General features: G+C 38.7%; 2 protein-coding genes and 4 pseudogenes across 2 annotated transcripts; 2 read left to right on the top strand and 4 right to left on the bottom strand.

Moving 5' to 3' along the window:
• Positions 14,579–15,544, top strand: Olfr664 (olfactory receptor 664; annotated as a pseudogene).
• Olfr663 (olfactory receptor 663) lies at positions 44,326–45,360 on the bottom strand. Its single transcript, NM_001011757.1, has one exon. The coding sequence runs from the start codon at positions 45,358–45,360 to the stop codon at positions 44,326–44,328; it is 1,035 nt and encodes a 344-aa protein (NP_001011757.1).
• Olfr662-ps1 (olfactory receptor 662, pseudogene 1) lies at positions 48,364–48,717 on the bottom strand (annotated as a pseudogene).
• Positions 55,530–56,628, top strand: Gm6593 (predicted gene 6593; annotated as a pseudogene).
• Olfr661 (olfactory receptor 661) lies at positions 59,953–60,912 on the bottom strand. The gene has a single exon (NM_146748.1). It carries the CDS (start codon positions 60,910–60,912, stop codon positions 59,953–59,955), a length of 960 nt encoding a protein of 319 aa, NP_666959.1.
• On the bottom strand, positions 69,838–70,211 carry Olfr660-ps1 (olfactory receptor 660, pseudogene 1; annotated as a pseudogene).

Genomic DNA, 72,089 nt, shown 5'->3' with positions numbered 1-72,089 from the left:
GAAATAATCAAACTCAGGGCTAAAATCAACTAAGTGGAAACAAAAAGAACTATACAAAGAATCAACCAAACCAGGAGCTGGTTCTTTGAGAAAAATCAACAAGATACACAAACCCTTATCCAGACTAACTAGAGGGCACAGGGACAGTATCCTAATTAACAAAATTAGAAATGAAAAGGGAGACATAACAACAGAATCTGAAGAGATCCAAAAAATCATATCCTACTACAAATGCCTATACTAATCAAAACTGGAAAACCTGGATGAACTGAATAATTTTCCAGACAGATACCAGGTACCAAAGTTAAATCAGGATCAGATTAATGATCTAAACAGTCACATAGCCCCTAAAGAAATAGAAACAGTCATTAATAATCTCCCCCCCCAACAAAAAAAACCCATGGCCAGATGGGTTTAGTGCAGAGTTCTATCAGACCTTCAAAGAAGACCTAATTCCAATTATCCTCAAACCATTCCACAAGATAGAATCAGAAAGAATGTTCTCTAACCAATTTGTTCTATGAAGCCACAATTACTCTGATACCTAAACCAGACAAAAATCCAACAAAGAAAGAGAACTTCAGACCAATATCCCTTTTGAATATCAGTGCATGGAGGAGGAAATTATGGAAGGGGAAGTTACAATGATTTTGGAAATTATAACCAGCAACCTTCTAACTATGGTCCAATGAAGAGTGGAAACTTTGGTGGTAGCAGGAACATATGGGAGAGAGAACTATGGTCCTGGAGGAAGTAGAGGAAGTGGTGGTTATGGTGGAAGGAGCAGATATTAAGCATCTTCCTACTTACCTTGGCCTTCACTATATAAACAGGAGAGGATGAGAGCCCAGAGGTAACAAAACAGCTTCAGGTTGTCGAAATAACAACGTTAAGGAAACTCTTATCTCAGTCATGCATAAATATGCGGTCATACGGCAGAAGACACCAGAGCAGATGCAGAGAGTCATTTTGTGAATGGATTGGATTTTTTAATGACATTACCTTACTGTGGAGGAAGGATTGTAAAAAAATGTCTTTGAGACAGTTTCTTAGCTTTTTAATTGTTATTTCTTTCTAGTGGTCTTCGTAAGAGTTTAGGAGCATTCCTTCTTTGATAACGTTAAGTTTCTAAGTTTCAGGTGACATGTGAAACCATGTTTAAGATTTTTCTCAAAAGTTTTGAAAAGCTATTAGCCAGGATCATGGTGTAATAAGACATAATGTTTTTCCTTTAAAAACTTAAGTGTGTGTATAGTGTTAAGAAGCTATTGTAATTTATGATTTAATAAAATAATTCTAAAGGAAAAAAAAGAATATCGGTGTAAAAATACTCAACAAAATTCTTGCAAACATATTTCAAGAAAACATCAAAACGATCAACCATCATGATCAAGTAGGCTACATCACAGGGAAGCAGGAAAGGTTTAATATATGGAAATCCATCAACTCAATCCACTACATAAACAAACTCAAAGACAGAAACCACATGATCATCTCATTAGATGCTGAGAAACATTTGAAAAAATCCAACACGCATTCATGATAAAAGTCTTGGAAAAGTCAGGAATTCAATGCCCATAGCTAAACATAATAAAAGCAATATACAGCAAACCAGTAGCCAACATCAAATTAAACAGAGAGAAACTTGAAGCAATTTCACTAAAATCAGGGACTAGACAAGGCTGCCCACTTTATACCTATTAAATATAGTACTTGAAGTCCTAGCCAGAGCAATTAGACAACAAAAGGAGGTCAAGGGGATACAAATTGGAAAGGAAGAAGTCAAAATATCACTTTTTGCAGATGATATGATAGTATATATAAGCGATCCTAAAAATCCCACCAGAGAACTCCTAAACCTGATAAACAGCTTCAGTACAGTATCTGGATATAAAATTAACTCAAATAAATCAATGGCCTTTCTCTACACAAAGGATAAACAGGATGAGAAAGAAATTATGGAAACAAAACCCTTCACAATAGTCACAAATAATATAAAATACCTTGGAGTGACTCTAACTAAGGAAATGAAAGATCTGTATGACAAGAACTTCAAGTCTCTGAAGAAAGAAATTGAAGGTCTCAGAAGATGGAAAGATCTCCCATGCTTATGGATTGGCAGGATTAATATAGTCAAAATGGCTATCTTGCCGAAAGCAATCTACAGATTCAATGCAATCACCATCAACATCCCAACTCAATTCTTCCCAGAGTTAGAAGGGCAATTTGCAAATTCATCTGGAATAAAAAATTAACCTAGGACTGCACAAACTATTCTCAGCAATAAAAGAAACTCTGGTGTAATCACCATGCCTGATCTCAAGCTGTACTACAGAGCAATTGTGATAAAAACTGCATGGTACTGGTACAGCAACAGACAGGTAGATCAATGGAATAGAATTGAAGACCCAGAAATGAACCCACACACTTATGGTTACTTGATCTTTGACAAGGGAGCTAAAACCATCCAGTGGAAAAATGACAGCATTTTCAACAAATGTTGCTGGCACAACTGCCAGTTATCATGTAGAAGAATTCGAATTGATCCATTCTTATCTCCTTGTATAAATCTCAAGTCTAAGTGGATCAAAGAACTCCACTTAAATCCAGAGACATTGAAATTTATAGAGGAGAAAGTGGGGGAAAGCCTTGAATATATGGGGCATAGGGGAACAATTTCTGAACAGGACAGGAATTGCTTGTGCCATTCGACAAATGGGACCTCATAAATTTGCAAAGCTACTGTAAGGCAAAAGACACTGTCTTTAAGGCAAAAAGGCCACCAACAGATTGGGAGAGGATCTTTACCAATCCTAAATCTGATGGACTAATATTCAATATACACAAAGAACTCAAGAAGATAGACTCCAGAAAACCAAATAAACCCATTAAAATGGGGTACAGAGCTAAACAAAGAATTCTCAACTGAGGAATACCGAATGGCTGAGAACCACCTGAAAAAATTTTTCAACATCCTTAATCATCAGGGAAATGCAAATCAAAACAACATTGAGATTCCAACTCACACCAGTCCCAGTCAGAATGGCTAAGATCAAAATTCAGGTGGCAACAGATGCTGACAAGGATGTGGGGAAATAGTAACACTCCTCCATTGCTGTTGGGATTGCAAGCTGGTACAACCACTCTGGAAGTCAGTCTGGTGGTTCCTCAGAAAATTGGACATAGTTCTAGCCAAAGATCTAGCAATACCTCTCCTTGGCATATACCTAGAAAATGTCCCAACTTGTAATAAGGACACATGCTCCACTATGTTCATAGCAGCCTTTTTTTAAAAAAAATATTTTTTATTATTACGTATTTTCCTCAATTACATTTAGAATGCTATCCCAAAAGTCCCCCATACCCCCCCCACTGCCCTACCCACCCATTCCCATTTTTTGGCCCTGGCATTCCCCTGTACTGGGGCATATAAAGTTTGCGTGTCCAATGGGCCTCTCTTTCCAGTGATGGCCGACTAGGCCATCTTTTGATACATATGCAGCTAGAGTCAAGAGCTCCGGGGTACTGGTTAGTTCATAGTGTTGTTGCACCTACAGGGTTACAGATCTCTTTAGCTCCTTGGATACTTTCTCTAGGGCCCTGTACTCCATCCAATAGCTGACTGTGAGCATCTACTTATGTGTTTGCTAGGCCCCTGCCTAGTCTCACAACAGACAGCTATATCAGGGTCCTTTCAGCAAAATCTTGCTAGTGTATGCAATGGTGTCATCGTTTGGGGGCTAATTATGGGATGGATCTCTGGATATGGCAGTCTCTAGATGGTCCATCCTTTTGTGTCAGCTCCAAACTTTGTCTCTGTAACTCCTTCCATGGGTGATTGTTTCCAATTCTAAGAAGGGGCAAAGTGTCCACACTTTGGTCTTCGTTCTTCTTCAGTTTCATGCGTTTAGCAAATTGTATCTTATATCTCACGTATACTAAGTTTCTGGGCTAATATCCACTTATCAGTGAGTACATATCATTTGAGTTCTTTTGTGATTGTGTTACCTCACTGTACTGACTAGTTTTGTGCCAACTTGACACAGCTGGGGTTATCACAGAGAAAGGAGCTTCAGTTGAGGAAATGCCTCCATGAGATCCAACTCTAAGGCATTTTCTCAATTAGTGATCAAGGGGGAAAGGCCCCTTGTGGGTGGGACCATCTCTGGGCTGGTAGTCTTGGGTTCTATAAGAGAGCAGGCTGAGCAAGCCAGGGTAGGCAAGCCAGTAAAGAACATCCCTCCATGGCCTCTGCATCAACTCCTGCTTCCTGACCTGCTTGAGTTCCAGTCCTGACTTCCTTGGTGATGAACAGCAGTATGGAAGTGTGAGCCGAATAAACCCTTTCCTCCCCAACTTGCTTCTTGGTCATGATGTTTGTGCAGGAATAGAAACCCTGACTAAGACACTCACTCAGGATGATGCCCTCCAGGTCCATCCATTTGCCTAGGAATTTCATAAATTCATCTTTTTAATAGCTGAGTAGTACTTCATTGGGTAAATGTACCACATTTTTTGTATCCATTCCTCTGTTGAGGGGCATCTGGGTTCTCTCCAGCTTCTGGCTATTATAAATAAGGCTGCTATGAACATAGGGGAGCATGTGTCCTTCTTACCGGTTGGGACATCTTCTGGATATATGCCCAGGAGGGCTATTCCGGGATCCTCCGGTAGTACTATGTCCAATTTTCTGAGGAACTGCCAGACTGATTTCCAGAGTGGTTGTACAAGCTTGCAATCTCACCAACAGTGGAGGAGTGTTCCTCTTTCTCCACAGCCAGCATCTGCTGTCATCTGAATTTTTGATCTTAGCTATTCTGATTGGTGTGAGATGGAATCTCAGGGTTGTTTTGATTTGCATTTCTCTGATGATTAAGGATGCTGAGCATTTTTTCAGGTGCTTCTCAGCCATTCGGTATTCTTCAGGTGAGAATTCTTTCTTTAGCTCTGAGCCCCATTTTTTAATGGGGTTATTTGAAAGAGCAATCTGCAAATTCATCTGGAATAACAAAAAAACCTAGGATAGCAAAAACTCTTCTCAAGGATAAAAGAACCTCTGGTGGAATCACCATGCCTGACCTAAAGCTTTACTACAGAGCAATTGTGATAAAAACTGCATGGTACTGGTATAATGACAGACAAGTAGACCAATGGAATAGAATTGAAGACTCAGAAATGAACCTACACACCTATGGTCACTTGATCTTCGACAAGGGAGCTAAAACCATCCAGTGGAAGAAAGACAGCATTTTCAACAAATGGTGCTGGCACAACTGGTTGTTAACATGTAGAAGAATGCGAATTGATCCATTCCTATCTCCTTGTACTAAGGTCAAATATAAGTGGATCAAGGAACTTCACACAAAACCAGAGACACTGAAACTTATAGAGGAGAAAGTGGGGAAAAGCCTCGAAAATATGGGCACAGGGGGAAAATTCCTGAATAGAACAGCAATGGCTTGTGCTGTAAGATCGAGAATTGACAAATGGGACCTCATGAAACTGCAAAGCTTCTGTAAGGCAAAAGACACCATCAATAAGACAAAAAGACCACCAACAGATTGGGAAAGGATCTTTACCTATCCTAAATCAGATAGGGGACTAATATCCAATATATATATAAAGAACTCAAGAAGGTGGACTCCAGAAAATCAAATAACCCCATTAAAAAATGGGGCTCAGAGATAAACATAGCAGCTTTTTTTATAATAGCCAGAAGCTGGAAAAAACCCAGATGTCCCTCAACAGAAGAATGGATACAGAAAATGTGGTACATTTACACAATGGGGTACTACTCAGCTAGTAAAACGAATGAATTTATGAAATTCTTAGGCAAATGGATGGATCTGGAGGATATCATCCTGAGTGAAGTAATCCAATTACAAAAGAACACACGTGTTGTGCACTCACTGATAAGTGGATATTAGCCCAGAGTCTTAGAATACCCAAGATACAATTTCCAAAACATGTGAAACTCAAGAAGAAGGAAGACCAAAGTGTGGATATTTTGTTCCTCCTTAGAATGGGGACAAAACACCCATGGAATGAATTACAGAGACAAAGTTGAGAAATGAGACAGAAGAAAAGACCATCCAGAGACTGCCCCTTCTGGAGGATCTATCCAATAAACAGCCACCAAACCCAGACACTATTGCATATGCCAGCAAGATTTTGCTGACAGTAGCCTGGTTTAGCTGTATCTTGTGAGGCTATGCCAGTGCCTGGCAAATACAGAAATTGATGCTCACAGTCATCTATTGTTTGGAACACAGGGCCCCCAATGGAGGAGCTAGAGAAATTACCCAAGGAGCTGAAGGGGTCTAAAATACTCTAGTAGGTAACAACAATATGAACGAACCAGTACCCCCAGAGCTCATGTCTCTAGCTGTATATGTAGCAGAAGATGGCCTAGTCGGCCGTCATTGGGAGGAGAGGCCCTTGGTCTTGAGAAGATTATATGCCCCAGTACAGGGGAATGGCAGGGCCAGGACGCAGGAGTGGGTGGGTTGGGGAGCAGGGTGGGAGGAGGGTATAGGGGACTTTCTGGATAGCATTTGAAATGTAAATGAAGAAAATATATAATAAAAAGATTGTTTTTGAAAAAAAATTTTTTGCCATCATCATAATAGGAATCATACTTACTAGAAGAATCAGGATCTGTGTCCACATTATGAACCAATCTTCCAGGTAGCCATCGGGCTCCATCTTCCTTTTTATGAAAAAACACAGACAGAACCTTGCCCTCATATTAAAACAGGATCCGGACCATTCCATGTATTAGTTTGGGGGTCCCACCATTTAACCATGGCATATGAATTGGAAGTGACCAGATGTCAATGGCGATCCAGTGCAGACTTATATTTACCATCAGTTTGCAAAATTTTAAAACAAATAAGTCAAAAGAAAGATGTGATTTTGGGGTATCATTCCCCCTTTCTTGTTTTTTGTTTTGTTTTGTTTTTGGTTTTTGGTTTGGTTTGGTTCAATTTTTTGAGACAGGGTTTCTCTGTAAAGCCCTGGCTGTCCTAGAACTCACTTTGTAAACTAGGCTGGCCTCGAACTCAGAAATCCACCTGCCTCTGCCTCCCAAGTGCTGGGATTTAAGGCATGCACCACCACCCCTTTTTTGTTTTTAACGAAGATATTGTTTTAAAGTTCTTCACTACTTTGTCTTTGAGAATTATAAAGAATCCCAATTATATGGGTAACACTAAATTTTTGATAAAACATATCAAATGTTTGAATGTAATAGCCAGTTCCCTTATCTGTTGTAATCTGATTTGGAACACCAAGCATAAAAAAATAATGCAGGCAATGATTAATTACATTTTTAGTTGCTTCTTATGTTAAAGCAGTTGTAACTAGAAAGCCTGAAAATGTATCAATAGTCACATGTGCATATTTTATTTTTCTAAAATCAGAAATATGATTATCCATTTGCAATAATTAAGTATAAGTTCTCAAGAATTAACACTATTATGTGAAACAGATAGAAATTGAGGACATTAAGAACAAGTCTTCACAATTTTACATGCACATTCTATAAAAATAGCAAATTATTGTCTCAAGCCATTATGATTTTGATGATGTAAAGAATAAGATTATATGGCCCATTGTTCTTGTATAAGGCCTATAATCTGCCTGGGATACAAATCTGCTGTGGCACTGCCTTGTCTTGTTCAGGCAGTCCAAGATGAGCTCTTAAATGTCCAAGGACATTCCTTTAAAAAAACAGTACTTTCTCTTAACTTGAGTTTTATGCAATAAACTCAAGTTGCAAAGTTTGAGAGTTAGCAGCATCTAAAAAAGGAGCAATTTCAAGCTCTGAGCTATATGTTGGCTATATAAACTAAAGCTTGATTTTCAACATTTCAAAATGGCTACAGCACAAAATTCAATTACCTGTGCTGAAGCAGGAGGAAACTCAAAAGAATAAACATGTGATCTAATCACATAAGCTTCTCTCCCATAGAAGGGCTGTTTAGTAATACAATAGATGCATTCTTTATAGGATGCATGCGTACATTTACAGGAAATACAAAAGCATGCATAGAAGCAAATTTTAACAGCTTATCTTTTGGATAATGATTATGAATTTTGCCTAAAAAGTTTGTTATGCAATAGGCCAAATATCAATATTCTGCAAAAAACAATTTCATTGCTGTTTGAAACAAGAAATAGATGTCTCCTCAGGTTTTTAGGACATTCTTTCCAAAATACTTTCGTGATTCTGTCCTACAAAACAGCAGATAAAGTTTAACCATTTTTTTTCTTTTTCATCATGAAACATAGAACAGTCATTCAGACAACAAAACAAAAACAGGCACAAATTGACACATGGACAGATTGGTGCACCAAGGACACACAATACAGAGAGGGTAGAGAATTTGATGTAACCAGAACTAAGGATGTCTCTTGTAGAGGTCAAAGAGGAAGCAGGACATCTCCCAATTTCCTTCTGTCCCTAGGAGAGCTCTGAAATCCATTTTCATTCTCTGTCTGTCTGTCTGTCTGTCTGTCTGTCTGTCTGTCTGTCTCTCTATCATGTCACTTGTATAACTAGGCTCTCTATTTTGTTGTTGTTTTTTATTTTTACTCATTTTATTTTATTTTATTTTATTTTATTTTATTTTATTTTATTTTATTTTATTTTATTTTATACCCTACTCCTCTCACCTAATGCAGTTCTTGACTGCAGACAATTGCCTATATAGAATTTTCCAGTCCCATTTTCTACTGTCAACCCCTAAGGAGAGCTAGCAGATTGTGGCAAAAACAAGGTCTGCCCACTGAAAGCTGGGGGAAGGGCACAAATAACCATTTTTTCTTATCTTATTTCATTTACTATTTATTTATTTACATCCCAGATGTTGTCCCCTCCAAGACCTCCCTCCAAGAGTTCTTCACTGCCTTTCTCCTCCTCTTCGTCTCAGAGAAGGTACACCCCACATTTCCCTTCTCTTTTTAGATTTGGCACTTTCTTTGACTGTTGTGTCAATTGCTTCTATTGTATCTTCTATGCCTGAGATTCTTTCCTCTATTTCTTGTATTCTGTTGGTGATGCTTGTACCTGTAATTCTTGTTCTTTGTCCTATATTTTTCTATTGCCAGGGTTGCCTCTGTTTGTGCTTTCTTTATGGGTTTATGTCTTTTTTTTTTTTTTTTAGCTTGTGAATAGTTTTATTCTTTTCCTTCACCTGTTTGAAAGCATTTTCCTGTATTTTTAAGGGATTTATTTGTTTCTTCTTTAAAGGACTCTATCTGTTTAATTGTATTCTTCTCCATTATTTAAGGGACTTATTTATTTCCTCTTTAAAGGCCTCTATATCTTCATAAAATGAGATTTAAGGTCATAGCCTTGCTCTTCAGGTGTTGTTAAGCTGTCCTGGGCTTGCTGTAGTAGAAGAGATGGGATCTGATGACTCTAAAATGCCCTGGCTTTTGTTTATTGTGTTCTTGTGCTTGCCTTTAGCAATCTGATTGTCTCTGGTTTTGGCTGGCCTGATAGACCCTGGTAGCAGCAGGCCTCTGGGACTGGTTGTCCCTGGTGGTGGCAGGCCTCCTGGAAGACAGGCAGAGCTGTGGGCTGGTGAGTAGAGTGCAGATCCTCAATTGCAGGTAGAGGTGTGGACTGGAAAATGGAACTCAGAAAGGATGAAGCAGACCTTGAGGCTGCTGGGCTTGCTGGGAGCCTAGTACGTAGGGGATTGGGATGTGGGTGTCTCCACTAGTTGTCCCAGATGAGAGCAGGTCTCCTAGGAGGCAGGCAGAGCTGTGGGCTGGGGAGTAGAGTAGAGATCTGAAAATGCAGGTAGAACAACTCCTGGGATTTTAAAGGAGTTTCCTTTAGGAAGTTTAGAAGCAGGCTGAGGCTGTCTGCTACATCCACTCCCGTAGTGACTTGCATGACAGGTTTAGGAACCTGGAAGCAGTCCCAAGGCAAAGAGTTTCACAGAAACTTAGTCTCCTGGAATTGTGGCATCCCATAGCATATATGCTCCAATTTTGTCCTTGCGAATGGATCTGTGTGCTTCCTTTCAGTATTGTCTTATTATAGGTGCCTCCGAGCAGTGAGTTGCCAAATACCTAAGCAAAATCGAACTTTGTTTCCTGGCCTTCACCAATGCCCTAGGTAGTCCTTGAGCCAACCCTGGGCTTAGAATTCAGTAAGAATGTTGCCTATTCAGTGACATTCAGAATTGCCTCTAGTATTTTAAGAGAGATAGTGAAAGAAATCAGTCTTTACCATCTACTACATAGGGTTAGAAATCTCAGGGCAAGCTTAGGGTAAGTTTAGAATTCTTATTATAGTTATGTATGGCAGACTATATTACTTATTAGTAGAAAGTCCCCCCACACTATCACTTAGAAGAAAAGCCAAGTCACTCCCATATACAGGAATTTGCTATGGTTTAGGAAGTAGATCGGGCTGTGGTTTTGGAGTATTACATTATTCATGAGAAGGTTAGCTAGAGCTGAACTCCCTAACTAGAACCGTGGCTTAGGCATGAAAGCCCTTGCCCCAGGAGTGTAAAGACCTCACACCTGGCTTCTAAGAATATGACTAACCTTAGATAGAGCTGACTTTGTCTCAGTTGTTTTATTGCCCAGTTCCTGCCAGTCTTTGTGTTTACATTCCTCTGTTTTGTGTAAGAGTCATTAAGCATCCGGTAACCTCATTTGTACCTTGCCGATGTGTCACCTAACTTACCTATTTTCTTCTGTATAAAAAGTATGATCCTCAATTGGACAAATTACATTCAGATCCACACTCCTTTGTATCGTGTCTGTTTGTCACCCCATTATCGCCGACTCTATCCCCATCTGTCCAAGATCCTGATTCCCACGGTTTGAGGTGGGGAGCTGACTGGGCCCGGACCGTGGCAGCTGCCCATCAGGGTTTTCTCTACCTATCTTCCAAGAGCCAACATAGGACTCCCATGAATGGAAAGATCAGATATGCAGGCCCTATCTCATGGGTCCAGGAAACAAAAACAAAAACAAACAAACAAAACAAAAAAACATAGTAAGTAAACTCAGGAAAAGTATTTTCATATACAAGTGAAAAAAAGAAGGGAGCATGTAGCAGAAGAAAGTTGGTAAGAACAAATAAACAGCTGCTCAAGAGGAAATGAACTCAGGGTAAGATTGCATGGAGGGCACATAGTGTGCAGCATCGGAGAGGAAACTGAGGTTGTGACACCAGAAAGGAGGGTCAAGCAAGCACACACCAACACAAAAAAGTTTAGACATTGCTCTGACAGAGCTCACCCAGGGGAGTAGCATGGTAACAAGGAAGTCACTAGAGTGAGCTTTCCAGGCAGGATAGCCAAATGGTTGAGTTCTCAGTCCAGTGTGAGTCACTGTCTCAGGCATGTAAATCACAGAAAAAATACAGAAACAGAACTAGTATCTTCAAAGGGCTTCCACGTGCTGCTGCAAACCTCCAGGTGCTCTTATTCTCACAGGATTTCAGTACAGATAGAGACACATAGGGGCAAACAGAGAGATGGACAAATTGGGAGCAGAAATCGGGCAAGAGAGAAAAGATGATAAACACAAAAAGTTAATGGCTTAACTAGAGTTATGCATGTCCAGGACACCAAAACCAGGAATTTTAGTTGTGTACAGAGGTATTCTTGAAAATATGTAAGTTTTATAAACATAAACACATTATAAACTGGTATGTGTGCCTGTATTATTTAACCAAGAATGATTCCTTCTTCATGCAAGATATGTTTTAGATGATTATAATTTTAATATCTGGTTGTGCAACTCATCATATGACCATTGGAACCTATTTTGTGTATTTCCAGAAGGCTTCATAATACTTAAATATATAGCTATTTTCCTATCACTGTATTAAAATAGCATCACTAGAAGCAATTTACAGAAGGAAGCATTTATTTTGGCAAATGGTACAAGACGGATGGAAGGGAGGCATAGAAACAAGCAGCAGATTTGAAATCAAGAAGAAGAAGCTGAGAGTTCCCATCCTTTATTCCAAGCACAAAGAAGAGAGAGCCAATTGGAAGCAGCCTTTATTCTCAAGGCATTCCCTCAATGATATACTTTCATCCAGAAAGGCTGTACTGCTAAAGCCTCCTTAAACAGTGCTACCTTGGGCACAAGGTGTTCAAATACCTGAGACTATGGGTACTTTTCTGATCCAAACCATCACATCCAGTTGCCAATAACAAAGATATCTATTTTTGTTACTTCTGGTAAATGTTCCACAACAGGGAGATGCTATGATTCCACAAAAGTAAGAAAAGGGCATTAAAATAAAGAAAAAAATCTACATTGTTACAGATACCATTATGCTGCACATCCAGATAATCCCAAATAATCCACAGAAACTTATAATTGATAAGCAAATTTATCAAGAACACTAAGTACACCATATATCTCACCCATTCAGTTGTACTCTGGAGTTATTTAATCTTAGACATATTTTAATATCAATACTGTGTGTACTACACTAAAGTCTAAAAACTGCATAGAAAGTTCTAGTTTATGCTGTACTTAGTAAATATTACTCCCTCAGGATTTCTAGACTACGATAGAAGATAAAAATAGTTTATCATCAGACAATTCCCAGTCGCTCAATTCCCAGCAGATGACAGTATCCTTAGCATCCAGATATAGCTGATTCTTAGGCCACATACACCCATACATCGAAATCGCTTTTCCTTTGAGGTTATAGTAGAAAAGAAAAAGAACCAAGTGAGTTTTCCTTCCTACTCAGAGCCAATCTCTGTCTCTCTGTTTCTCTCTGTCTCTGTCTCTGTCTCTGTCTCTCTGTCTCTCTGTCTCTCTCTCACACATATACACACTTACAGACACACTTGTAGATTACAAACACACATGCATGTAGAGGAAAAGAGGTGAGAGATCGGGAGAAAGAATAAGAGAACAGCATGCTCCGTCTTCTGCTTGCCTCCCACGGTCGCAGCATAGGTCTTATTTCCCTGAATGGTAAAGATGTGAATGAAAGTTAACCTTTGGACATTTGGTTTCCTGAGGAACACCACTAATTTTTAGGATAAGTATATCAGATTTCTACATTGGGGTTGTGTTCTTATTGAGAAAAATAAATAAATACAGGTTATAACAAGGGAGGAGGATGAGTAATGAGTTTCAAATAGACTTATCTCTTAATATGTGGAAACGCTCACTGTTCTCTTTTCATGTTGAATTAATACTTCAGCTTTGACTTCTAAAATATGACTCCAAGAGAGAGTTTTAAAAAGAAGCTTTTGGCAAAACTGCACACAGGAACCAACAAGCCATGAGAGAAAAATATTTATCTTATGGCAAGTATAGGGAGAAAAGAGTGATATTGCTTTATGATATAATTTTTCATTTCTTATACTTTTTTTCAGGGAACTGCTTCTATTCTATAATTATGGCATATAAATTACTTCTCAACTCAAAATGTCCCTAGACTTGATCTATATAGTCTTTATTTTTGAAAAATAAAGTATATAAAATTAAATAAAGGATATGAGGAAAGGCAAATAAATTTTATAAATCTCAAATTTACAATATAGATATCTATTGGGTTTTATGTGGGACTCTTCAACTATCCAAAAGATACTCTAAATTTAAAATTAGTATTTCATCCAAGGGCCTTCCCCATGGAACCATAACCATTCCCATGATTATATTTATTCCTTTCTCAATATCTATTTTACATGCAAATGCTTAGCTTGATTATGTGACCTGAAAGAAATGTCAATATATGGTTCTATGAATTTGAGATTTAGACAGGAAATATAACCGCATGTTGTTATGGGAATTTCCGTTGGTTTATTTATGATATGAATCATTTTCATTCTCATTTAGTCGACTCTAGCATCCTCTATACTAGATGCTATTGTGAGAAAAACGTTGAATTTTTAAGTTGTATTTCTAGTGACTCATTATTCTCTGTCTACTCTTCTGTGCCCCAAGTAGATGATTTTCTGGTAGGGATTAGCCAGGTATTTATTATTTCTAGTATTTCAGTTTTACTTTTGAAAGAGTGCATTGATTTAAAGAATACCTTGGTAAAAATAGGTGATTTATATATTCTGGGTTATTTAATTTTTCTATGAGTCATAATGGAGTAGTTTAAGGAATTAGTAGTTGAAATCATTGCCAGAAGAGCTACAAAGTAAAGCCTTTGAGAGTAAGACACATAGAAACCACTTATGTTTGCTAGTATTTCAGTACAAAACAGGCACCATGAGGTGGATACGTAATATCTGGAACACAACAAATGTTTTGTCAATCTAGCTGCCCCATTAAAGCCCATCTGTATGTGGAAAGGATGACATGGCAGCACCTAAAACACAGAGACCAGATTTTACCTTCTGAACATCTAACACTAAAGCCATGGATGCAAACTGCATGTACCATCCACAAAACCTTGGGATATCACATATAGTCAGATAGAGATGGACCCTCATGAAAGACAAATAGCCATTATGGGGAACAAAATTATATTTGTTGTCTAGTGTGCGATCTTTATGAGTATTTTTATTTTTACAGAGACAATTCTGGGCTGCTCGACCATGAGTTTCCAACACTCATTATATCACTTCTAAATGCCAGCAGTCTGACTCCAGCTTCATTCATCCTCAATGGCATCCCTGGTCTGGAAGAGGTTCATTTGTGGATCTCCTTCCCACTATTTACCATGTACAGCATTGCTCTTACAGGAAAATTTGGGCTTATATATCTTATCTATTCTGAAGAGGTCTTACACAGACCTATGTACATCTTCCTAGCCCTTCTTTCCTTCACAGATGTGCTCATGTGCACCAGCACCCTTCCCAACACTCTCTGCATATTGTGGTTCAATGTCAAGAAGATTGACTTTAAGGCCTGCCTGGCTCAGATGTTCTTTGTGCACACTTTCACAGGAATGGAGTCTGGAGTGCTGATGCTCATGGCCTTGGACCGCTATGTGGCTATCTGTTATCCTCTGCGCTATGCCACTATTCTCACTAATGTGGTCATTGCCAAGGCAGGGATGCTTACTTTTCTTAGGGGAGTGATTCTTGTCATCCCTTTCATATTCCTTACCAAGCGCCTGCCATACTGCAAGGGTAATGTCATCCCCCACACTTACTGTGACCACATGTCTGTTGCTAAAATATCCTGCGGCAATGTTCAAATCAATGCCATCTATGGTCTAATGGTTGCCCTCCTGATTGGGGGCTTTGACATCCTGTGTATCACAGTCTCCTACACCATGATCCTACGGGCAGTTGTGAGTCTGTCATCTGCAGATGCTCGACAGAAGGCTTTCAGCACCTGCACTGCTCATATCTGTGCCATCGTCATCACATATGTCCCAGCCTTCTTCACCTTCTTTACACACCGCTTTGGGCGGCATACCATCCCTCCCCACATACATATCATCATGGCTAATCTCTATCTGCTCATGCCGCCCACCATGAACCCAATAGTGTATGGGGTGAAAACCAAGCAGATATGAGAGAGTGTCATTAGGTTCTTGTTTAAAGGGAGAGAAAATTCTTCCCATAAAATTTAATGAATACTTCTAAGAAGCCATAGTTCCCTTGGCCTGCTTTAGGTCAAGGAAGCCTTTAAATCCTGTGTCTAACTGTAAGATGTGAATACATCTGAGATTTTTATACTTGTTTTGAACAAGTGTAATCATGTTCATGTGAGTAGAGAGCCTGTTACGAACTCAAAATTTCTTTCCCTAAACTCTCTATGTTCACTGCTTTCAACCTTTATGGACATGTTGTTTGCTCCTGAGTTATAATTTTCCAAACATTACAGCACAGTAGTTGGATTACTAAGAGTGACTGCTCCAAAAATATTGATAACTGTTAATAGATGGCCCATCTTCCAGAATATTTGTGCTTAATTTTTTATGTGCCTGAGATACTTTTAGTATGATGACAGGTGATTAATCATGAATCTTTTATTTATGATGTGAACGTTTTCTTCTAGTCATCTAATTTTTGTTTTGATAGCATGAATTGAGCAATACCCCAACTGTCTAATCGGTGAAACATTTCATTTTACTCCTTATGCTAGCTATACTTGGTTTATAAATTGTATATGTTTTCTTTTCTTTCAGAAAAGTGTTAAAATTGGTATAAATCATATTTGCATATTTGTACAAATTATAATAAAAATGTAGACAAGACTACAGTGAAAAATATCCCCCTGTTCAAAATCTCCTTCATCTAATTTCTACAAAGTGTGCTCTTTTAAAGAGGTGTGTTCTCATGTATGTGCTCACTTTGTTTTTTCTGATGATTCTTTTCCAAATGTCTTGAACTTTAAATAGATTATTAATCTCTCTCTTACATACAATGTAAACTGAACTCAATCATTACATCTTTACCTACTCTCCTTTCTATACAGTCAACTTATATGTATACATTTAGACTGTCTATATGTGTACTATTTGGAACACATATTTACTGTATCATAACATGTGGTATACACAGTATGCGTGAGAAGATCACCGTTAGCCCAACATCAATGTCAAAAGTCCATATCTTTGGCTTTTCTGATCTTGAGAAAGTTTTATTTGGCTGTGATTTTGTTAGTTAAACAGTAGAGACATTTCTGTGGAATAGGAACGAGGAGACAATTTAAAATATTAAATAAATTACATCATTTATAAGAAAAAGTGATAGTTAAAATACCTCAGGAGAAGATAACAAAATTGCAAACATATTGTAGAATGGAAGAAAAAAACCACAGCAATAAGAACTCAAAGTAAGCCTGGCCCAATTGTGCATATCCATAATAGCAACTACTCAGTATACTGAAGTAAGAGAATCATGAGCTGTAGGCCATCCTAAACACACAGTGAGAGCTGGCTTAAAAACCAGACAAAAGGAATATTTCAGAGCATGTATCATTATTGTGTCTAGGAAGAAGTTTCTGCTTTTTAGAGTTGTCCTTAAAAGAAAAACTGTCTAAACCACCATAAAATATTTTCTTCTCAATACAAATTTAGGTTTGAATGACAAGTAACAGAGGGCATATTTGTAGGATAAAATATGATGTCACAACTCATGTATAGTTACATGATCAAATTGGATTGGTGAGCATGTCTGTCACCTTATATGTCATTTCTTTCTCAAAATGGCACTCAAAATCCTACAATCTCCCAACTCTACAGTAGAACTACAGATACTACTATTCTTTATACATATGGAGCTGTATATGTTTGCTCACCTTCTGCTAAAAATGCCCCAGTTTCTGTTAACCATTTTTCTGGTCTCAACATATATGAGCTCAGCTTTTTAGATTCCACATATAGTTGACATAAAACAATACTTGACTTTTTTGACTGGTATACTTCACTCAGGAGAAGTCTTCCAAGAATATTTATGTTGCCACAGCAAGCCATCCCTTGGTAGTGGATAAATCACATTCATTGCACGTATATATTATATATTTTTAATTCATTTGTCAGTTGATGAACAATGAGATTGGTTCAATTTTTCACCAGTATGTGTCATATGTTGGGATGGTATGATTTGTTCTCATTATTATACTTTTAACAGACTCCTAAATTTCCCTTTTTCAGTTTATTCCAATAAAAACAACAATATTGGGGGCAGAGGGAGCTCTAGACAAGTATGAATAGTGCTTTTAATTAAGTTCCCTTCACTCTGGATGAAAAATAAAAAAATTCCTCCTCAAAATTCTCTACCTGGATGAGCTTGGAGTTCTGGGCCGGGGGAAATGATGAGTGTTATAAAGGGATCATTGTAAAGATGCAAGGATTTTGAGAGATATAACACTCTATTTCCCCTAGAGAAAATTAACAAAAAAGAAACCACACATTAGATCATATGTAAAGATGAATTATCAGTTCACTTTTTGTTAGTTTACAAGTCTTACATAAATTGCCTAATTAGAGGATTTTGTTTAAGAAAACAAATGCAAAAACACAAGAAATCCTGAACTTCATTCTGCTTAATCATGAGTAGTATTAGGGAAGCAAATTAAACATACACTCTCATAGCATGGAATTTTTTAAAGTTTTGAAACTAAAACATAATAATTATATTCCTTTGTCTCTTCTCCTTTTTTCTGCAAGCTTTCCCTAGTACCACTGCTCAAGTGAATGGTCTTTTTATTTTTTTTTTTATTTTAGCTGTGTGTGTCTTTGTGTATGTGTATTCCTAAATATATAAATAAAAACCCCTGTTCATATATTACTTGAATTTATATGATTTCAGAAGGGAATTCATTGGTCACAGCTCTGGAAACACTGTCTTTTTAAAGAAAATGGTATTGTCTTTGTGATCAAAGATATAGCATATAAGACTTTAGGTCATTTGGTATTGCCTTTTTATGTATGTGATATAAAGTGTGGATACTTTGATCCTTCTTAGAAGGGGAAACAAAATACCCATGGAAGGAGTTACAGAGACAGCTTTCAGAGCAAAGACTGAAGGAATAACCATCCAGAGACTGCCCCACCTGGGAATCCATTCCATAAACAACCACCAAACCCAGACACTATTGCAGATGCCAACAAGAGCTTGCTCACAGGAGTCTGATATAGTTGTCTCCTGAGAGACTGCCAGTACCTGACAAATACAGAAGTGGATGCTTACAGCCATCCATTGGTACAGGATCCCAATGAAGGAACTAGAGAAAGTACTCAGAGAGCTGAAGGGGTATGAAGCCCCATAGGAGAAACATCAATATGAACTAGCCAGTACCCCCCCAGAACTTCTTGGAACTATACCACCAATCAAAGAAAACACATTGTGGAATTTGTGGCTCTAGCTGTATGTGTAACTAAGGATAGCCTAATCAGTCATCATTTGGAGGAGGTCCTTGGTCCTGTGAAGGCTCTATGCCCCAGTATAGGGGAATGCCAGGACCAGGAATGGGTGGGTTAAGGAACAGGGGGAGGAGGGAGGGGATGGGGGATTTTTGGAGGGGAAACTAGGAAAGAGGATAACATTTGAAATGTAAATAAAGAAAATATCTACTAAAAAGAAAAACAAACAAACAAACAAACAAGGGTCATAAGCTGGCTTGTTCATGGCCCCAAGCACCTGTATAGTAGAGGAAAGGCTTATTTGGCCTCAGTGGGAGAGGATGTGCTTAATCCTGTGGAAATTTGATGCCCTAGGGAAGTCAGAGGCTGGTGGAGGTGAGATGTGGGTTGGTGGGAGGGTAGGGGAGCACCCTCTCAGAGTCAGGGGATGGGTGAAGAATTCAGGGAGAGGGACAAGGAAGGGGACAACTTTTGGAATCTAAGTAAATAAAATGATTTAATAAAAATTTTCAAAATAAAGGGAGAGAAATTTTTACTGTATCAGGTTTGCAAAATATCTCTCAAATAGTTATTAATTGTAGATGTTTACATATTCCCTCCATCATTTCCCTCTTCTCTACCTCTGTCCACTTGATTCTCCTGTTCTATCTAGACTTATTCTTTATACATCAATAACTATTTTATTCCTTTTCTATGAAGAACAATCTGTCTTGCCAAGTCCCTTACTAAACACCTAACATCTGTGGTTCTATGGGTTTTAGGTTATTTTTTCATTGACTTAGCAACTAATATCCACACAAAGGTGACTATATACTACATTTTCTTTCTTTCTTTCTTTTTTTTTCCGGATATGCTTTACCTCACTCAGGATGATATTTTTTTCTAGTTCCATGGACTTCCCTGAATTTTACAATTCTGCTTCTTTCTTCATGTCTGGGTAATGTTCTACTGTGTAACTGTACCACATTTTTAAAATCCATTTTAGTTGAAGGCCATTAGTTTTTTTCCAATTTCTGGCAACTGTGAGTAGAGCAGCAACAAACATGGTTGAGCAAGGGCTTTTGAGGTGGGATTAAGTGTCCTTTGAGTTTTTGCCCAGAGGTGGGATAGCTGAGTCTTGAGGTAGATTGATTCCTGTATTCCTGAGAAACTGCCAAACTAATTTTCACAGTGGATGAACAAATTTGTATACCCATCAGCAATGAATGAGGCTTCTGTTTCCTTTATATCTTTGTGAGCACAAGTTGTCACTTGTGTTACTGATCTTTGTAATTATGATGGGTGTAAGTTGAAATCTCAAAGTACTTTTGATTTGCATCCCCCTGATGATTAGGGATGCTGCACATCTCTTTAAGTGTTTATCAGACACTTGAGTTTCCTCTTTTGAGAATTTTCTGTTCAGATATATAGGGAATTTTAAAAATTATTATTATTATTCTTTAATCTGTTTCTTAAAGTCTAGTCGTTATCCACCTGTATGCAATTTTTAAAACTGAGTGTTATGTTTTCTTGATATTTAACTTTTTAGTACCTTATGTATTTCTCATGTGAATCTTGTATTGGAGATGTAGTTCGTGTAGTTAAAAAAAAAAAAAAAGTCCACTCTATAGGCTGCTGCTTTGTCCAAATGACCCTTTGCCATGCAGAAGGTTTTCCTTTTCATAAGGCCCTAGCTGTATGTGTAGCCAAGGATAGCCTAGTCAGTCATCATTGGGAGGATGTCTTTTGTCCTGTGAAGGCTCTGTGCCCCAGTATAGGGGAATGCCAGGACCAGGAATGGGTGGGTTAAGGAAAAGGGAGAGGAATGTCACGAATCTCTTTAAGTGTTTATCAGCCACTTGAGTGGCTGATAGAGGTAGACAAGAGGGAAATGAGGGAGGTAATATGTAGACAGCTACAATTAATAACTATTTGAGAAGTATTTTGCAAACCTGATACAGTAAAAACTTCTCTCCCTTTATTTTGAAATTTTCTATTAAATAATTTCATCAAATAATTAACTGATGTTCTTAGTGCCTGTGCTAATGCTCTGTTCAGAATGTCTCCTCCTGTGCCTGTACAAATTCAGAGCTATTCCCTACATTCTTTTCTTTCAGGATTAGTGTATCTGGTTATACATCGAGCACTTTTTTTTTTTTTTTTTTTTTTTTGGTGTTGAGTTTTGCTCCTCAGGATGATTAAGTATAGATCTATTTGGATCCTTTTATGGTAGTGTCTTGTCTTTCAGTTTGTTTATACAGTAGATTGCATTTATTGGTTTACATATGTTGAACCATCCTTGGGTCTATGGAATGAAGGCTACTTGAATGTGATGGATAGACTTTTTGGTATGTGTTCATAAATATTTATTGAGTACTTTTGTATCTATGTTCATAAGAGAAATTGGTTCATAATTTTCTTTCTTTGCTGTGTCTTTACGTGGTTTTTGGTATCAGTGTGACTGTAGTCTTGTAAAATGATTTAGGCAATGTTCCTTCTGTTTCTCTTTTGTAGGATAATTTGAAGGATATTGACATTAACTATTCTTTGAAAAGATTGCCATTCATATTGATTTTCTTGAAGAACCAACTCTTTTATTCGTTGATTGTTTGTATTGTTTTTATTCTTGTTTCTATTTTATTGACTTCAGGCATGAGTTTAATCATTTCTTACCATATGATTTTTTTTGAACTTTGAGGTGTGCTGCTCAATTACTAGAGTGAAATATTGCCAATGTTTTTATCTATGCACTTAGTGCTTGGAACTTACCACTTAGAACCACTTTCATGGTGTCCAAATATAGTGTATATTCAGTATTCATTTCTTTTTTAAATTCTGTCTTGACACATTTTATTTCTTTCAATAGTGAGTTGTTAGGTTTCTGTGAGTTTGTAAGCTTTCTGGGTTTTCTCCTGTTGTTGTTAAACAGCTTAATGTATGGTGGTCAGGATGCAGGGAGTTATTTCAATTTTTTTATACTTCTTGAGACTTGATTTATGCCCAAGTGTGTGTTCAATTTTGGAGAACATTCCATAAGGTACAGAGCAAAAGGTATATTCTTTTGTGTTTGTGTAACCTTCTGTAAATATATGTTAGGTCCATTTGAATTATAGCATCAATTAGCAGCAGCTTTTCTGTTTAGTTTTTGTCTATTGGTAAGAGTGGAATACTAAAGTCTCCTCCTATCTTTGTGCAATTCCAATACGTAATTTGAGCTATAATAGTGTTTTATGAACTTGGGTGTCCTTGAATTTAGTGCACAGATGTGTAGAATTAGAATGTCCTCTTAGTGGATTTTTCCTTTAATAAGTATCTTTGTTAGAGTTTTACTGCTCTGAATGGATACCATGACCAGGGGAACATTTTTAAGGGCATATAATTGGGGCTGACTTACAAGTTCAGTCCAGTATCATCAAGGTGGGAGCATGGCAACATCCAGGCAGATGTAGTGCAGGAGGATCTGAGAGTTCTAAATCTTCATCTGAAGACTGCTAGTAGAAGACTGGCTTCTAGGAAACTAGCATGAGAGTCTTAAAGCCCACATTCACAGTGATACACCTATTCCAACAAGGCCACATCTACTCCCACAGGGCCATACCCTCTAATTGTGCCACTCCCTGGGCCAAGCATATACAAACCATAACATTCCACTACCTGTCCCCCATAGGCTTGTTTAAACATATGAATCTATGGGGGACATACCTAAGCATAGCATAATGAAAAATACACTTATTTCAATTTCCAAAGCCCCCAGTCTATAGCAGTCTCAACAATGTGAAAGGTTCAGTCTCTTCTGAAATTCATTCAATCACTTAACTATAATTTCCAAAGCCAAATTGGAAACCAGTTGGGCAAACTCCAAACTCCACAAGTCCATGTCTGATATCAAAGCAGTCTTCAGATCTCCAACTCCCTTTTCATCTTTGTTGACTACAATAAAACTTCTTTCTCCTGGGCTGGTTCCACTCCCTTTTAGCAGCTTTCCTTGACAGATAGATAGCCTATTGCTCTGGCTTCTTGAGTATCTTAGGATCTGCAAGGCAACTTCAGTGTTATAGCTTCTTGTTTCAGTGTCTGGGATCCACACATGATCTTCTGGACTCCTCCAAAAGGCATGAGTCACTTCTCCAGCTCTGTCCTGTGTAGCACTCTAAGCTCAGGTTGATCCACTCCACTGCCACTGCTGTTCTTGGTACTGATCATCCCTTGGTACTGGCATCTCCAATACACTGGGGTCTCCCACTACAACTTGGCTTCACCAATAGCCTCTCATAGGCTCTCTTCATAGTGCCACGCCTTAATTCCTTTGCGTGACCCCTTCAGCCCTGGGCTGTCAATAACAACTGAGCCTGAAGCTTCACCAATGGCCTTTCATGACCTCTCACAGTGCCAAGCCTCAGCTTTTCTCAATGTCCCCTTCATGCCTTCAAAACCAGTACCACCTGGGTGACCTTTACACATTACCAAGTACAGCTGTAACAAGAGTTATAACCTTGGCTATCTCAGAAACACAGGTTCTTTGTGCTCTCAGAAAACATTTCCCAGATTTCACCTCAGTGAAACTGGTCTCTTCTTAATCACAGCTAATTTCTTAGCTCTAGCTGTCCAGCAATTGTCCCAATAATCCCTTATATTTTTCAATCTAAAGTGAGAGCCACATGACTGAAGCTGTCAAGTTCTGCTGCTTACAGGAAATGGAACATGGTGCCCCTTATTCTATTACCAGATTTCTGTGTTTAAACTCCCTCTTTTCCTAAAATTGGCTTTCTTGGAACTTATTCCGCAGATTGACCTTGAACTCAGAAATACTCATGGCTTTGTGTCCTTTACTGCTGGGATTAACTGTTTACTACCATGACTGGTGTTAAGCTTAAACGGGAACCTGCTTTGTCCCAGGTTGACCTTGATCTGTTTGGCTTTGTCTCCTGGGATTAAAGGTGTGGACAACCATGCCTGGATCTAAATTTAGCTGGGTAGGACCTTGCCCCCAAATACCTTAATCTGTTATCTCCTAGAACATAGAATTCAATTCCATTTCACTTCCTGTTGCCTCTTTAGTACTTGAACCATATATTTTATATTTTTCCTTTCTAAGCTTGCTATGCTTCTTCAAAATGCTCTTCATGAGACTTAAACAGAGAACAAAGTGTCTGCTGGGCTTTTTTGAATCTCTCTTTGTCAATGCAATTAATAGAAATCTCTTTACCTTAGACTCAGGTAGACTCTTCAGAGAAGGGCAAAAAGCAGCCACATTCGTCACTAAAATATTACAAAAACATTCTCTAGGCCACATTCTGAAATTCCTCTCCACTGAAACCTCTTGGGCTAGGTCTTTACAGTTCAAATCATACTCAGCAACAAAGACTTCCATATTTCTACCAGGATGTCTTATTGAGCCCAATTTAAAACATTTCACTGCTTTACAAATTTAAAATTCCAGAACCTACATTCTTCCAAACAAAAGCATGGTCAGTTTATCACAGCAATACCCAATTCCCTGGTACCAAATTCTGTCCTAGTTAGAGTTTTATGGCTGTGAATAGACATCATGACCAAGGCAACATTTTTAAGGACAACATTTATTTGGGGCTGGGTTATAGGTTTAGAGGTTCAGTCCAGTGTAGTCTCCCCTCCCTCAGCCTGAAACCTGCTTGTTCAGGGGTGGAGCTTCCCGCTCAATCTTTCTGCCATGCCCACTTCTGGAACCTGCCGCTTTGCTGTTCGGAGCCGTGCACGTGGTCACCCTGCTATTGGACCCCAAGACTAATTGGCAGGAATCGGGTCCCCTTCCCCTCCTTTATAATTGTGTGTGGAACAGTAAAATTGAGCTTTGATCAGAATGACTGTCTTAGCTGCATTTCTTTCTCTCGCCACCTAGCCCCTCTTCTCTTCCAGGTTTCCAAAATGCCTTTCCAGGCTAGAACCCATGTTGTGATCTGCTGGCCGGACACAACATTTGGCGAACCAACGCAGGACTGAGAAAAGGCAAAGGATTTTTGGAAGAGACACTGCTGGTTCGGAGCTCCATAAAATAAATAAAGGATAAAGAAAATTCATACCGGAGAAGGTATGGGCTAAGCTGAGACAGCGTTAAACCCGAGCGCTGGTTCACTTAGGTTCAGCAGTGAAGCTTAAGAGGATCTGGGTAACAGTCGGTAGGCCGTGGCTCTCCGAAGCTACATTAGGCGTGAGAAAAGAAAGGGTTTATTAAAAGGAAATTAATAATCAGGCGGATTGCCACAGTTAATAAAAACTGCATCATGAGGGAGGAAAATGTCCCAAAAAGCAGAGAGAAATTTCTCTCTGGGCCTTATAGCAGGAGTACTCTGTTCCCTTTTGTGTCTCATCTAATGTCTGGTGCACCAATCTGTTCTCGTGTTCAATTCATGTATGTTCGTGTCCAGTCTGTATGAATGAATGTTCTATGTTTTATGTTGGATAATAAAGATGGTATAAAAAAAATTTATCTGCAAAGCCGAGAGCTGCCACATGTTTCAGCCAGGAATCAGACACGTGGCAGGAGGGCCCCTGCTGGAAAATCTGTTCATTTTAGGAAATAAGGGAGAGTGCACAGCCTCTTAGTTTCTGGGTAAAAAAGCTGATAAATTGTTTGTGATTAATGTGTTTGACAATGGTAAAGTGCCTTTTATTCTATGATTGTAGCTACAAAAATTAATATTCTCTGATTGGCATAAATGTAACTGCTTCATTTGGTTCTTTTTTATTAAAAATATGCTCTGCATATTTTCAATTCAGCTCATAAGTTGTTGGTTAAGATTAATAATTGTTACATTGCTACAGATGGTTAGTGTTAAATTTGATAACTCAAGTTTAGAGTCCTTCTGACATGTGGCATAAGGCAGGCCAAGAGGCTGGGTCTCTAAAGATATTTCTAGTTTAGATAATAATTAATGTGGCTCCTATCCTAAATAGTAAAATTTAAGATAAAATTTAAAGCAATGCCTCTTTATTAAAGCATTAAAGCTTGCTTTAATAGGTATTCATAGGTATTAATTGGCAGCCAAACTTCGTAATATGATAGTAATGCTTCTAATATTGATTTTAAAGATGATAAATTGTTTTAAACTTAGGTTTTGCTTTCCCAAGGTTATAGGTATTATCCTAACCTTGCACAAAAAACTTAAAAATTATGGTTAAAACTGCCAGTGTTCCATTGACTGCATCTTGCAGTTTAATTTCAAATTTAAGATTTTCTACTCACCCATATTTTGTTAATTAAGATAATTATAAGAGTAATCATCTTATGAGAGCGCTCATACAGCTCACTTCATACAAAACTGTGACAGAGTTATCTAGTTATGTTTGTCTTTGTGAATAGATTAGACAATCAGTTTGGCTATAGTTGCTGCCTGGCAGGAAACTGCAGTACTGGCAATTTTTTCACAACACTAAAGTTGTGAAGAACGTTTTAACTGTAAGTCATCTTAAGATAGAGTATCAAAAATTAGAGGCGTAGACAGTTAAATTGTTCCTCTAGAATCGGTCCTTATTACAGGAGGGCCAGGATGCTCAGATTAAAAAGTATTTTACGTTTGAGTCAATACAGGGCTCTGGGCAGCCCCAGAGCAGCTTGTGGCCTCCTTGTGTTTGCAAACAGTGCCTGAGAAAGTTTTTCCCTGTGTTCAAGAAAATTTCTTTTTAACAGTGTTAGAGATCTATTCAGATGTTTAAAATAATGCTTAAATTCAAAGAGTTTTGCTTCTGGTGAACTGTAATCACTAGAAAATTTTGCCTCTAGGTATGGCTAATGTAACTTTACCTTATGTAAGAAAAATTTTTATTGTTTCTGCTTCTATACAAGAAGCCAAGAGTTTTAATCTTTCAGTGTATATTGTTTCCTAAGTGAAAAGTATTAACTAATGCTTCTCAAAGGAAGTTTACCTTAAATCCTTGCTCTCACCCAAAAGATTCAGAAACAATATACTTTTCTTACTTAGGGTTTTAGTTTACTAAAAAAGATTTTACAAAAAATAAAGAAAGCTTTTATAATTGTTATTAATTATATTCATTGGTAATTAAATATTAGTTGTGCCCAGGACAATTCTTTGGCCAGAAAAAACATTATTGTAAAGTCATTTTTCTCATCCTCCCAGCCGATCGTTGGCCCACGTGGGCCCAACTAGCTTCTGTGGGGCGAAGTCTTAAGACACACAGTTTCCCCTGTTTCAGCACAAATAATCTAGTCGTGTGCTGTAGATGTTGTTTTAAAATGCTGAACAATCAAACCTTAATTTGTATATTAATAGTCAATGCCATATCTCTGAGCTCACAATTGCTTAAATTGTTCATCCCTCAGATATTATTAATTCTCAAATTTACAATTGCTTATGCATATTTCTAGTTAATAAATAAATAAATTATACATATGTGACTCTTAATAACTTTGCAAGCTTTCTAGTTACAACCGCTCCTTAAGAAAATTGATTGAGATTTCTTCAAAGGTCCCTCCCACACAGAGCCGCTGAGGCAGCACCCTTGGCGGGCCGCAGACAGCCGGCCACCGTCCGGACCAGAGGACAGGTGTCCGCCTGGCTTGGGAGGCGGCCTCAGCCTCAGCAGCAGCAGTCGCCATCTGGGTTCCAGGACTCCGCGGGACCTAGGAAATTAGTCTGAACAGGTTAGAGTGTGCGCCAGAGAACCAGACAGCTTCTGGGACAGGCAGAAGCACAGAGCCGCTGAGGCAGCACCCTTGGCGGGCCGCAGACAGCCGACCACCGTCCGGACCAGAGGACAGGTGTCCACCTGGCTTGGGAGGCGGCCTCAGCCTCAGCAGCAGCGGTCGCCATCTTGGTTCCAGGACTCAGCAGAACTTAGGAAATTAGTCTGAACAGGTTAGAGGGTGCGCCAGAGAACCAGACAGCTTCTGGGACAGGCAGAAGCACAGAGCCGCCGAGGCAGCACCCTTGGCAGGCCCCAGACAGCCGGCCACCGTCCGGACCAGAGGACAGGTGTCCACCTGGCTTGGGAGGCGGCCTCAGCCTCAGCAGCAGCGGTCGCCATCTGGGTTCGGGGACTCCGCGGGACCTAGCAAATTAGTCTGAACAGGTTAGAGGGTGCGCCAGAGAACCGGACAGCTTCTGGGACAGGCAGAAGCACAGAGCCGCTGAGGCAGCACCCTTGCCGGGCCGCAGACAGCCGACCACCGTCCGGACCAGAGGACAGGTGTCCGCCTGGCTTGGGAGGCAGCCTCAGCCTCAGCAGCAGCGGTCGCCATCTTGGTTCCAGGACTCCCTGGAACTTAGGAATTTAGTCTGCACAGGTGAGAGTCTGCACCACAGAAGCTGACAGCTTCTGGGAACTGCCAAAGCAACACAGCTTCTGAGAGAGGCCCTGTTTTGGGCCTTCTTCTTCGACCAGGAGGAGGTCCAAAAACAAGATATCTGTGCACCTTCCCTGTAAGAGAGCTTGCCAGCAGAGAGTGCTCTGAGCACTGAAACTCAGAGGAGAGAATCTGTCTCCCAGGTCTGCTGAGAGACAGTAACAGAATCACCAGAAGAACAATCTCTAAACAGAGTCAACTATAACTACTATCTCCAGAGATTACCAGATGGCGAAAGGTAAACGCAGGAATCCTACTAACAGGAACCAAGATCACTCACCATCATCAGAACCCAGCACTCCCACTTAGCCCAGGCCAGGGCACCCCAACACACCCAAAAACCTAGACCTAGATTTAAAAGCATATCTCATGATGATGGTAGAGGACATCAAGAAGGACTTTAATAAATCACTTAAAGAAATACAGAAGAACAATGCTAAAGAGTTACAAGTCCTTAAAGAAAAACAGGAAAACAGAATCAAACAGGTAGAAGTCCTTACAGAAAAAGAGGAAAAAACATACAAACAGGTGATGGAAATGAACAAAACCATACTAGACCTAAAAAGGGAAGTAGACACAATAAAGAAAACTCAAAGTGAGGCAACACTGGAGATAGAAACCCTAGGAAAGAAATCTGGAACCATAGATTTGAGCATCAGCAACAGAATACAAGAGATGGAAGAGAGAATCTCAGGTGCAGAAGATTCCATAGAGAACATCGGCACAACAATCAAAGAAAATGGAAAATGCAAAAAGATCCTAACTCAAAATATCCAGGAAATCCAGGACACAATGAGAAGACCAAACCTACGGATAATAGGAGTGGATGAGAATGAAGATTATCAACTCAAAGGACCAGCAAACATCTTCAACAAAATTATTGAAGAAAACTTCCCAAATATAAAGAAAGAGATACCTATAAACATACAAGAAGCCTACAGAACTCCAAATAGACTGGACCAGAAAAGAAATTCCTCCCGACACATAATAATCAGAACAACAAATTCACTAAATAAAGATAGAATACTAAAAGCAGTAAGGGAAAAAGGTCAAGTAACATACAAAGGCAAGACTATCAGAATTACACTAGATTTTTCACCAGAGACTATGAAAGCCAGAAGAGCCTGGACAGATGTTACACAGACACTAAGAGAACACAAATTCCAGCCCAGGCTACTATACCCAGCCAAACTCTCAATTACCATAGATGGAGAAACCAAAGTATTCCACGACAAAAGCAAATTCACACATTATTTCTCCACGAATCCAGCCCTTCAAAGGTTAATAACAGAAAAAAACCAATACAAGAACGGGAACAATGCCCTAGAAAAAACAAGAAGGTAATCCCTCAACAAACCAAAAAGAAGACAGCCACAAGAACAGAATGCCAACTTTAACAACAAAAATAACAGGAAGCAACAATTACTTTTCCTTAATATCTCTTAACATCAATGGTCTCAACTCACCAATAAAAAGACATAGACTAAAAAACTGGCTACACAAACAAGACCCAACATTTTGCTGTTTACAGGAGACACATCTCAGAGAAAAAGATAGACACTACCTCAGAATAAAAGACTGGAAAACAATTTTCCAAGCAAATGGTATGAAGAAACAAGCTGGAGTAGCCATCCTAATAACTGATAAGATTGACTTCCAACCCAAAGTCATCAAAAAAGACAAGGAGGGGCACTTCGTTCTCATCAAAGGTAAAATCCTCCAAGAGGAACTCTCAATTCTGAATATCTATGCTCCAAATACAAGGGCAGCCACATTCATTAAAGAAACTTTAGTAAAGCTCAAAGCACATATTGCACCTCACACAATAATAGTGGGAGACTTCAACACACCACTTTCACCAATGGACAGATCATGGAAACAGAAACTAAACAGGGACACACTGAAACTAACAGAAGTGATGAAACAAATGGATCTGACAGATATCTACAGAACATTTTATCCTAAAACAAAAGGATATACCTTCTTCTCAGCACCTCATGTTACCTTCTCCAAAATTGACCACATAATAGGTCACAAAACAGGCCTCAACAGATTCAAAAATATTGAAATTGTCCCATGTATCCTATCATATCACCATGCACTAAGGCTGATCATCAATAAGAAAAAAAAATAACAGAAAGCCAACACTCATGTGGAAACTGAACATCACAATTCTCAATGATACCTTGGTCAAGGAAGGAATAAAGAAAGAAATTAAAGACTTTTTGGAGTTTAATGAAAATGAAGCCACAACGTACCCAAACCTTTGGGACACAATGAAAGCATTTCTAAGAGGGAAACTCATAGCTCTGAGTGCCTCCAAGAAGAAACGGGAGAGAGCACATACTAGCAGCTTGACAACACATCTAAAAGCTCTAGAAAAAAATGAAGCAAATTCACCCAAGACGAGTAGACAGCAGGAAATAATTAAACTCAGGGGTGAAATCAACCACGTGGAAACAAGAAGAACCATTCAAAGAATTAACCAAATGAGGAGTTGGTTCTTTGAGAAAATCAACAAGATAGATAAACCCTTAGCTAGACTCACTAGAGGGCACAGAGACAAAATCCTAATTAACAAAATCAGAACTGAAAAGGGAGACATAACAACAGATCCTGAAGAAATCCAAAACACCATCAGATCCTTCTACAAAAGGCTATACTCAACAAAACTGGAAAACCTGGATGAAATGGACAAATTTCTGGACAGATACCAGGTACGAAAGTTGAATCAGGATCAAGTTGACCTTCTAAACAGTCCCATATCCCCTAAAGAAATAGAAGCAGTTATCAATAGTCTCCCAGCCAAAAAAAGCCCAGAACCAGACGGGTTTAGTGCAGAGTTCTATCAGACCTTCAAAGAAGATCTAATTCCAGTTGGGCACAAACTTTTTCACAAGATAGAAGTAGAAGGTACTCTACCCAACTCATTTTATGAAGCCACTATTACTCTGATACCTAAACCACAGAAAGATCCAACAAAGATAGAGAACTTCAGACCAATTTCTCTTATGAATATCGATGCAAAAATCCTCAATAAAATTCTCGCTAACCGAATTCAAGAACACGTTAAAGCAATCATCCATCCTGACCAAGTAGGTTTTATTCCAGGGATGCAGGGATGGTTTAATATACGAAAATCCATCAATGTAATCCACTATATAAACAAACTCAAAGACAAAAACCACATGATCATCTCGTTAGATGCAGAAAAAGCATTTGACAAGATCCAACACCCATTCATGATAAAAGTTCTGGAAAGATCAGGAATTCAAGGCCCATACCTAAACATGATAAAAGCAATCTACAGCAAACAAGTAGCCAACATCAAAGTAAATGGAGAGAAGCTGGAAGCAATCCCACTAAAATCAGGGACTAGACAAGGCTGCCCACTTTCTCCCTACCTTTTCAATATAGTACTTGAAGTATTAGCCAGAGCAATTCGACAACAAAAGGAGATCAAGGGGATACAAATTGGAAAGGAGGAAGTCAAAATATCACTTTTTGCAGATGATATGATAGTATATATAAGTGACCCTAAAAATTCAACCAGAGAACTCCTAAACCTGATAAACAGGTTCGGTGAAGTAGCTGGATATAAAATTAACTCAAACAAATCAATGGCCTTTCTCTACACAAAGAATAAACAGGCTGAGAAAGAAATTAGGGAAACAACGCCCTTCTCAATAGTCACAAATAATATAAAATATCTCGGCGTGACTCTAACTAAGGAAGTGAAAGATCTGTATGATAAAAACTTCAAGTCTCTGAAGAAAGAAATTAAAGAAGATCTCAGAAGATGGAAAGATCTCCCATGCTCATGGATTGGCAGGATCAACATTGTAAAAATGGCTATCTTGCCAAAAGCAATCTACAGATTCAATGCAATCCCCATCAAAATTCCAACTCAATTCTTCAACGAATTAGAAGGAGCAATTTGCAAATTCATCTGGAATAACAAAAAACCTAGGATAGCAAAAACTCTTCTCAAGGATAAAAGAACCTCTGGTGGAATCACCATGCCTGACCTAAAGCTTTACTACAGGGCAATTGTGGTAAAAACTGCATGGTACTGGTATAGAGACAGACAAGTAGACCAATGGAATAGAATTGAAGACCCAGAAATGAACCCACACACATATGGTCACTTCATCTTCGACAAGGGAGCTAAAACCATCCAGTGGAAGAAAGACAGCATTTTCAACAATTGGTGCTGGCACAATAGGTTGTTATCATGTAGAAGAATGCGAATCGATCCATACTTATCTCCTTGTACTATGGTTAAATCTAAATGGATCAAAGAACTTCACATAAAACCAGAGACACTGAAACTTATAGAGGAGAAAGTGGGGAAAAGCCTTGAAGATATGGGCACAGGGGAAAAATTCCTGAACAGAACAGCAATGGCTTGTGCTGTAAGATCGAGAATTGACAAATGGGGCCTAATGAAACTCCAAAGTTTCTGCAAGGCAAAAGACACCATCAATAAGACAAAGAGACCACCAACAGATTGGGAAAGGATCTTTACCTATCCTAAATCAGATAGGGGACTAATATCCAACATATATAAAGAACTCAAGAAGGTGGACTTCAGAAAATCAAATAACTCCATTAAAAAATGGGGCTCAGAACTGAACAAAGAATTCTCACCTGAGGAATACCGAATGGCAGAGAAGCACCTGAAAAAATGTTCAACATCCTTAATCATCAGGGAAATGCAAATCAAAACAACCCTGAGATTCCACCTCACATCAGTCAGAATGTCTAAGATCAAAAATTCAGGTGACAGCAGATGCTGGCGAGGATGTGGAGAAAGAGGAACACTCCTCCATTTTTGGTGGGATTGCAGGCTTGTACAACCACTCTGGAAATCTGTCTGGCGGTTCCTCAGAAAATTGGACATAGTACTACCGGAGGATCCAGCAATACCTCTCCTGGGCATATATCCAGAAGATGCCCCAACTGGTAATAAGGACACATGCTCCGCTGTGTTCATAGCAGCCTTATTTATAATAGCCAGAAGCTGGAAAGAACCCAGATGCCCTTCAACAGAGGAATGGATACAGAAAATGTGGTACATCTACACAATGGAGTACTACTCAGCTATTAAAAAGACTGAATTTATGAAATTCCTAGCCAAATGGATGGACCTGGAAGGCATCATCCTGAGTGAGGTAACACATTCACAAAGGAACTCACACAATATGTACTCACTGATAAGTGGATATTAGCCCAAAACCTAGGATACCCAAGATATAAGATACAATTTCCTAAACACATGAAACTCAAGAAAAATGAAGACTGAAGTGTGGACACTATGATCCTCCTTAGAAGTGGGAACAAAACACCCTTGGAAGGAGTTACAGAGACAAAGTTTGGAGCTGAGATGAAAGGATGGACCATGTAGAGACTGCCATATCCAGGGATCCACCCCATAATCAGCATCCAAACGCTGACACCATTGCATACACTAGCAAGATTTTATCGAAAGGACCCAGATGTAGCTGTCTCTTGTGAGACTATGCCGGGGCCTAGCAAACATAGAAGTGGATGCTCACAGTCAGCTAATGGATGGATCACAGGGCTCCCAATGGAGGAGCTAGAGAAAGTACCCAAGGAGCTAAAGGGATCTGCAACCCTATAGGTGGATCAACATTATGAACTAACCAGTACCCCGGAGCTCTTGACTCTAGCTGCATATATATCAAAAGATGGCCTAGTCGGCCATCACTGGAAAGAGAGGCCCATTGGACACGCAAACTTTATATGCCCCAGAACAGGGGAACGCCAGGGCCAAAAAGGGGTGTGGGTGGGTAGGGGAGTGGGGGTGGGTGGGTATCGGAGACTTTTGGTATAGCATTGGAAATGTAAATGAGCTAAATACCTAATAAAAAATGGAAAGAAAAAAAAAAAGAAAATTGATTGATAGTGCAATTAGTCACTGCCCCTTTACAGCCAAGTATTTAAAATATTTTGTCAACAAGTTATATTAATTCAAAAGGTTAGGTATTGTGAAATTTTAAAACTTTAACTTCTTAAAAGACAAAAAAGAGAAATTGTATCCCCATACATACTATTTAGTGCATTCCCATGCACACTATTTAAATCATACCTTTATTTTCGAAATTTGAAATTTAAATGTCAAAGAATTTAGTAAATGCTTTATAGTATCTTAAAGGGATTTACTTATTGGCTTATAGATTGATCCTAAAACAGCTACCTTATTAGAAAAGGGAAAAACAGGCTTTCTCCACAGAACGCTGCAGAAACATATTAATTCGTGTGACGAGCTGGCAGGTAAGTTGACTCAGTGTCCTGATTGAAATGACTAAAAAACTAAATGAAATTCATGTTTTAGATCCATCCTTACTTGTCATTTTTCCAGTTTAGAGTAGCTTCTAGCCTTTTAACTTTATGTCAATAGTATATCAGAGATTGTATATTCTGACTTAGTAAAATTAGTCATTTAATAGAGTCATAATGATTTTTCTCTTTTCTTCAGTGTGACCAGTCATTCTAACTCAATCTTAGACTGGTCTAATATTCAGTCCAATGTTAGAGATTCCTATATTCTAAATTACCTAGCAAAGTTAATTCAGAGCACATCCCCCACTTCCCCTAGATCCCTAATCTCAGAAGGATTGCTGGCCTTACAGCTAGTGGAAAAGGCTATTGAAGAGCAGTTTGTCACTTATATAGATTACTCCTTGCCCCTGCATCTGTTAATCTTTAATACGAATCATGTGCCTATAGAACTGCTATAGCAAAAATTTCCTATAATGTAGATACACTCAAGGATTTCTCCTAAATGTAATATCTTGCCATATCACAAAGCAGTGGCTCAGATGATTATCACTGAAAGAAGACAGGCATTAATTTATTTCGGAAAAGAGCCAGATATCATTGTTCAGCCTTTTAAGGGAACTATAGAAAGCTATATCCCCCAAGGTCACCAAAGGCTCATCTTGCCTTTACCTTATTTGTTCTAAATATTTTGCAAACTGATATTAAAGGTCAGTCTGCAGTGGATCACCACTGGCATCTAGTTACTTCTAATTCTTATGCATTGGTAAAATGGAAGGACCCCCTGACTAACGAATGGAAGGGTCCAGATCCAGTTCTAATTTGGGGTAGGGGCTCGGTTTGTGTTTTTCACGAGATAAAGATAGAGCGTGGTAGCTGCCAGAGAGATTAATTTGTTAGATGAACACAGATTCTGAATCTTCTTATAAGTATCACCTTGAGGACTAAAATTTCTCTTTTGCTTAATATTCAGCTAGAAACTAAAGCTCCCAGGAAAGCTGTTTTCCTGCTACTCTCTGAGCCAGCTCCCCTACAGAAGGCCGGAGAGTAGCCTTAGCTTTACAATTTGCAACTGAATAAAGTACCTGAACTTCCCCAAAAGAAGCTTTGTGATGTTACTCTTCACTCTCTAAGATATTTGTCTTTCAAGCAGGTCAATCTACACCTTCAGCTGGACTACAGTGGGCTTGCATTCCCCCGCCCCCAAGAGCACACAGGTGGCAACTGCTATCTTGATTCCCAGGACATTCCAGCATGAGGCTTTCAGTCTGAGTTAAAAATTAGGTTTACCAAGAGGGCTAGAAAAGTAGATATTTTTAATATTAATAGAGATTGGTTTTTATTCTGATAGACAGGCTTAGTCCCTTAGCTGGCCTCTGGCTTTTCACCCTTGCTGTTACTGCAAGGTGTCCTTAGTTCCTCAGGCTGTGGGAAATACAGGGATGAGGAAGAATGACTTCCAGTTCCTATTTTAGCCACAAATCGTGGTGTTACTAATGACATAATTCTTGCCTAGGCCTTGCTAAATCTGAAGTTGATGATTCTCCTTTAGGAGCTGCACAGTACTCAGAACTGTGCATACTGGTTTGTGATCGTATGAATTCAGTATGGGTATCGCTTAGTGCAGAGAACTACTGCAGGGGAAGGTCCAGCTTGACCATTTCTGAGTTTCCTGTGGCTTATACCCGTTTTAAAAAGGAGGTTGGTATCTAATTTTGGCTAAAAACCAAAAATATCTACGGCTCTGCCTCCCCTCCCCAAAAGATACCAAGAGCCACAGGTGTGGGTCGTGACAACACCCATGGGAGAAATCTGGTCAATGTCCACCCAAGCCAAGGTTAAAAGCCCACTCATCTACGGATGAGAAAATCTTTTGATCACCTCAGTTAAGTGTTGCCTTATTTAACTTAATTAATGGGGGGGAGAGAGGTTGGAGATCGTACTGTCTTCACTGCTTCCCACCCCAAAATAAAAGCCAATTGGCCTTGTACTACGGAGCCAGTCGCCACCCCCTTCTCTCTGTTTCCCGCCTGTCATCCAAAAATGCAGAGGAATATCAACTCAGTGTTATTCTTAATAAAGTGTATTTCAAGTTTGTTCAGCCAAACTTAGCCAGGGTTCCAACGCCCTACTTAAAATTCAACTAGGAAGCTACCTATTCAGTACTAATTAGCATTATAAAGTCAGAGCCTGCAGCTCCAGGCTTTTCAGTTAGTTGTTTACTAGGATAGAAAGGACAGTCTCAGCCAGATACAGTTTACCATAAGAAAAGTTAGGGAATCCCATGGAGACAGGTTTTTTCTTTAGCCCTAGAATTCAGGCAGAACTATTGAGCATAAATAAACTTTTTGCCTCAGGCCAACTTTTTCTTTTTTTTATTTTTTGTTAACAAAAGGGAGGAAATGTAGTCTCCCCTCCCCCAGCCTGAAACCTGCTTGCTCAGGGGTGGAGCTTCCCGCTCAATCTTTCTGCCATGCCCACTGCTGGAACCTGCCGCTTTGCTGTTCGGAGCCGTGCATGTGGTCACCCTGCTATTGGACCCCAAGACTAATTGGCAGGAATCAGGTCCCCTTCCCCTGCTTTATAATTGCGTGTGGAACAGTAAAATTGAGCTTTGATCAGAATGACTGTCTTAGCTGCATTTCTTTCTCTCGCCACCTAGCCCCTCTTCTCTTCCAGGTTTCCAAAATGCCTTTCCAGGCTAGAACCCATGTTGTGATCTGCTGGCCGGACACAACAGTCCAGTATCATCAAGATGGTAGCATGAGAGCATCCAGGCAGATGTGGGACAGGAGGAGCTAAGAGTTCTAGTAGTGCTACTCCCTGAGCCAAGCATGCAAACTATAACATGTATGTGTCCTTCTCTATCTCTTCCTATTAGTTTTGGTCTAAAATCCATTTTGTCAGATATTTTTCAGGTACACCAGCTTTTTTTTTTCATTTCCTTTTTAAAATATATATATGTCTATGATGTCTATGTCTATCTATATCTTTCTATCTTTCTATCTATCTATCTATCTTTTTCCACCCTTACCTTGAGATGATGTCTATCCTTGATGTTACAGTGTGTTTTTTTGGATGCACCAGCACAATGACTTCTGTTTTAGTTGTGTTAGTCTGTGTTTTTTTATTGGAGAACTGAAACCACTGTTACTGAACTATATCAATGAGCAGTGTTGATTTATTTTCTTGTTGTGACACCTCTCTCTCTCTCCCTCTCTCTCTCTCTCTCTCTCTCTCTCTCTCTCTCTCTCTCTCTGTGTGTGTGTGTGTGTGTATGTGTGTGTGTGTGTGTGTGTGTGTGTGTGTGTATTTCTCACTTTTTTGATTTGCTGACCTGGGATTATTTATTTCTTGTGTTTTCTTGGATGCAGCCAATTTCTTCAGATTGAAATTTTACTTCTAGCATCTTCTGTATGGCTGGATTAATAGCCAGGTATTGCTTAAATTTGGTTTTATTATGGGATATCTTATTTTTCCCCATATTTTTTGATTGAAAATTTAGGGTATAGTAGTCTGGTGTGGATTCTAGGCCTCTTAGAGTCTGCAGAACATTTTTTTCAGGCTTCTCTCTTTTAGAGTCTCCAGTGACATGTAAAGGGTTAGTCCAATAGGTCTTCCTTTATATGTTACTTGGTCCTTTTTTTATTCAGCTTTTAATATTTTCTTTGGTCTATACTTAGGTCAAGGGGAATTTCTTTCCTGGTTCAGTCTGTTTGGTGTTCTTTATGTTTCTTGCACGATGTTTGGCATCTCAGTTAGGTTAGAGCAATTTTCTTCCATAAATTTGCTTTTTTAACAAATCGATACCTTTGATGGGCTATTTCTCTTCATCTATGATTATTATTCTTAGTTTTTATCTTCTCATTGTGTCCTGGATTTCCTGGATATTTTGGATTATGAGCCTTTTGCATTTTGCATTTTCTTTGACTGTTGTGTCAATGTTTTTTAAGGTATCTTTGCCCCTGATATTCTCTCTTCTGTCTCTTGTATTCTATTGGTGATGATTAAATCTATGATTCCTGATCTCTTTTCTAGGTTTTCTAACTCTAGGATTTTCTCTCTTTGTTATGTCTTTATTGTTTCTATTTACATTTTTAGATCTTGAATGGTTTTGTTCATTTACTTTACCTGTTTGATTATGTTGTCCTATAATTTTTTTAAATTTTTAAAATTAGGTATTTATTTCATTTACATCTCCAATGCTATCCCAAAACACCCCCAAACTCCCCCACCAACTCCCCCAACCACCCACTCCCACTTCTTGGCCCTGGTATTCCCCTGAACTGAAGCAGATAAAGTGTGCACGACCAATGGGCCTCTCTTTCCACTAATGGCCAACTAGGCCATCTTCTGATACATATGCAGCTAGAGACACGAGCTCTGGGAGGTACTGGGTAGTTCATATTGTTCCACTTATAGGGTTGCAGATCCCTTTAGCTCCTTGGTTACTTTCTCTAGCTCCTGCAATGGGGGCCCTGTGATCCATCCAATAGCTGACTGTGAGCATCCACTTCTGTCTTTGCTAGGCCCCGGCTTAGTCTCACAAGAGACAGCTATATCAGGGTCCTTTCAGCAAAATCTTGCTAGTGTATGCAATGGTGTCAGCGTTTGGAAGCTGATTATGGGATGGATCCCCGGATATGGCAGTCTCTAGGTGGTCCATCCTTTCGTCTCAGCTCCAAACTGTGTCTCTGTAACTCCTTCCATGGGAGTTTTGTTCCCAACTCTAAGAAGGGGGAACGTGTCCACACTTTGGTCTTCGTTCTTCTTCAGTTTCATGTGTTTAGCAAATTGTATCTTATATCATGGGTATTCTAAATTTCTGGGCTAATATCCATTTATCACTGAGTACATATTGTATGAGTTCCTTTGTGATTGGATTACCTCACTCAGGATGATGCCATCCAGGTCCATCCATTTGCCTAGGAATTTTATGAATTCATTCTTTTTAATAGCTGAGTAGTATTCCATTGTGTAAATGTACCACATTTTGTGTGTCCATTCCTCTGTTGAGGGACATCTGGGTTCTTTCCAGCTTCTGGCTATTATAAATAAGGCTGCTAAAAACATAGTGGAGCATGTGTCCTTCTTACCAGTTGGAACATCTTCTGGATATATGCCCAGGAGAGGTATTGCAGGATATTCCAGTAGTACTATGTCCACTTTTGTGAGGAACCGCCAGACTGATTTCCAGAGTGATTGTACAAGCTTGCAATCCCACCAACAGTGGAGGAGTGTTCCTATTTCCCCACATCCTTGCCAGCATCTGCTTTCACCTGAATTTTTGAACTTAGCCATTCTGACTAGTGTGAGGTGGAATCTCAGGGTTGTTTTGATTTGCATTTCCCTGATGATTAAGGATGTTGAACATTTTTTCAGGTGCTTCTCTGCCATTCGGTATTCCTTAGGTGAGAATTCTCTGTTTAGCTCTGAGCCCCATTTTTTAATGGGGTTATTTGATTTTCTGGAGTCCACCTTCTTGAGTTCTTTATATATATTGGATATTAGTCCCCTATCTGATTTAGGATAGGTAAAGATCCTTTCCCAATCTGTTGGTGGCCTTTTTGTCTTATTGACAGTGTCTTTTGCCTTGCAGAAGCTTTGCAATTTTATGAGGTCCCATTTGTCAATTCTCGATCTTACAGCACAAGCCATTGCTGTTCTATTCAGGAATTTTCCCCCTGTACCCATATCTTTGAGGCTTTTCCCTACTTTCTCCTCTATGAGTTTCAGTGTCTCTGTTTTTATGTGGAGGTCCATAATCCACTTAGGTTTGACCTTAGTACAAGGAGATAGAAATGGATCAATTCGCATTCCTCTACATGATAACCACCAGTTGTGCCAGCACCATTTGTTGAAAATGCTGTCTTTTTTCCACTGGAAAAAAATTCCTTGTCAAAGATCAAGTGACCATAGGTGTGTGGGTTCATTTCCGGGTCTTCAATTCTATTCCATTGGTATACTTGTCTGTTGCTATACCAGTACCATGCAGTTTTTATCACAATTGCTCTGTAGTACAGCTTTAGGTCAGGCATGGTGATTCAACCAGAGGTTCTTTTATCCTTGAGAAGAGTTTTTGCTATCCTAGGTTTTTTCTTATTCCAGATGAATCTGCCGATTTCCCTTTCTAATTCGTTGAAGAATTGAGTTAGAATTTTGATGGGGATTGCATTGAATATGTAGATTGCTTTTGGCAAGATAAGCATTTTTACTATATTGATCCTGCCAATCCATGAGCAAGGGAGGACTTTCCATCTTCTGAGATCTTCTTTAATTTCTTTCTTCAGTGACTTGAAGTTCTTATCATACAGATCTTTCACTTCCTTAGTTAGAGTCACGCCAAGGTATTTTATATTATTTTTGACTATTGAGAAGGGTGTTGTTTCCCTAATTTCTTTATTAGCCTGTTTATCCTTTGTGTACAGGAAGGCCATTGACTTGTTTGAGTTAATTTTATATCCAGCTACTTCATTGAAGCTGTTTATCAGGCTTAGGAGTTCTCTGGTGGAATTTTTAGGGTCACTTATATATACCATCATATCATCTGCAAAAAGTGATATTTTGACTTCTTTCTTTCCAATTTGTATCCCCTTGATCTCCTTTTGTTTTCGAATTGCTCTGGCTAGGACTTCAAGTACAATGTTGAATAGGTAGGGAGCAAGTGGGCAGTCTTGTCTAGTACCTGATTTTAGAGGGATTGCTTCCAGCTTCTCACCATTTACTTTGATGTTGGCTACTGGTTTACTTTAGATTGCTTTTATCATGTTTAGATATGGGCCTTGAATTCCTGATCTTTCCAAGACTTTTATCATGAATGGGTGTTGGATTTTGTCAAATGCTGTCTCAGCATCTAACGAGATGATCATGTGGTTTTTGTCTTTGAGTTTGTTTATATACTGGATTACATTGATGAATTTCTGTATATTGAACCATCCCTGCATCCCTGGGATGAAACCTACTTGGTCAGGATGGACGGTTGTTTTGATGTGTTCTTGGATTCAATTAGCGAGAACTTTATTGAGTATTTTTGCATCTATATTCATAAGGGAAATAGGTGTGAAGTTCTCTATCTTTGTTGGGTCATTTTGTGGTTTAGGTATCAGAGTAATTGTGGCTTCATAGAATGTGTTGGGTAGAGTACCTTCTGCTTCTATTTTGTAGAATAGTTTGTGAAGAACTGGAATTAGATCTTCTTTGAAGGTCTGATAGAACTCTGCACTAAACCCATCTGGTCCTGGGCTTTTTTTGGTTGGGAGACCATTAATGACTGTTTCTATTTCTTTAGGGGATATAGGATTGTTTACATCATTAACCTGAGATTGATTTAACTTTGGTACCTGGTATCTGTCTAGAAACTTGTGCATTTCCTCCAGGTTCTCCAGTTTTGTTGAGTATAGCCTTTTGTAGAAGGATCTGATGGTGTTTTGGATTTCTTCAGGATCTCTTGTTATGTCTCCCTTTTCATTTCTGATTTTGTTAATTAGGATGCGTTCCCTGTGTCCTCTAGTGAGTCTGGCTAAGGGTTTATTTATCTTGTTGATTTTCCCAAAGAACCAGCTCCTCGATTGGTTGATTCTTTGAATAGTTCTTCTTTTTCCACTTGGTTGATTTCGCCCCTGAGTTTGATTATTTCCTGCTGTCTACTCCTCTTGGGTGAATTTGCTTCCTTTTGTTCCAGAGTTTTTAGGTGTGTTGTCAAGCTGCTAATGTGTGCTCTCTCTAGTTCCTTTTAGGAGGCACTCAGAGCTATGAGTTTTCCTCTTAGAAATGCTTTCATTGTGTCCCATAAGTTTGGGTATGTTGTGGCTTCATTTTCATTAAACTCCAAAAAGTCCTTAATTTCTTTCTTAATTCCTTCCTTGACCAAGGTATCATTGAGAATTGTGTTGTTCAGTTTCCACTTGATCGTTTGCTTTCCATTATTTATGAGGTTATTGAAGATCAGCCTTAGTCCATGGTGATCTGATAGGATGCATGGGACTATACAGAACACAGGTAATCAGGTAGAAGCCCTTAAAGAGGAAACACAAAAATCCCTTAAAGAATTATAGGGCCTGAGCATCGGTGGGAGACATCTTGGTTCTGGGAATCCACCGAGACTAGTCTGCACAGGTGAGAGTGTGGAATACAGAAGCTAACAGCTACTGGGACAGGTGGGAGCCACAGAGCTTCTGAGGCAGCCCCCTCTTCAGGCTCCAGACATCTGGGCATCTCCCCTGCCAGAGGAGAGGTGTCTACCCTGCCCGGGAGGGCTTTGCAGGAGCTTCTGGGGGAGCCATCTTGGTTCCCGGATCCTTCTGAGACTAGTCTGTGCAGGTGAGAGTGTGGACTATAGAAGCTAACAGCTTCTGTGACAGACCAAAGCAACACAGCTTCTGGGACAGGTCCTGTTTTGGGCCTTCATCGGCCAGGAGGGAGGTCTGAACGCCAGATATCTGTGCACCTTCCCTGTAAGAGGAGAGCTTGCCTGAAGAGAGTGCTCTGACCACTGAAACTCAGAGGAGAGACATAGTCTCCCAGGTCTGCTGATAGAGGCTAACAGAATCATCCAAACCCTGTAGAGAGTTGGATTTTGGCTTTACAACCCTGAAACTTGAAAAACATCTTTCCATATGATAGTGAGAGTTCATATATTCTACAAAGACATCTAAAGGTTTAATGGTGTTGTTTCTAACATGATATTTACATCATTTAGACTGGAAGTCCCTTTTCTTTCTGAAGGGCAGTGAGGACAAGTAACAATGTTTGAAATAAGGAACTTACCTCCAGCTATTTCTTCTCACTCTGTGGTAATGCAACCTGACTGCTGTCATTTTCAGTGATTTCATTTGGTCAGGGAAAATATCAACATTCATATTACTTATGAAAGGCTACACTAAATTTCCATCATGGAAATTACTAAATAAACATTTACCCCCCTTCAAAAAAACAAACACACAAAATATATGTCTTTTATCTGAATGATTGAAATAAAGTCTGTAGTGCTGAGAATGCTCTAATCAGTTACTATACCCTCAAAGATACTGTCCCTTTAACAAAACCTCTCCAATGTATTGCCTCCTAACAACAAAATATGGTGGCACTATCTGCTCTCCCTCCTCACCCTATGAAATGAGTGATTTCTGGATATTAAAACAGTGAACTGGGTGCAGTCAGGTCCAAGAATGCAGTCTAGATTAAAAAACATTGAATGCTTCTATAGAAGTATGTGTATACCTCTTAACATCTCAGTCCCTTGATAGCTACACATTTGAAATGACTTAGCCCCAGGAAGGACAAGTGCCTGTATGATGATCAACACACCTTGCATAGGAGGAGTACGAGTAGGGATGTCAGTTCTTACCACCTCACTGATGATCATAAACAATGAAATAATTTCATTAGTCGTATATTAATCAGTACACATGCATGTTTGTGACTGAATATTCACACGGGAAAGGCAAAGTATCTGAATTAAAGCCAAAATTAGCATCATTTCACAGCTGTTCTTTCTAAGAAGGGGACACAATTTTAAGGAATTTACATTAAGAATGTCTCAGACTCACAGACAATTACATTTTTCTTTATTTATAAAAGATTTCATGTATCCATTTGAATCAACTGTATTATCCAATAAGTGTTTAGTAACACCCAAGCCAGGTTAGTGACTTTGAAAATAACATTAAATAACATGATTTTCAGTTTTTCAAGATAGTTTTTTTCATTGAATCTGATAGCCCATGCCTACAATTCCAACACCCTGGAAACAAAGGCAAGTGGTTCTCTCAGAAGCCAAGGTCAGTCTGGTCTATATAGCAAATTCTAGTCCAGCCATGACTACAAAAGTGATACCCTCTTTCAAAAATAATTATTTTAAGTGATATTGATGACATATTAAGACATTATACAGATTTATCATAGATATCGCATATTACGCCTATGAGACTAGATCAGACAGAAAATCAGACAGCCTAGTTTTGAAATAGTAAAGGTGACTTGAATTTTCTCCTTTTTTAGGCTCCTTTGGCATCCAGCCTGAGCACAGGTAAAAGCCTTCTTTGAGCTCTTTGTTCTTAAGAGCATACACCATGGGGTTCAGAGCAGGGGGAATAACATTGTGCGGCACATTCAGCAGAAGTAGGATGACAGGAACTGTCATTTTTGCACTGTGGGTGATGGGCATGACAATGATAACAGTGTAGAAGAAAAAGATTAGGATGAGGTGAGAAGTACAGGTACTTAAGGTTTGAGATGCAGCTTTTGGGGAGTTCAGCCTAAGCACAGACGGAAGAATCAAAGCATAAGAAACTATAATTAAACCAAGGTCACTACCCATGACTGCCCATGCCAGGAAGAGCTGGTTAATGCTGTCGATCTTCCTGTCATCACAGGCAAGGCTAGTGACCCCCGGGTTAGGACAAAAACAGTGGTTGATTTGATTCCGGGAACAGTAATTTCTCTGAGCAGCCAACACAGGTACTGACATGGGAGCCACAAAATTTCTGAAGGCCATTATCACAGTTGCTTTGACCACAAAAGATTCAGTAACTATTGAAGAATATCTCAGTGGTCTGCGAATTGCCACATACCTATCTATAGCCATGCAGACAAAGATGTCTGACTCCATGGCAACAAAGCAATGGATGGCATACATCTGAGCAAAGCACTCATTGAAACTGATAGCCTTAGCATTGAACCATAAGATGGCTAAAATCTTGGGCATGATAGTAGTTGCCAGACCCATGTCCACAATAGCAAGAATGCCCAGGAAATGGTACATAGGCTGGTGTAGTGATGCCTCTTGGTAAATGAAAGTCACAATAAGTATGTTGGCAATGAGAGCCAAGACATAGAGCAGAGCCAGGGGGAGGGAGAGCCAGTGTTGCCAGCTGTGGATACCTGGAAATCCCATGAGAATGAACTCAGACACCTGGAACCTAGAGCTGCTGGAATCTCTGAGAATCTGGAACATCTCTTGCTAATAATAAAATAATGCCTGCTTACTAGTTCTGAGTATCTGTGTGACAGTGTTGGATGCAGACTTGCCCAGGGTATGATATTGAGGGCTGAATTTGAATCTTCATCTTTCCATCTTGCTACTGACACTTGTTATTCTTATGATACAGGAACCCTTGTAGGTAGCATGTTATATTTTAATTCATCAAATCACATACTGAATTCCTTGGTGCATACCATGTTTTACTGCTATCACCTAATTCAGAAATAGAATATTAGAGAAAATCAGATTATGGTTAATGATCTCCCATGTAGTAGGTCATTCACTCTGTTGTGCATGATGGAAATAACCTGATACTTTAGCATAATGGGTATATTTGATTTGACTAAGGGTTGCTTTGGAGACCTACAATATTAGACCTTGATAGAGATTTCTATGTACACATTTTTCTTTGCTACCGTCTTAGACTGAGTTAAATTCTGGTCCTCCTATATGCTGGGTATTCAATCACTGATTTATATAAAAAATGTTAACCATTAAATTATTTATTGCCATGTGATATGCATTCATAAGTTCACATGTGTAAGTTTATGTGAAACTAGATGTATTTTAAGATGAATGACTGTGGGCAAGAGCTACACCAGCTTCCCCTCACTCATTGATGTCCAGGTTTCTCTTTTGTTTCTTGAAAACTGTTGCAGACTCTTTCAAGTTCATTACTCCTCAATAATAACAGTCAAAATTTTTTGAGATAGGATCTCACTATTTAGGCTCACTGTTGTGGAACTCACTAGGTAGACTAGGTAGGGCATGAACTTACAGCCTATGTCATCCTGAGTGTTAGAATTAAGGGCATGTACCACACACCAAGTAACAGTCAACTCTCAGTGCATGTGTAAGCAAGTAGGAAGACCAGGGAATCCACTAACATGTTTTTGAGTTAAGAATATGAACTATATGTCCAAGATGACGTCTTGTTTCCTTAAGTTTATTTTCCACATATGAGAAAAATGTGCTCGTTATATTACCCATGTTTCCTGTATTGATATATTATAATGATTACTATTGGTTTACTTGCTGCATTTTCAAAATATTTTTTAAACTCTCTGTCAAAGATTTAATATAATAATGACCAAGAAAATACTTAGTATAAATTAAATTATATTTTTAATAAAAATTAAAGTGCTTTAAATATTACACACCTTTATTTTTGCAGCAAAAACAGATTTTTACTATGCTAAAGGTCTGTAGCGATAGCTTGAAACATGAATATCTCAATGTATCAAGAACAATATTAAAGGCATCTAATTTCTATCTTCCTTTCCAACCCTGAAGATGTTTCAAACCCTCATTTGATCATCCTCAATCTTTACAGCCCATTTTCCCCCTCAACATGGCAGTAGACTCACCCAGTTCAGCTTTGCTGTCTAAGATGGATTCTTTTCATCTTAGTCTAAGTATGTCTCAAAAGTAGAAAGTAAAAGATGTTGCTTCTGAAGAAGCAGGAAGAACTGGCAACAAACAAGTGTCCAGACTGTGATCAGCATCAGTTCTGTAGCTTCTTACTTGGCCATGATTGTCATCTGACTCCCACCATTTCCAATGATGCCTGTTTGTTTAGGAAAAATAGAGATTTTTCACCACCACCATCACCACCACCACCACCATCATCATCATCATAATCAAAATATGACGAGCTAGACAGAAATGAGCTCTGAAGATTGTGGAAATATTTTCTCCAAGGAATTAGCAATCATTTTCATAACTGACTTTGATCTGAGTGAATGGAATCAAAGCTGCCTTTCTAAAGAACGAATCAATCCGGCAATCAACTGGAACACACTGAAAGTGCCTGAGCCCTCTAACAAAACTTCTTGGCAGTGGATCTACAACCATTCCCAAAAACACCCTGTGTGTCTCCAACCTGTCACATGTCCTCTCATACCTAGTTTCTGGTTGGCAAAAAGAAAAAAATAAAGAGGTGAAAATAACCTGCTTGAGATGGGGTTTGTTTGTTTGTTTTCTTTTTTCTTTTTGTTTTTTGTCTTGTTTTTTGTTTTTGTTTTTTGTTGTTGTTGGTTTTTTTTTTTTTTTTTTTGAGACAGGGTTTCTCTGTGTAGCCATGGCTGTCCTGGAAGTCACTCTGTAGACCAGGCTGGTCTCGAACTCAGAAATCCACCTGCCTCTGCCTCCCAAGTGCTGGGATTAAAGGCATGTGCCACCAGTGCCCTGCTGTTTCGGATGTTTAGCATGATGATTCCAAAACATCAGAATCCTATTATATGTGTTGTACTTATATCCATGTGCATAGCCCTTCAGGTCTAAATCCTGTGAGATCTGAAATGCTGACCCGAGCCTCTGATGGAAGACAGTGTTCTATATCCCAGAGGATATAGCACAGCTGTGGAGACAAAAGTGCTGGTGTGAAAACAAGGTAACTCTATGGGAAGAGGATCAACAGATGGAGCTTTTTACCCTACTGCTTCCAGAAGACACATAAGTAAGTGATTCCATTTGTAGTATGCATATGCCTATTTATGAGTATCCATACAGAGACAGTAATGAGAATAAATGTGTTGTTGATTTTTATAACAATCATTATATTTCTATAATTTCAGCATTTCCTTTTGTGGAAGATCTGTGAGTTACAAATTGAAATAGTAAACATTTGAATCATTCACATACAGAGACTCACCTTTAACTCACTTTAAAGTTTTCCAGGACTAAGAGTAAGAACATACAGGATGGGCAAAGGTCATTAGTTAGGGGACTAGGGTACCTGAAATGCCTCATTAGCATGGGAAGTATTTCAGGAATCTCAGGTGCTGGGTGAACAGGTTCTTATAAGGAGAAAGGAAATTGAATTTATAATCTAATTGAGGCTACACACCATTTCTCAGGTAGAAAGAAGCATATGTGGAGACTTAGAATTCTCTAGACAAGGTCAGAGAAGAAGCCCTGATATTGGAGACCCAGTTATGTCCTGAGCACCAAAAGGTGATTGGGTCAACGGTAGAACATCTAGGTCAGACAATCAGTAAAGTTAATTTCCTTAAGGTATTACTAGAAGATACAGAGAGCTTTGTGTATTGAAGCACTGTCATGACTAGGTGATTAAGGGACAACATAGAAAAGAAGAAACATTGACCTATGAAGGGTGTCCTCAAAGAAGATGAGCAGGAAGAGTCCACAATTGCCAACCACAGACACTACATACATAGAACAGTACAGAAAGGAAATCCAGATGTGCATGCTTTCCAGGCCTGGGATTCCATTCAGAATAAATGAAACTCGGAACACCCCTGTTTGATTCAGCAGCAGCAGGATGAGGCTGGCACCATCTAAAGGGGCTAATGAAGTTAGGGTTTTCATTTATATGACAGTCCCACCTTCTAAGATGAAGATAAATGAGAAAGATAAATACTCATCTCCATTCTCCTTTTGCTAAGTAGACATTTACTACCAAACAACTCATTAAGAGACTAAAAATTTAAAGAGAGGAGTATCCCTTATTGGTGGAACAATTGCTTAGCATGTTCAAGGCTTTGGAATTAATTCCAACACAAAATATAGATTCTAAGCTAATAATTTGTTGTCAAGTTATTAATCTGTCCATTACTTCCATACACACTTGTTTAACAAGAACTATGTGCTTTATTTTATGAATATTATATTAAAATCAGAAAGAAAAGAGAAATAAAAAGTTTATACTTGTTCTACTTTGTGCACTTTTAATTTGTAGAGAATTCCAAATATATACAATGTATTTTTACTATATATCTCTTCTACCCCATCCTAATTCCTCCCAGAACTCATTAGCCACTCCCCAATTCAAGGTGAACAATTTTGATATCCCACTGAGTCCAATCATAATTAATGTGTATGAATATTTACAGCATTATCCACTGCAGTATGGGCAAGATGCAAGGTGCCATGTTCCTAAAGAACACTGAGTCTTCCTACTCTGGTAGCCTTTTAACTATGAATACTTCTCAGCTAGAGGTGAGTCTACATGAACTCTTCCCTCATTCAGGATAAAATATTGGCTTGCTAGGTCTTGTGCAAAATGCTTTGAGTTCATGAGAGCAATGGCCGTGTAATTTCTAGAAGACATTGTTTCACAACAGCCCTCCCTACAAACCACCCCTTATAATATTTCTGGTCAGTCATCCACAATATTCCCTGAGCCATGAGGGGAGTGGGTATAATACACATGTCCCTTTTAGGACTGAGCACCCCACAGTTACTCATTCTCTATAGTCTGACAAATTATCTCTGTATTAATTGTTGTTTGCTGCTGAAACAGGCTTTCTAGGTAAGGATTGGGAGGGAGGCGTGCTAATCTATGGGTATACAGATATGTACTTAGAAGACAGTTTAATATTGTATCATCTGTTTCCCAAAAGAAAACAGTAGTAAGATCTCCACTAGTGCCTATGATATACCCATATTTTGGGCTCATGGTACTTTTACAGTAATAAGCATGAACTATATCCCATGTAATGAGGCCTAAATTCAATAAAAAAAAATCCACTGATTATCCCCATAACATCCAAAATACCAAATGGAAGTATTTTGCCAAGTCAGTCTTGACTGTGCTCTTGGGATTCCCATCTAGCTTAGACTACTGATGACTTCCTCCCTACCAACCTAAGTAGCACATTCTAATATAGAGGACGTTCCATATCACTACAAGCCTTATTTCTCCATGTTCTACAGCCCAGATGTGAGGTGCTTCAGCAATAGTCTTACCATCAAGTTCAGGGGTAACAGTGAACAAAGACAATAGCCTGCTTTGCTATTTCTCATAGTATTATTGCTTTGTCTTATGTAATTGTTTCTAACTAGACTCACTGTCATTTGATTTTGCTTGTTTGTTTGCTTGGTTGATTGTTCTTTTTGTTTTTGTTTTTGGTTTTTTGTTTTTTTTTTTTTTCTTTTATGACAAGGTCTCATGTAGCCCATGCTGGTTTCAATTTTACTATGGAGTTGAAAATGACCTTAAAGTCCTGACCCTCCTGCTTTTTGCTTCCAAATGACTAGGGTTACATTTACACGCTGCCATGCCTGTCTGTTATAGATTTGTCGTAAATCTTGCATTATGCTATTTGGGTTCCTAAAATTTCACTAGAATCCCACATGTAAGATGCTGAGGGTTCCTGCCCCCAGTAGATTTCCACTGGTAAATAAACTTGCCAGAGGCCAATGGCTAACTAGCAGCATAGATGGGACTTACGGATTTGCTGGGGACTGAGAGAAGGAGTGAGAATAGGCATGCCAGGAAAGGAATAAGGTGCAGGCTTGAGACCTGAAGAAGACAGAGTAGCAATCATGTAAGAGCTGGGAAAGAGCTGCCTGAGGGGCCCCCAACTGGGACTAGGGAGTAAGAATGGAGTATAGATTTTAGAAAGTAACAACCCAAGAATATTGGAGGGGAGGCATTAGCAGTGTAGATTTTTGGTAATGGCCCTGCCATTGAGCTGACTAAGGCATATTAGATAGAAGGCTGAATGTGTGTGTCTTTTATTCTGGAATCCACAGCATTGAGTGAGGTACAAAGGAACTCATGCAACAGTGGCCAGGGAGAATAGGGCAGGTGAATCAACCACCACAGTGCACCTGTCTCCATTTCATAATTTCTTAAGGAAAAGGTCTTAGGTCATCTCAGCAATGATGAAACAGATGCTTGGGATACAGTCTTTCTTTTCTTGTTTTTTTTATTAATAAATCACATTTATGCTACTATATAGCAGGTACAATATTGAGAACGTCCAATGCATTCACAGACTCTATCCCCACTACCGTTTTAGCATTATTTTTGTAACCTGGTAATGTAATGTAATGTAATGTAATGGAGTAAATGGCAGTGATATATGGAAGAGGCTTCTTCAGCCATTGATGGCAAAAATTCACATTTCTTGTGAACCTGGCAATAACTATTTAAGCATATAATTTACTTTTATCTTTTTGTGATCAAATCCAACAAAAGCACATTAAGGAGGTCAGTGTTGTTTATTTTATAGTTTGAGGGCATAGATCCACTCTACTAAGGCAGGGGAGACACGGGTAGGCCTATAGTTACATTGCATCTACAGTCAAGGTGATTTTGAGTATTCTTGGTTTCTTACTCTTATTTATCGAAAGCCCCAGGACACAGAATGATATCACCAATATTCAGGGTAAGGTATTGCTAGTCTAGAAAGTCCCACATAGAGATGCCCAGAGATTTGTCTGCCAGAGGATTCTGAGTCTTGTCAAGTTGATAAAATTCTCCCTCACACTCTTGTATAATGTGTTTGTTCTTTGTAGGTTTTACAAAGGAATGACGACTTATTTCCTTATACCTCAGTTTTTATTAAATTTTCCAAATATCAGCTGATTTTTTGATTACTTTATACTTAAGGATATAACTTGATGATCAGTGTATACCTATGAGGCTTTAGAAATCTAGAAACTACTGTACTAAATGAATCTCACAAATGGTATGTTGTGCTTGGATTCTTATGTAAGGAGTTCACTGAAGACATCTCATTCTTTCTCCCTACCTCCCAGGTTTACTTCTATGGGTTTGCAGTGAATGCTACCAGTTTATTGCAATTCACTGTTGTGTTATGTACACATTCATAATATATATACATATACACTATATATGTATTACATACAATATATATGTATGTATATATACATATATATTATTCCAAGAATACACACATACACACACACAGAGAGAGAGAGAGAGAGATTGAGAGAGAGAGAGAGAGAGAGAGAGAGAGAGAGAGAGAGAGAAGGATGTTCTTGGAATATTATATAGCAAAAGAAATCTTTCAGAACTAGCAAGACAAGTTTCTTCTTGTTCTTGAAGCTAAAATGGGATAATGATCCTGCCTGATGGACAGGACCAGAGAATTCCTTCTTGGTGATGTCATATTACCTATTTATGTCACACAGATATGTTTTCAAGGTATTTCCTTTTTTATTCCATTAACAACAAAAAAATCTCTACTGAAATTTCTTGTACCTTACAATCCCTGACTTAACATCTATCTCAGACTCTATCTATCTATCTATCTATCTATCTATCTATCTATCTATCTATCTATCTATTTATCTATCATCTATTCTTCTCTAATACAAAATACGTTCCAACAGTAGTTTCTGTACCTTCAATTTCTCTCAATGTTCCTCCTTCCCCATATCAACTCCTCCTCTGTTTCCTTTTAGAAAAGAGCAAGTTCCTCAGGCATTGTCATGGCTACTGTGGATGTGACTGTCGCATTTGTTAAAAGTCCTTTTTAGACTAAACTTCCAGAAATCACAAGAGGCTGCTTGAAGTGTAGGGTGGTGGGAAAATCTTATATTTCAATTTTTTTCCTATTTCTACCCCCTCATTTATTACTGGAGTATAATTAGACACTGCTCAAGGCAATTTTTCTGCAAGAAGAAAAATAATACAGTGCTTTTAGTTGAACCCATTTAACACTACCCAAATCAATCCCAGCTGGGGTGGTGTTCCTTGCTACCCCACCCCAATGTTCTGGATTCCTCAATGAAAGCCACACACATGCAGCCTTTACATTTTAATATGCCTTCAACAAGTTCAATAGCTGTGCACTTCCTGACCTCCATGTGGACAACATACTCCCCTCTGATATTCCTGACTTATTACTTACTAAAATCCATATTCCATGTTTGATATCCCTTGAGGCTGCTTTCCCGGGCTCTTAAATGGCAGCTCTCTCTGTCCTGTACCTCTCAGGTTGTGGTTCTCCCATGCTCCCACTCTGACAAATCTCCACTTCCTCCTCCCTCAGTCCCTTCCCTGGAATCATAAAAGTCCCACCTTGCCTCCATTTCCTGCCCAACCATTAGGACCTTTATTTACCAATCAGAATCTACTTGGGCCAAGGTCCTTCAGTCTTACATGCAAGACACTGAATTTAGCATGAGAATACAAGCAGCTACAAATAGTAGCAATTTTATGAGGGTGGTCTCTAAGACTTCTTCCTGGGTCATGATAAAATCTTAGAGCCAAATAGGATTAGATTGAAATGTCAAGTGCCTCAACCTTTGAAGATAATGATGGTTGCTTTCACAGAGGAAAAGACAAATGGCCTTATACCTGAGTCGTGGATGGACTTCACTAGTTTGCCATTCTCTCATGTTACTTATTTTCAGCTTGCTATTTTAAAGTTTATATTCTAGCAACCCTCTGGTTTCTGAGGTGCCCTCACCTCTCCCACTCCACCAAATATACCTACAAATTTGAATTCCTCAGCAAATCTCATTTCTTTGCTTTGAGACAATATATAACTATTCTTAATGACTGTCTCCTAAGACGCTCTGACATTGTCTGACAAATACAGAGGTGGATGCTCTCAGCCAATCATTGGACTGAACTCAGGGTCCCCAATAAAGGAGCTAGAGAAAGTTCCCAAGTTGCTGAAGGGGTTTGCAGACCCATAGGAGGAACAATATGAACCAACCAGTACCCCCAGAGGTAGCAGGGACTAAACGACCAAGCAAAGAGTGCAAATGGAGGGACCCATCGCTCCAGCTGCATATGTAGCACAGGATGGCCTTCTTGATCATCAATGGGAGAAGAGGCCCTTGGTCCTGTGAAGGCTTGATGCTCCAGTGTAGAGGAATGCCAGGACCAGAAAGCAAAAGTAGATGGGTTGGTGAGCAGGGGGTGGGTAAGGCGTAGGGGCTTTTCAGAAGGGAAACCAGGAAAGAGGATAGCAGTTGAAATGTAAATAAAGAAAATATCTAATAAAAAAGAAAAGTGACGAACTTGAAGTAATAATATATTTATTATGGAAATTCATTTATCATTTAGCACCCATTAAAATTTTAATACACATATCTGATTTTATTTATGGTTTCAGAATTAAATATTAAACAAGTTATAGTCATATTGGTGTTAAAAATGTTTAGAAATGAATGGTTAATGGATTTAAAAACTAATAAATGAAAGAAATATAAAAATTTAAAAACTATTATGTTGTCTATTCAATGAAGTATTCATTGAAAACAACATGATTCTCACCAGCATAGATATACATGCAGGCATTCATACAAAAACTAAATAATAAAAGAATAAAGATTTTAAAAAGAAAACTAAGAACTTATAGGTCTACACACAGACATACATTTATACCAACATATATACATTATAACTTCTGTGTCACTAAGCACACTTTGAAATTTACTTGAATAGTTAAAGTATTTACTGTAAAGTTGTAGTATTCATATAAAGAGCATTAATATTAAAACTGTGTTAATTGTCAGTGTAGCCATGAAATACAATCAACTTTTGTCATGTCACTTACCTACTGTTCTCTCCTTTTTTTCTCCCATAATGTAGTAGAACAAAAATATTAACAGTTAACACTATAAATCAATTTTATTTTTTAAACTTAATTTGTAGTTAGAGAAATGCAAGGATATACAAAATAAAACAGTGTAATAGATCTTATTCTTGTCTAAAAAATTGTCAGAAGACTGGCAGGAGATGGTTTAACTCTTGCAGAGAAACACTGGGTTGGATTCTGGTACTTTCATTGTGATTCATGACCATCCATAACACCAGATTTAGGGAATCTAGTCACACATATATACACAGATACAGATGCAGGCATAACATTCAGAGGCATAAAATAAAATGTACATCTAAAAATTAATGTCACAAAGAAAATAATATTTACTTTTTTCTCCTTCCCAGAATATAAACAGATAGACTTTTCTAAATAGACAGGTTTTCATAAAACAGTAGCAAGTAGGAAAAGCAGGGGGAACTCCTAAGCTAGGAAGTGGAACTCTAAATCAGAGAGGCAATGTGGTATATTCTGAAATGATCATTTCTTAAAATGTAAGCTAAATGTCCTGTTTATTTCTATAATGCTTCCCTTATAAATGTAGGAAGTAGTACGGAGTTTGATGTTATACAAATAGTTTTTGCTTCTTCAATATAATTTCAAATCTCCCAAATAAAAGGCAAGATAAGAAATAGGAGAGTGCTCAGTACAAAATAATTTACACATTTACAAAAAAAACATATAAAATGCTTTCAATAATACATAACTTTACGGGTGCAACGGATTCCAGCTGTTTTGCCTGCTCCTCCTGTCTCCGATGCTGCCCTCCTTCTCCATGCTCCCTGTCCGCGCCCTGCTAGCCACAATCCCACCATCCCTGACCAGCGGTAGCTGCAGTTGTTGCTGCTGAAGAGACTCAGCCTGGATGACAAGGAGAACACGCCACCCACCCTGAGGAGAATGTTCCGGGACTCCAGGGAGCTGGAAAGTAAAGTGCCTACTAACCCCAGCCTTGAGGGTGAGCCATTACTGAGAGAAAATCCCTGCCATTTTGTTGTCTTTCCCATTGAATACTATGATATCTGGCAGATGTACAAGAAAGCTGAGGCCTCCTTTTGGACTGCCAAGGAGGTGGACCTTTCCAAGGGTATTCAACACTGGGAAGCTCTGAAACTGGATGAGAGATATTTTATAGCTCACGTTCTGGCTTTCTTTGTAGCGAGTGATGGCATAGTCAATGAAAACTTGGTGGAGCGATTTAGCCAAGAAGTTCAAGTTACAGAGGCCCGCTGTTTCTATGGCTTCTAAATTGCCATGGAAAACATACACTCTGAAATGTACAGTCCCCTTATTGACACTTACATTAAAGATTCCAAGGAAAGAGAATATCTCTTCAATGCTATTTAAACAATGCCTTGTGTGAAGAAGAAGGCTGACTGGGCCTTGCGTTGGACTGGGGACAAAGAGTCCCCATATGGAGAATGAGTTGTGGCCTTTGCTGTGGTGGAAGGAGTCTTCTTTGCATCGATATTCTGGCTCAAGAATCGCAGACTGATGCCGGGTCTTACACTTTCCAATGAGCTTATTAGCAGAGACAAGGGTTTACACTGGGACTCTGCCTGCCTGATGTTCAAGCACCTGGTACACAAGCCATTGGAGCAAAGAGTAAAAGATATAAAACACCAACACTGTTAGGATAGGGCAGGAGTTTCTCATGGAGGCTTTGCCTGTGAAGCTCTTCGGGGCAAATTGCACTTTGATGAAGCAGTACATTGAATTTTTGGCTGACAGGCTTCCACTGGAGCTGGGTGTTAAGAAGATTTTCAGAGTAGAAAATCCATTTGACTTCACGGAAAATATTTCACTAGAAGGAAAAACAGACTTCTTTGAGAAGCAAGTAGGCGAGTATCAGAGGATGGGAGTCATGTCGAATTCCACAGAGAATTCTTTTACCTTGCATGCTGACTTCTAAGCAACTGATCCGGTGCTCTTTGCTGATTTTTCTCCCCTTGCCATTAAAAGAAATCAGCAAAAACAACCAACTGGCTACACAAGGAATTGTCATTAAATTTGCTAACACGTGTCTAAAAGACTGTGTAGCTACCTCAGTCCTATATACTAGGCTGGTCACTAGAAGAAAGTATACTTCAAACAATGGGTACTTGAATCCTTAGGGAGATCTTGTCCTTCCTTGGCTTTTACAAGTAGCGTGGTCACCTTTGACCTCATCAAAGTACTAACAGCGCTGGGCCAGGCTTTATAAGCAGTGACCCTCAAGCAAGCAGGTTTAAACATTTAGATGCCACAGGGCTGTTTAAAGATGTCAGCCTCACTTACTGCTTCCTGCAGGCATGTAGAGTCTACTTAACAAGTTTATAAATAAAGCTGGCACTTTGCACATACACTCATAGTACTGTCAGGGGGGAAAGCCTGCTTTATTTGGTTTCTAGACTAAGCAGGAAGGGTTCCATTTACTGCTGATGGCAATCCCATTCAAAGTGTAAGTGATTAAGTTAGTGTTGAACAGTCCTGTCATTCCCAGCTTCGTTCTTCAGTGAACTGAAATGCTCCATCAGCTTTGAAATCAGACCTGTGCAGCCTAGGCACCACCCTGCTGGTCCAGTCCATAGATCAGTTCCTAAGAGGAGGTCGGTGTGGAGAACTTCCAACTTGGACTTGGTACGATTGCTGGTTGACTGTCTTCATTTGTGTGAAAAGCAGTATTCTTCTTATTTTCCAGTTGTACTTTGTTCCATTTCCAGTTAGTAGGGAGTCTTCAAGGGGCTTCGTAGGGCTTTGAATAGTGACCCGTGCACAATCTTAGTCCTGTCAGTGGTAAAACCAGGGCTGAAATTCACTCATTCTTCTCATTTGGATTGGGTGAGGGGGCACTATTGAAATTTGATCCACTTATTCTAAATTAAAAAAAAACTACACATCTTATGAAGTTTTACCTCTATGCTTTTTTTTAAATGCTCAGTATTATCTTGAAGTTTGCAAATGCTATGATGGCACTGTAAATTCTGATATTTGCCTAAATATGAGTGTCACATTTTTTTTTTAAATCATGGTCTCAACTGTGTAACTCTGGCTTGGCCTGGAACTTGCTATGTACAGGTTAGCCTCAAACTTGCCTATGTTTCTCAAATACTGGGATTAAGGTTTCTGCCACAATACCTGGCTTTACCCAGTGAATTCCTAAACATCAGAAAACCAGTACTGTATGAGATGTTAATGTGTGTTCCTTACAGACCAGAAGATAACAACCAATAGCTAGTTAACCATAATCTGCCTTTATGTACATTAACCTGTGCTTAGGGAAGGGAGCAATAGCCAGAGTTCACAAGTGAGTTTGAGCCCAGAGGTGGTTACATACGTGGGACTCTCTTAAAAACCAAAACAGCAAAAGCAAGTGTTCCCTGAGGTAATTCACAGTGATCTCTAGCTTCCTCATTGACTGATATCATTATATATTGGCTCATAACCCTTGTCAGTTTTCTTTATTGTATAGATGTTTCTGTAATATAAAAAGCCATTGTACCTTTTAAATTATTGTTACTTAAAATTAATAAACTCCAAGTCTCAAAATTGCATGGCAAAAAAAAAAAAACCAAATAACTTTATTTTTTCCAAAAGAAAAGGTCATTAATTATTCCATTACTGAGAAGATCTATTGATAAGATAGGTTTAAACATAATATCATTATTTATAAAAGACAACTTTGCAAGCATTTCCTTTTAACCTTACGCCAGGCCATGTAGAAAGTCAGTTTGTGTCCTTACTTCTCCTGAAACTTGAAAAAGTCTTCTTTTCTCAAGATGATAGTGAGAGTTCATCCAATCTGCTTAGACATCTAAATGGTTGTTATTGTTCTTTGTTGTTGTTGCTGTTGTTGTTTTTAACATGATCTGCACATCTCTGGACTAGAGGCAAGTCAACTGTATTCTCATACTAAAGGACAGTGCAGGCAACCAAGGGTGTTTAAAAAAAACGATCTCACCTCTACCTATGTCTTCTCAGTCTGTGGTAATGTAATGTAATGTAACCTGGCTGGTGTCATTTCCAGCTATCCCATTTGGTCCAGGGAAACATCAACGTTCATATTCCCTATGAAAGGCTTTACTGAATTGCTGTCTTGGAAATTAATAAATAAAAGTTTTATTAAAAATGTTGTCTTTTACCTGAATCATTAAAATGAAATCTATAGTTTTGATTATGCTCTAATCAGTTACTATACCCCCAAAGCCACTGTTTCCTTTTTTTAAAAAAGCCTTTCCTATGCATCTCCTCCTAACAACAAAAACATGGTGACACTTCCTGGTCTCCCTCCTCACCCTGTGAAATGGCTACCCTCTGGATATCAAAAGAGTAAGCTAAGTGCAGTCAGGTTCAAGAGGACTATCTGGATTGAAAACCACTCGATGTTTTGATGGGAATTGAATTGAATCTGTAGATTGCTTTTGGTAAGATGGCTGTTTTTACTGTGTTAAATCTACTGATTCCTAAGTATGTGGGCTTCCATTAACATCCCAGTCCCTTGATAGCTACACATTTTAACTGACTTAACCCTAGAAAGAATAAGTGCCTGTATGATGATCAACACACCTTGGGTAGGAGAAAAAAGAGTAGGAATTTCAGTTCTTATCACCACTCTGATGATCATAAGCAGCCAAATAATTTCATAGTCATATATTAATCATTACACATGCATTTGTGTAGCTATGTATACACATGGGAAAGGCAAAGTATATAAATTAAAAACCAAAATTAACATCATTTCACTGCAGATCTTTATCACAAAGGGATACACATTTGAGGAATTTACATTAAAATGTCACAGTCTCATACTAATTAAAATTTCTGTTATGTATAAAAAGTTTCATGTATCCATTTGAATAAAATTTGCTATTCAATGGGTGTTTAGAAATGTCAAAGCAATGTTAGTGACTTTGATTAAAAAAGATACATAACATGATATTTGGTTTTTGAAGAAATTTATGTTTACAGAATATGATAGCCCATACCTTTAAATTCCAAAACTCAGGAAACAAAGGCAAGCAGTTCTCTCAGATTTCAAGGCAAGCCTGGTCTATATAGCCAGTTCTAGACCAGCCATGAATACAAAAGTGATACCCTCTTTCAAAAATAATTATTTTAAGTGATATTGAAGATAAATATTAAGACATTACAAAGATTTATCAAGGATATTGCATATTATGCCTATAAGACTGGTTTGTACAATCAGACAGACTAGTTTTGAAATAGTAAAGGTGACTTGCATTTTCTGTTTTTTTTAGCCTTCTTTGACATCCAGCCTGAGCACCTTGTATAAGCCTTGTTTGAGCTCTTTATTCTTAAGTGCATACACCATGGGGTTCAGAGCAGGGGGAATAACATTGTGCAGCACGTTCAGCAGAACCGGGATGAGTGGAATTTTTATTCCTACACTATGAGTGATGGATATGACAACAATGACTGTGTAGAAGAAAAAGATTAGGATGAGGTGAGAAGTACAGGTACTTAAGGCTTTAGATGCAGCTTCTGCAGAGTTCAGCCTCAGCACAGACCGAAGAATCAAAGCATAGGAAATCATAATCAAAGCAAGGTCACTCCCCATGAGTGTCCAAGCCAGGAAGAGCTGGTTGATGCTGTTGATTTTCCTGTCATCACAGGCAAGGCTAGTGACCCCAAGGTTAGAGCACAAGCAGTGTTCAATTTTATTCTGAAAACAGTAATTTCTCTGAGCAGCCAACACAGGTACTGACATGGGAGCCACAAAATTTCTGATGGCCATTATCACAGTTGCTTTGACCACAAAAGATTCAGTAACTATTGAAGAGTATCTCAGTGGTTTGCAAATTGCCACATACCTATCTATAGCCATGCAGACAAAGATGCCTGACTCCATGGCAACAAAGCAATGGATGGCATACATCTGAGCAAAGCACTCAGGGAGGCTGATGTTGTTATCATTGAACCATAAGATGGCTAAAATCTTGGGCATGATAGTAGTTGCCAGACCCACGTCCACAATAGCAAGAATGCCCAGGAAATGGTACATAGGCTGGTGTAGTGATGCCTCTTGGTAAATGACAGTCACAATAAGTATGTTGGCAATGAGAGCCAAGACATAGAGCAGAGCCAGGGGGAGGGAGAGCCAGTGTTGCCAGCTGTGGATACCTGGAAATCCCATGAGAATGAACTCAGACACCTGGAACCTAGAGCTGTTGGAATCTCTGAGGATCTGGAACATATTTTGCCAAAAATAAAATAATGCCTGCTTACCAGTCCTGATTATCTGTGTGACAGTGTTGGATGTAGACAAGACCAATGTATACCAAGAGATGAATTTCTGTCTTCATCTTTCCATACTGTCACTGATTCTTGTTACTCTTACAATACAGGAACTCTTGTAAATGGCACATACTTTTTAAAATTTATCAAATCACTCACAGTATTCCTTGGTGGAGATCATTTTTCCCACTATCTCCTAATTCAGAAATAGAACATTAGAGAAATCCTATTATGGTTAATGATCTTCCATGAAGCAGATCATTGACTCTGTACATGACAGAAATAACCTGATATTTCAGCATTATAAGTATATTTGATTTGCCTAAGGGATGATTTGGAGAACTATAATATTAGACCCCAGTGGAGATTTCTAGGTACAAATTTTTCTTTGGTAAAATCTTAAATTGTAGTGCATTTTAGAAAAGAAATCTTTCTGCTTACATGTATGAGAATCTTATTCATAGTATGTATATATGGGCATATGATCAATCAAATACATTTTAATGAAATTTGCTAGAGTTTAGAATGCAGATGCGATAGTTAAATTTTATGTTTATTAATATTGGGTTTGCTGTGAGTTAAATTCTGGTTCTCCTACATGTTAGGTACTCTTTCTCTGAGTTATATCAAAAAGAGTTAACCATTAAAATATTTATTATTATATGATTTACATTCACAAAATAACATGTGGATATTAATGTAAAACTAGATGCATTGTTAGAAGATGAGTGACTGAGTAGGAGCTACACCAACATCCCCCATACTCTTTGAATGTCAGTTTTTGCTTACCTCCAAGATCTTAAAATGTTTATGCCCTCATTGGACAGCCCAAGTTTTCCCCTCAACATGGCAGTAGACTCACCTGATTTCAGTTTTTCTCTTTCAGATGTATGAAACGCAGATGTGTCTAAGTATTTCTCAAAAAATAAATTCAAGATGGTGATTCTGTAGAACAAGGGAGAGCAGGTGACAAATGAGTGTCCAGACAGTGATCAGCATCTCTTCTGTAGCTTCTTATTTAGCAATGATTCTCATCTAACTCACAGCATTTCCAATGATGCCTGTTTGTTTAGGGTAAATAGAGATTTTTCACCATTATCATCATCATAAATATCACCATGAAAACCTATACAGAAATGAAATCTGAAGATTATGGGAATATCTTCTCCCAGGAATGAACAATAATTTTCATGACTGACTTTGATCTGGGTGAATGGAATCAAAGCTGCTTTTATGAAGAACTAATCCATTGGACAATCAACTAGAACACACTAAAAGTGCCTGAGCCCTCCAACAAAGCTTTGTGGCAGTGGATCTCCTACCATTTACAAAGACACCCTGTGTCTGGCCAGCCTGTCACATGTCCTCTCATACCTAGATTTTAGTTGGCAAAAAAGAATAAATATGTTGCCTTTAATAACAATCCTGATATTTGTATGAAAAAAGATGTGAGAATAACCTGGTTCAGATGTTCAGTACGATGATCCCAAAATATCAGAATCCTACTATATGTCTTGTACTTATATCTATGTGCATGGCCCTTCATGTCTAAATCCTGTGAGATCTGAAATACTGACCTCTGAGCCTCTGATGGAAGATGTGTTCTGTATCCCAGAGGATGCAGCAGAGCTGTGGAGACAAAAGTGCTGGTGTGAATAAAAGGTAACCCAATGGGAAGAGGATCAACAGGTGGAGCTTTCTACTCTACTGCTTCCCGAAGATACATAAGTAAATGATTTTACTTGTAGGATGCACATGTCTGCTTATGAGTATCTATACTGAGACAGTAATGAGAATAAATGTGTTGCTTTTAATATCAATCATGATATTTGTATAATTTTAGCATTTCCTTTTGTGGAAGGACTGTGAATTACATATTTAAATAGAAAATATTTGAATCCTTCACCTACAGAGATCACCTTTAGTTCGAATTGTATTAGTATAGGTGGTGAAATAATAGTGATCACTGAGAACTCTACAACAAGGCTAAAATTTTGAAAAGGCTTCCTAGGTAACAGTAGTTCTGAGTTTCACGAAGCTTTTTTTTTTTTTTAATGAAATTGAGAATAACCATTATCACATTGAGAAATTCAGCCAAAGGTTAGATTTGATTGGACAATCAATGTTTGAGGTATAGATGGTGATGGCAGGGAAATTAAAGACTCTAATTTTTGCCAGGTGGTGGTGGCACATGCCTTTAATCCCAGTACTTGGGAGGCAGAGGCAGCCAGATTTCTGATTTCAAGGCCAGCCTGGTCTACAAAGTGAATTCCAGGACAGCCAGGGCTATAAAGAGAAACCCTGTCTCAAAAAAACCCCAAAAATAAATAAAAATAAATAAATAAATAAATAAATAAATAAACAAATAAATAAATAAATAAAAATAAAAAACTAATTTTCTATTTGTTTAAACTGGTTGCATATTAATGTTTATAGTGTATTGTTTACTATTTATAAGCTTTAAAATAAATAAAAATGTATTGAGAAAAGACATAATGTAAGAGTACCTAGTAAATATCTCTTAACTTGTAATTAATATATTCTGAGAAATATTTATAAAAAGAAGGTTAAAGAAAGAAATTAGTAAGTTCTTAAAATAAATTTTTGTCATTTGTAATTGCATTATATACTAAGTTTTCTTTAAAAACAGAAATATTGCTCTACAGAAGGAACAGCTAGGAGAGGCAGCAGGAGGACTGGTACCACCCGTATGGCACTATTGTTAATTGCAACTTCCAGGCTGGTCCTTACCCACATGAAGATGAGAAGGGATGATAATATGGAGAGTGAATAGACTGCAGAGGAGTGAGCATGAGCTCAGGACAAGGTCAGAATAGTGCGGGCTGTGAGAGGCTGTGGTGTAAACATGGCACCAGAGCCTGGAGGTAGAACTCTTTATGAACCCTGCAGATGACTTGCCTGATCAATTTATGGAAGGTGCCACCCAGTCATTACTGAGATGAACAGTAACATGAAAACATGTGTGCTAATCTGGCACAGTCCTGCTTAACATTGCAAATATTACCAGGGAAGAACTGAAGGATCTGGTCAGTTTTCATAAAGTTCCATGGGCTTCTGAGAAGAAAGCACATTCTTTAGTGTTTGGGGAATATGTTCTCTAAGAATCTGTTATATGCATTTGGTTTATGATGCTTTGGGCTCCATAGTTTCTCTTTTGAGGTATTGTCTGGATGACCTATTGGTGAGATTGCAGTATTGAAGTCACCAGCTATCACTGTGTTGGGCTTTTCCTGTGCTTTAAGATCTAATAGTGTTTCCATAATGAAATGAGGGGGTCCCTATTTGATACATACAATTATAATATGCTCCACGTGGATTTTTTTTTCTTTAGTAAGAATGAAGTGTCCTTCCCTGTCTCTTCTGGATAGTTTTGATTTAAAGTCTATTTTGATAGATGTTAGAGTAGCTACATTAACTACTTTTGGTTTTGTTTGTTTGTTTGTTTGTTTTGTTTTTGTTTTGTTTTTTGTTGTTTGTTTTATTTTGTTTTTTGTTTGTATGTTTGTTTTATTTTGGATTTTGTTTTTTTCCATATCCTTAAAGTATCTTTTACCCCAAATGGTGATTCTCATTGATGATGAGCTGTGTTTTCTAGAGACAAAAAAGAAGGATCCTATTTTATAATCTTATGTGGTTTGTGTCTTTTTATTGGGAAAATTTAGACTGTTAACTAATGTGTGTTGTTATTGAGAGTTGTTTATTAATCCCTATCACTTTGTGGTGGTGTGCCAAGGGCCACTCAGCATCCAGGTAACTGAGGAATGCACCAAGTTCTGATGACTTTTGGTTATTCTGGGGCCAGAAGCTCATGGCTTCTGGCAGTGTTGTTTTCTTAGATTTCATTTAACCATTCTTTGACTCTATATTCCTTGTGATCTCTTGGAAATGTTTATATTACTCTTTGTACAATATTTCTTCTGGTATCCTCTGTACCAATGGCTTCTGGATATAAATTCCTTAAATCTGTAAAAGAAAAAAAAAAACCTTGATACCATTAGTTTAAGGAAGGAGGGATTATTTTAAATTATAGTTTATCCAGACATTGAAAGCATAACGTCCACAGTGTGACAATCAGGAAGCAAAGAGATGTGACTACTCGCTCCCTGCTAAGTTTATTTTTAATTAGGTTCAGGATGTTAGGCAATGGGGTGGTCCCACAGACATTGTGATGTATCCTTCCACCTTTCTAGACAGTCCCACACAGGAAGATTCAGAGACTTTCCTTCAATGATTCTGTCAGATGATGATAATATTAAGCATCACATTCTGCTTTGTTTTCAAGTTCTGCTACCTGCTTCAACCTATACTATTTGTAAAGGTTTCCACTGAACTTTTCATTGGCTTATTTTCCAAGTATTTCTGTTTATTAAATTCCACTTCTTGATCCTGTACTGACTTCCTTATTTCATTCAGCTGTTTGTGTGTGCTCTCTTGGAATTCAACCAGGGTTCTTTGGTCTTCTTTATGATTTCTTTAAATGTATTCATTAATTATTGTTTAGAATTGTGTTCATTTCATCTAATTCACTCTTGTTGGAGGACATCACTGTGAGACCAGTAGTTTATGTCTTGATTTTTATTCACGTTTCTTATGTTGTCATATTGGGCAGTGTGCAGGATATCAGAACTGGGAACAAAACACCCATGGAAGGAGTTACAGAGACAAAGTTTGGAGCTGAGATGAAAGGATGGACCATCTAGAGACTGCCGAACCTGGGGATCCATCCCATAATCAGCCTTCAAATGTAGACAACATTGTATACACCAGCAAGATTTTGCTGAAAGGACTCTGATATAGCTGTCTCTTGTGAGGCTATGCCGGTGCCTGGCAAATACAGAAGTGGATACTCACAGTCAGCTATTGGATGGAACACAGGGCCCCCAATGGAGGAGCTAGAGAAAGTACCCAAGGAGCTAAAGGGGTCTGCAACCCTATAGGTGGAACAACAATATGAACTAACCAGTACCCCCAGAGCTCGTGTCTCTAGTTGCATATGTAACAGAAGATGGCCTAATTGGCCATCACTGGGAAGAGAGACCCCTTGGTCTTGTAAACTTTATATGCCCCAGTACAGGGGAACACCAGGGCCAAGAAGTGGGAGTGGGTGGGTAGGAGAGCGGGGGGGGGGGGTTGAGGAGGAAGGTATGGGGGACTTTCGGGATATCATTTGACATGTAAATGAAGAAAATACCTAATAAAAAATTGGGAAAAAAGCATATCCAATCAAAGAAAGAGGTTGCCGTGTGAAGAGGGCATAAGTTGTACTGGGTTTGAGGTGTCAGTTTCATACTTGTCAGGAATTCATGGCAGTAGAATTAGTCTCCTGAAAGTAGAATACTGCATATAATAATAATCAGTATCAAAATTCATGTCCACTAGAAAGTTATAGTGACAAAGAAATAACAAGTAATCAGTGTATAAATCCCAATCAATTTAGGCAATGACATAACAATCATAGTAGAGCTTACATTTAGGTACTCGTTACTGTGGCTATGAGTGGAAAGCAAGATGAGGGGGAAGAGGTGAGGAGGAAGAAGAGAAGGAAGAAGAGGAGGAAGAGGAGGATGAAGAGGAAATAAGATAGAGAAAGACTAGTGACTAATAATGTTTTGACAGAGAAAAAAACTAGAGGACAAGAAGTGAATAGAAGGCAGAATCATAGACATATAGGGGTCAGGGAGAGAAGGAATTAAATATTTTGAGTTTAAGGCAGAATGCAGAGATAAGCAAAGAAATACAAACAAATGACTTAAGCTCCATTTCAGATGGCTGCAACATAGGAAATCCATAAGCCAGCCTCAACTGTGGCCATGTGAAATCTATGAAAATAAAAAGAGAAAAGGAGGAAACTGAGGGTAAGAAGAAGACAAGAACAGAGCAGGAGAGATCTGGCCTTCTGAACTGACACTGGGCATGACAGCCAAAACAAATCCAAAGGGGCAGGAGCTGGGTAGTGTAGAGTCTGCATGCAATCTTGTGTAACTGTTACGTGAAGTTTCTCTTGTTCTTTCCCAGGACATATGCTTCTATGCCTGAGTGGACCTTTGCAAGGTTGAAGTTAAGTCAAAATGCTGGTCCCACCAATGGGAAGTTCTTTTGGGGATAAGGTCAAGGGCCTGTGAATCCCTGTAGACCTGATTGCAATGCTAGCCACACCTCTTTCCTGACCTTATTAATGCTGAGAAGGCTTTTGGACCTTGTTTCTATTTTTCCTCTGATAAAGTTGTCTCTAAAAAGAGTTCTGTTTCTCAATACTTAGAGGTTTGCATGCAAACTTCTTCATTGCATCCTACAAGTAACCTGCTGGGCAAATTTCAGGACATAACTCTGAGACACCTGATATGACTCCCCGACAGTGCATTTCACCAAACTTCTAGGGTACTGAGCTGCTGAATTCAGAAAGGTTCTATTTAAAATGAACAACACTCTTCTCAATGATACCTTGGTCAAGGAAGGAATAAAGAAAGAAATTAAAGACTTTTTAGAGTTTAATGAAAATAAAGCCACAACATACCCAAACCTATGGGACAAATTGAAAGTATTTCTAAGAGGGAAACTCATATCTCTGAGTGCCTCCAAGAAGAAACTGGAGAGAGCACACACTAACAGCTTGACAACACATCTAAAAGCTCTAGAAAAAAAGGAAGAAAATTGACTCAAGAGGAGTAGACGGCAGGAAATAATCAAACTCAGATCTGTATGATAAAAACTTCAAGTCTCTAAAGAAAGAAATAAAAGAAGATCTCAGAAGATGAAAAATCTCCCATGCTCATGGATTGGCAGGATCAACATTGTAAAAATGGCTATCTTGCCAAAAGCAATCTACAGATTCAATGCAATCCCCATCAAAATTCTAACTCAATTCTTCAACAAATTAGAAAGAAAAATCTGCAAATTCATCTGAAATAAGAAAAAACCTAGGATAGCAAAAACTCTTCTCAAGGATAAAAGAACCTCTGGTGGAATCACCATGCCTGACCTAAAGCTTTACTACAGAGCAATTGTAATAAAAACTGCATGGTACTGGTATAGCACCAGAGAAGTAGACCAATGGAATAGAATTGAAAACCCAGAAATGAACCCACACACCTATGGTCACTTGATCTTTGACAAGGGATCTTTTTCCAGTGGAAAAAAGACAGCATTTTCAACAAATGGTGCTGGCACAACTGGTGGTTATCATGTAGAAGAATGCGAATTGATCCATTCCTATCTCCTTGTACTAAGTTTAAACCTAAGTGGATCAAGGAACTTCACATAAAACCAGAGACACTGAAACTTATGGAAGAGAAAGTGGGGAAAAGCCTGGAAGATATGGGCAAAGGGGAAAAATTCCTGAATAGAACACCAATAGCTTGTGCTGTAAGATCGAGGATTGAAAAATGGGACCTCATGAAACTGCAAAGCTTCTGCAAGGCAAAAGACACCGTCAATAAGACAAAAAGGCCACCAACAGATTGGGAAAGGATCTTTACCTATCTTAAATCAGATAGGGGACTAATATCCAATATATATAAAGAACTCAAGAGGGTGGACTCCAGAAAATCAAATAACCCCATTAAAAAATGGGGCTCAGAGCTAAACAAAGAATTTTCACCTGAGGAATACTGAATGGCTGAGAAGCACCTGAAAAAATGTTCAACATCCTTAATCATCAGGGAAATGCAAATCAAAACAACCCTGAGATTCCATCTCACACAAGTCAGAATGGCTAAAATCAAAAATTCAGGTGACAGCAGATGCTGGTGAGGATGTGGAGAAAGAGGAACACTTCTCCATTGTTGGTGGGATTGCAAGCTTGTACAACCACTCTGGAAATCAGTCTGGCGGTTCCTCTGAAAATTGGACATAGTACTACCAGAGGTTCCTGCAATACCTCTCCTGGGCATATAACCAGAAGATGTCCCAACCAGTAAGAAGGACACATGCTCCCCTATGTTCATAGCAGCCTTATTTATAATAGCCAGAAGCTGGAAAAAACCCAGACCCCCCTCAACAGAGGAATGGATACAAAAAATGTGGTACATTTACACAATGGAGTACTACTCAGCTATTAAAAAGAATGAATTTATGAAATTCCTAGCGAAATGGATGGACCTGGAGGGCATCATCCTGAGTGAGGTAACACAATTACAAAAGAACTCAAATGATATGTACTCACTTATAAGTGGATATTAGCCCAGAAACTTAGTATAGCGAGTTATAAGGTACAATTTGCAAAACACATGAAACTGAAGAAGAATGAAGACCAAAGTGTGGACACTTTGCCCCTTCTTAGAACTGGAAACAATCACCCATGGAAGGAGTTACAGAGACAAAGTTTGGAGCTGAGACAAAAGGATGGACCATCTAGAGACTGCCATATCCAGGGATCCATCCCATAATTAGCCTCCAAATGATGACACCATTGCATACACTAGTAAGCGTTTGCTGCAAGGATCCTGATACAGCTGTCTCTTGTGAGACTAGGCCGGGGCCTAGCAAACACATAAGTGAATGCTCATAGTCAGCTATTGGATGGATCACAGGGCCCCCAATGGAGGAGCTAGAGAAAGTATCCAAGGAGGTAAAGAGATCTACAACCCTGTAGGTCCAACATTATGAACTAACCAGTACCCCAGAGCTCTTGACTCTAGCTGCATATGTATCAAAATTCGGCCTAGTCGGCCATCACTGGAAAGAGAGGCCCATTGGACACGCAAACTTTATATGCCCCAGTACAGGGGAATGCCAGGACCAAAAAAAAAAAAAAATGGGAATGGGTGGTTAGGGAAGTGGGGGGGGGGGAGGGTGTGGGGGACTTTTGGGATAGCATTGGAAATGTAATTGAGGAAAATACGTAATAAAAAAATTAAAAAAAATTGCCACATACCTATGTATAGTCATGCAGAGAAAGATGCTTGACTCCATGGCAACAAAGCAGTGGATGGCAAACATCTGAGCAAAGCACTCATGGAGGCTGTTATTGGTATCACTGAACCATAAGATGTCTAAGATCTTGGACATGATAGTAGCTGGCAGGCTCATGTCCACTATAGCAACAATGCCCAGGTGTAGTGATGCCTCTTGGTAAATGACAGTCACAATATGTATGTTGGCAATGAGAGCCAAGACATAGAGCAGAGCTAGGGGGAGGGTGAGCCAGTAATGCCAGCTGTGGATACCTGGAAATCCAGTGAGAATGAACTCAGACACCTGGAACCTAGAGCTGTTGGAATCTCTGAGGATCTGGAACATCGCTTGCTAATAATAAAATAATGCGTGCTTACTAGTCCTGATTATCTGTGTGACAGTGTTGGATGTAGACAAGACCAATGTATACCAAGAGATGAATTTCTGTCTTTATCTTTCCATACTGTTACTGATTCTTGTTACTCGTACAATACAGGAACTCTTGTAATTGGCACATGTTTTTTTTTTAAGTTTATTAAATCATTCAGAGTATTCTTTGGTGCAGATCATTTTTCCCACTATCTTCTAATTCAGAAATAGAACAGTAGAGGAAATCATATTATGGTTCATGATCTTCCGTGAAGCAGATCTTTGACTCTGCATGATGGAAATAACCTGATATTCCAGCATAATGGATATATTTGATTTGGCTAATGGATGCTTTGGAGAACTATAATATTAGACCCCATTGGAGCTTTCTATGTACAAATTTTTCTTTAGTAAGATCTTAAATTTTTGTGCATTTTAGAATAGAAATCTTTCTACTTAAATGTATGAGAACCCTATTCATAGTATGCCTATATGGGCATATGATCAATCAAATACATTTAAATGTCATAATGGATTATATGCTAGAGTTTACAATACAGATATAATAGTTAAATTTTATTTATATTAATTTCTGGTTTGCTGTGAGTTAAATTCTGATCCTACTGCATTCTAAGTACTCTATCACAGAGTTATATCAAAAAGAGTTAGCCACTAAAATATTTATTCTTATATGATGTACATTCACAAAAAAATGTTCAAGTTAATGTAAAACTAGATGCATTGTAAAATGAGTGACTGAGCAGGAGCTATACCAACATCCCCCACACTCTCTGACTATAGTTTTTGCTTACCTCCAAGATCTTAAAATGTTTATGCCCTCATTGGACAGCCCAAGTTTTCCCCTCAACATGGCAGTAGACTCAGCTGATTGGGTTTTGCTGTCTCAGATGGATGTCTAAGTATGTGGATCATACAGATGTGTCTAAGTATGTCTCAGAAGAAGAAAGCAAAAGATGATGATTCTAAAGAACAAGGGAGAGCAGGTGATAAATGAGTGTCCAGACCGTGATCAGCATCTCTTCTGCTAATTCTTAGTTGGCCATGATTCTCATCTGATTCCCACCATTTTTAACGATGCCTGTTTGTTTAGGGGAAATAGAGATTTTTCCCCATTATCATCATCATTAAACATCACCATGAAAACCTGTACAGAAATGAAATCTGAAGATTATGGGAATATCTTCTCCCAGGAATGAACAATAATTTTCATAACTGCTTTGTTCTGGGTGAATGGAATCAAAGCTGCTTTTATTAATCAATTGGACAATCAACCACACTGGAACACACTGAAAGTGCCTGAGCCCTCCAACAAACTTCATGGCAGTGGATCTACTACCATTCACAAAGACACCCTGTATATGTCCAACCTGTCACATGTCCTCTCATACCTAGATTTTAGTTGGAAAAATAAATAAATATGTTGCTTTTAATAACAATCCTGATATTTGTATGAAAAAAGAGGTGAGAATAATCTGGTTCAGATGTTCAGTATGATGATCCCAAAACATCAGAATCCTACCATATGTGCATGGCCCTTCATGTCTAAATCCTGTGAGATCTGAAATGCTGACCTAAGCCTCTGATGGAAGACTGTGTTCTGTATGCCAGAGGGTATAGCAGAGCTTTAGAGACAAAAGTACTGGTGTGAAAACCCTATGGGAAGAGAATCAGCAGGTGAGCTTTCTATCCTACTGTTTCCTGAAAACACATAAGTACATGATTTCATTTGAAGTATGCATATGTCTGTCTGTGAGTATCCATACTGAGACAGTAATGAGAATAAATGTGTTGTTGATATTGATAGCAATCATGATATTTGTATGATTTCAGCAT

The sequence above is a fragment of the Mus musculus genome, chromosome 7 (genome assembly GCF_000001635.26).
Source record: "Mus musculus strain C57BL/6J chromosome 7, GRCm38.p6 C57BL/6J".
NCBI lineage: Eukaryota > Metazoa > Chordata > Mammalia > Rodentia > Muridae > Mus > Mus musculus.
Note: the sequence above shows the minus strand (reverse complement) of the source record. Positions and strands in the feature narration are given on the sequence as shown.

Bases quoted from the DNA above. Each gene is read 5' to 3' on its own strand.
- Olfr661 (NM_146748.1), bottom strand. From the start codon at position 60,912: ATGTTCCAGATCCTCAGAGATTCCAACAGCTCTAGGTTCCAGGTGTCT.
- Olfr663 (NM_001011757.1), bottom strand. From the start codon at position 45,360: ATGTTCCAGATTCTCAGAGATTCCAGCAGCTCTAGGTTCCAGGTGTCT.